Genomic DNA, 66,978 nt, shown 5'->3' with positions numbered 1-66,978 from the left:
GGGGAAGGCAGCAGGACAGGGTAGGGGAATGGTGAAGGGCACAGAGTGGGGGAGGCAGCAGGACAGGGTAGGGGAATGGTGCAGGGCACAGCAGGGGAGGCAGCAGGACAGGGTAGGGGAACGGTGCAGGGCACAGAGGGGGAGGCAGCAGGACAGGGTAGGGGAACAGAGCAGGGCACAGAGCAGGGGAGGCAGCAGGACAGGGTAGGGGAATGGAGCAGGGCACAGAGTGAGGGAGGCAGCAGGACAAGGTAGGGGAATGGAGCAGGGCACAGAGTGGGGGAGGCAGGACAGGGTAGGGGAATGGAGCAAGGCACAGAGCGGGGAGGCAGCAGGGTAGGGGAATGGTGCAGGGCACAGAGTGGGGGAGGCAGGACAGGGTAGGAGAATGGTGCAAGGCACAGAGCGGGGGAGGCAGCAGGACAGGGTAGGGGAATGGTGCAGGGCACAGAGCAGGGGAGGCAGCAGGACAGGGTAGGGGAATGGTGCAGGGCACAGAGTGGGGGAGGCAGCAGGACAGTGTAGGGGAATGGAGCAGGGCACAGAGTGGGGGAGGCAGCAGGACAGGGTAGGGGAATGGTGCAGGGCACAGAGCGGGGGAGGCAGCAGGACAGGGTAGGGGAATGGAGCAGGGCATAGAGTGGGGGAGGCAGCAGGACAGGGTAGGGGAATGGTGCAGGGCACAGAGCGGGGGAGGCACCGGGACAGGGTAGGGGAATGGCACAGAGCACTGTATTTCCTTCATATGCATCTGTTTATGCTGATTGAGAAGATTTATGCTAAGATCTGCCATATGAATCCATATATGTGTGCACATTACTCCCCTGTGAAGGGATATTATATGAAATTGTGTGATATCAATGAAATAGAAATCCCCAATTAACTCCACTAATTCTAAACATTACCTCGATCAGAGGGTTATCATAGACAATATTGAATTATATATTTAGCCTAAACTCAATTAACAGGAACCTGTTACATAGTATAATATCCCTGTATCTGTATATGTTGTCCCTTGAGACCTTATATAGGGAAAACCGTATCTGGGCTGGTAATATACCTATAGATTGATGAACATATCCTATCCTGAGACTCACCATACCTCTTTTGAAATTATGGATGGATATCTTTTTTGTGCAATCTGTTTTTAGTAAAGGTTCCAAAAAGCAAACATACAGATATATATAATCATACAAAGACTAGTAAATCCATATCAAAATGTATAGCAATTGGAAACCAATATAAAGTTATATAAAGAACAATAACTATAGTGGAAAATAAACAAAATAAAATATAGAAAAAGAAAAGTACAGAAAAACTATCAGATGGGGGGTGGTAGGGGAGGGTCATCTTATATTAAAAGAGTAAATCTATAAAAAAATAAGGAAGCCAAGACATATTATGGGATAGATACGGTTGGAGACATATCATTTTATACTCCGCTGAGGATTTATACTCCAACCATGGCAGCCAAGTAGTGGTAAAAGAAGGTGGCCTATTGGTGGGAAGAGGTATAAGATCCTCCATTGATAAATAATAATCAATGATCTGGAACCAATCTTTACATGTGGGTGGGTCACAGGAATTCCAGAAAATTGGGATGACCGCTTTTGCTGCATTACTTAGATGGCACAGTAAGGATTTCTTATAACTTAAGCTAGACCCCACTGTTTTGTGAGCTCCAGTGTCTGCTTAGGGATTCAGGAACGGATATCTATGTGTCTCAGGCTCTTGTTTTTGCTTTGGGTTTTATTTTATGAAATTACATGTCTAATGAACCTTTAAAAATGTATACAGACTATAGTCCTTATAGATTTGAATGCGAGAAATGCAAATGTGTTATTATTATTTAACAGTTTGATAATTGGTTTCTTTGGTTGGTATGAATATTGTCCCTTGATACACCTTGTGATCTTTTTACTTCCAGATATAGAATAAACAAACATAGAAGTGCCTTTTGGTAGATTACCATATTGACGGAGATTATCTCCAGACCAGAGTAGGAGAATTTTGGGATTTGTTTATAACTAATTTACCAGTCAGTCAATCTATATCCCAAAGGTACGGTTATAGTTTGCCCAGATCTACTAAGGATACCCACCTTAGTAACAGAAAAAATAAGACTGTCTGGTATTCATCCCCTAAGTAGGAGATACCTCATACAATAGAACAGGGTTTTGTAAACCCACAGAGAAGGGTTTTGTAAACCAAAAGATATGGGTAATACAGACAGTAAGCACCTGTCCAACTGTCAGACCCCCACAGATATGCACAGTTTTAAGTCCTGGGGTGACAGAAGGGATGTCCAAACTCTTTAATAAGGTTGGCATACACAGAAATGGCACACACTTGACCCAATTAAATTACAACGGATACATAAGTCATATGGCCCCTACATAAAGAGTAACAAACTTGAAGGCAAACTTTGGAATTAAATAAAAGTGTCAGAACAGATCTTGTTAGAGAAAGAGTCACAAGGAAAGGAATAAGAGATTAATTGTATGCCCTTTAAGGATTATTTTTAAGAGACACCTATAAGGACAGTAGGTCCAAATTGTTCAGTGAAAAATGATATTGCTAAAAAGAAATAGTTATGCCCAATAGAGATTGTCAGGCATGTGATGATTTAGCATTGTGGTGCTGTAAATTGCAGAGTTTGTAGACTGAAGGTATCATATACTGAACCCAGAAAAGATACCAGAAGTTGGGATGGGGTTAAGAAATATATAGATCCCTGTAGGAAAAATACATGGAAGTGTGAATGTCCTCAAGTTAAATTGTGGAGAGAGATAAATTGTTTATGATATTAAATGTAAAAAGAAGCTATGAATGGGGATTAGTAGGTTCAAGAAGTAGTTAACGTGGAAGATACATAAATTAATGTGTATGTTCAATAAAATCTAAATGTGATGTGAGATATTAAATATTTGAAGGTACGACATAATTGTTCTTGTCTTAGTGTTAGTGACATTTGCAAATCAAAATTATTATTATTTTTTTTGCTATTGGCTTTTGTCTCAGTACAATACATAAGTATGTATAAAAGTTTTCTGATTGTGGTATTATAAGGACGTAATTAATCTGTCACTGATTACTAACAGCAATGTTACAAAATGCTGGAGAAGTGAGTGTAGAGGGTGTCATTATTGGACTAATAGACAATGTACTGTCTGTAATATAATGAGAAAGGACAGGCAGGACAAGCGAGCACCACAGCCTATTTATGTTGTGCAATCATCAGGAAAGTGACAACAGTTAGTGCCATTTGGGCAAAATATTGGTGCACGTTCAAAAAAAAAAATGAGGCTAACAGCGTCCCCTGTTGCTACAATGTTATCTAATGTTACACGTAGTCAAAGATCCCAAACTTATATGTAGAATGGTTTGTGTTTTCACTGCCCTCGTCTCAGTGAATCCAGTGCAGAACACATAGACAAGTATAGGAAGATAGCCCCCAGAGTCACATACTTCCCAATGTAACCAGTCTTAGTGGCCCACAATATACTGTATCCATCTGTAGCCGCTAAAAGTTTTATTCAGTCCAAATTAATCTCGCCAGAACTTTTGCTCTCCTGTGTACTCCTGGCCACTAGCCTGGATGGCCAAATACAGTATTTACAGAAGACAAATCCATTGCAGATTATTGTAAATAATGGTGTAATAGTCTCTGATGACTGTCCACTTAATCTGTTAGGGGCAGATCTATGGTCAGCATTAAATGCCACAATAACATACAAAGATGGGGAAGTGACTTAACTTTCAAACCAGGACTTCTTGGAAAAATAACCTTTGATACAAGAAATGTACTAACATATCTCATTAATGTTAACACTGAAAACTTGTAATTAAATGAGATATTTGCTAAAGTCCCTGATATGTTATGGGCAAAGGGTAAAATGGATGTAAGGCTACTGCCCATCCAGCCCATGGAAAAGAAACTTAAAGCTACAAGTGCAAGTTAAACAATACCCTTTAAGACCAGATCAAGTGGCTGCAGTAACCAAACAGGTAGATAACCTGAAAGCAGGGTACTTAGGGAATGTCGTTCCAGTCGGAACTAGTTTTTTCCTATTAAAAGGAAGACACCAATTCCAGATGAATCTCCCTATTTTAGGATGATTCGTGATTTAAGAAAGATTAATAAAAGGTTACAGCTTGATACATGGACTGTACCTAATCCGCACACCGTGTTGAATGGCATATCACCCACCTCACAGTTTTACTGTTTTTCAATCCCAATAACAAAAGAAATCCAACTATTGCTTCTACACAGCAAGAAAAGCAATGTGCTTAGACTAGACTGCCACAAGGGGGTGCTACAAGCCCTAGTGAATACTCAAAGACAGTCATTGGTTTTAAAAGATTGGCTTCCTGCCAGTGCAATCACAATCGTTATACAATATGTGGACAATTTACTTTTATGTGTTGACTCAGAGCAGGATTGTTTGTATGAAATAATAGCATTACTGAATATTCTGCACAGTAAATGTTGTAGGGTATCTAAAGAAGCGGGATACCTTATGAAAATAAATGGTAACTTTTGTATGATGCATTAGAGGGACCTATACAACAGAGTCCGCTTTAATTAAAACACTTGAATGAATTGAAGTTTTTATGTTGTATAACAAGACATCATTAATGCACTAGCATTAGCTGTACCTGAGTATAGTGAGCCTTTATACTGTTTTGTCATGGGTCTAACTCACATGCTCAGGGGGTCCTTGCACAATCACATGAAAACTCTCGTCACTTAGACCCTGTAAAGTGCTAACATAGTGTTAGGACACTTAACCCTTATAGTACCACATGGGGTTATAAAGATCCTCAGTAGGGCTCGAACAAAGCATTTGTCTGTTGCTAGGATTACACAATATGAGGTAGTTTTGTTGTACAAGTAATGTCACTCTTAAAAGGTCTAGTGTTGAATCCTGCATCATTGCTCCCGCAGGTTTCAAGAGATAGAAGTACAAATAACAATGACAGTGATAGTGACAGCATCAAGGAGGACACTGAAAATATACAATCATGATTGTGTTGAACTAATGAAGCAGGAATCACTGTCCTTATCTAATATTTCAGATGTTCCTATTGTAGATGCCGACCTTGCTCTCTTTGTAGATGGTTCCAGATACAATGTAGATGGAGTTACACACACAGGATATGTTATCCATATCAGAGCACTGTCTACTGCGTTCTAGTTACCCTAAAGGCTTTCAGTGATAAAGATAAAAGCACATACAGGAGACACTACACCCGAAGCTGATGGCAAGAGACTGGTAGACCAGGCCGCACGTGCTGCTGCCATAAGTCACTACTCCCAGGGTGAGCCCACTTATGTGGTATATCCCACCCACAAGACTGACTTAAGTACCCTCATAAAGCAGAAAGAATTCCTGCACAGACAGGACAAGAAGACTATTTTGTGGGGCTCTCTTAAATGATGAAAGTTAATTGAATATGATAAGTTGATAAATTAAAACGTAAATTGTAATAATACTCTTAAAATAATAGTGCACAAGACACCAAAGAGAAAATAATAGTTGTAGTTCAACCAGAAAAGTATATATATATATATATATATATATATATATATATATAAATATAAAAATAGACAAATCTATACTAAATCCTGCTTGAGAGAGGGATAGTTCTTTCTACGACAGAAAAAGTGGGGCTAAAATATTCATAGAGCTATTCCTCTATCCCATATGTGAGGGAGAAAAAGAATAACATTTTGTGTATCCCTGCAAGCACAGGCAGATAGTACAATGTATTCTGAGTTATCTCTAATATAAAACCTTCTATTTGTGCAGAAAGATGATGGATAACAGTGATCATTAGCATATGACATTAGAAACCTATATCTTCTCTAATGCTATGCAGACAGCCTTATATCATGAATCCAATCACTATTCAGAAAAGGCACAGTATCCTTTATAATGCGTCAATAGTTCTTGAGCAGTGTCACATAGAAATAAAAGTCAATTATATGCATGTTGAATACTGAGAGATTAATATATTGATCATTATCCTATGATTCATCAAAGCATAGATAAGAAAAAGTTAAAGTAAGACACTGTTAAATATCTCTCCACTTCTGCTTTCACATGGGGGTAGTGCAAGCCATGTGATGAGAGAGCGAGGAGACTGGTGTCTATAGAAACAACAGCAATGATAGGGTTTGTTAAAGCTCTGCCAGGTGTTAGATGAGCCCAGTTACCATTTAGGGCATTGCAGGGCTTAAATGCGCCCAGGAGCAGTCAAACCACTACCACTACCAGGAGAGATAGAGAAGGTACCTGTCTGACCATGTGTATTCTGCACTGTGAGAAGGGAATTCTGCGCTGTGCTCTGTTCCTGTCAGCTGAAGAATGCTGCGTGTCTGTAATCCAACAGGCAAAACCTGAACGTCTGGCTCAGAAGAGTGTGTGCCTGTAGTGGATCGCGCAATGGCGGTTACGTGTCTGTGATCAGCTGTTAGGTGCCTGGGTAGACGCTGTGTGTCTGCAGCCCACAAGTAAGACGTCTGGTCCGGCTCAGGAGAGTGTAGCCTGCGGTGAATCTTACAGTGGTGGTCACGTGACCGTGAATGACGCGCATTTCACCCGGAGGCTTGTTCACAAAGGAATGCCCAGACACATTCTACCATTCCTTTGTGAACAAGCCTCCGGGTAAAACGCCTTTAAGTATTCAGAAGAGAAAATTACAGAATACTGTGAAGGTTTTTTTTGCTGACCTTCAGAGAATCAGAGCATTGGAATGTGCAGATGTTTAAAATGTGCAGATAGTGCCATGAACACACTCCCAAACATGTATTCTAGACTCCTTTTCTATACTACACTCCCCTTCTATGCTAGACTCCCTTTCTATGCTAGACTCCCTTTCTATACTAGACTCCCAAACATGTATTCTAGACTCCTTTTCTATACTACACTCCCCTTCTATGCTAGACTCCCTTTCTATACTAGACTCCCTTTCTATACTAGACTCCCTTTCTATACTAGATTCCTTTTCTATACTAGACTCCCTTTCTATACTAGACTCCCTTTCTATACTAGACTCCCTTTCTATACTAGACTCCATTCTATACTAGACTCCCTTTCTATACTAGACTCCCTTTCTTAAATAGAGAAGATATAATCATGACTGTGGGGTAATTGATGGGCTCTCAGTAATGAACTGCCAAGAATTAATGAATGTTTGCACTTTCTGATAATTGTATATGTTACACTGTGAGATTATCCTATCTGTAAGAACGCCTATAAAACCTGTGTACTTTATCTAATACAGAGAACCTGAAAACTGACTTATCTGTTTGGTTTGAGTGTTATTTCTCCACATCAGCTGATGTAACAATGGGATATCCCCACCGAGAGTTTTGACACATATAACGAGCTCTGCCCGGTGATAAGACAGTTGAAGAGTCTGTTTTAAATCTATCAGTGTTTATACACCAGTTACCCCATACACACCACGGAAGGTGAACGCTGAGTGTTTTATACACCAGTTACCCCATACACACCATGGAAGGTGAACGCTGAGTGTTTTATACACCAGTTACCCCATGGAAGGCGAGTGCCGAGTGTTTTATACACCAGTTACCCCATACACACCACGGAAGGTGAACGCTGAGTGTTTTATACACCAGTTACCCCATACACACCACGGAAGGTGAACGCTGAGTGTTTATACACCAGTTACCCCATACACACCATGGAAGGTGAGGGCTGAGTGTTTATACACCAGTTATCCCATGGAAGGCGAGTGCTGAGTGTTTTATACACCAGTTACCCCATACACACCATGGAAGGTGAGGGCTGAGTGTTTTATACACCAGTTACCCCATACACACCATGGAAGGTGAACGCTGAGTGTTTATACACCAGTTACCCCATACACACCACGGAAGGTGAACGCTGAGTGTTTATACACCAGTTACCCCATACACACCACGGAAGGTGAACGCTGAGTGTTTATACACCAGTTACCCCATACACACCATGGAAGGTGAACGCTGAGTGTTTATACACCAGTTACCCCATACACACCATGGAAGGTGAACGCTGAGTGTTTATACACCAGTTACCCCATACACACCACGGAAGGTGAACGCTGAGTGTTTTATACACCAGTTACCCCATACACACCACGGAAGGTGAACGCTGAGTGTTTATACACCAGTTACCCCATACACACCATGGAAGGTGAGGGCTGAGTGTTTTATACACCAGTTACCCCATACACACCACGGAAGGTGAACGCTGAGTGTTTATACACCAGTTACCCCATACACACCATGGAAGGTGAGGGCTGAGTGTTTTATACACCAGTTATCCCATGGAAGGTGAGCGCTGAGTATTTATACACCAGTTACCCCATGGAAGGCGAGTGCTGAGTGTTTTATACACCAGTTACCCCATACACACCATGGAAGGTGAGGGCTGAGTGTTTATACACCAGTTACCCCATACACACCACGGAAGGTGAACGCTGAGTGTTTATACACCAGTTACCCCATACACACCACGGAAGGTGAACGCTGAGTGTTTATACACCAGTTACCCCATACACACCATGGAAGGTGAACGCTGAGTGTTTATACACCAGTTACCCCATACACACCATGGAAGGTGAACGCTGAGTGTTTATACACCAGTTACCCTATACACACCACGGAAGGTGAACGCTGAGTGTTTTATACACCAGTTACCCCATACACACCACGGAAGGTGAACGCTGAGTGTTTATACACCAGTTACCCCATACACACCATGGAAGGTGAGGGCTGAGTGTTTTATACACCAGTTACCCCATACACACCATGGAAGGTGAGGGCTGAGTGTTTTATACACCAGTTATCCCATGGAAGGTGAGCGCTGAGTATTTATACACCAGTTACCCCATGGAAGGCGAGTGCTGAGTGTTTTATACACCAGTTACCCCATACACACCATGGAAGGTGAGGGCTGAGTGTTTTATACACCAGTTACCCCATACACACCATGGAAGGTGAACGCTGAGTGTTTATACACCAGTTACCCCATACACACCACGGAAGGTGAACGCTGAGTGTTTATACACCAGTTACCCCATACACACCACGGAAGGTGAACGCTGAGTGTTTATACACCAGTTACCCCATACACACCATGGAAGGTGAACGCTGAGTGTTTATACACCAGTTACCCCATACACACCATGGAAGGTGAACGCTGAGTGTTTATACACCAGTTACCCCATACACACCATGGAAGGTGAGGGCTGAGTGTTTTATACACCAGTTACCCCATACACACCACGGAAGGTGAGGGCTGAGTGTTTTATACACCAGTTACCCCATACACACCACGGAAGGTGAACGCTGAGTGTTTATACACCAGTTACCCCATACACACCATGGAAGGTGAGGGCTGAGTGTTTTATACACCAGTTATCCCATGGAAGGTGAGCGCTGAGTATTTATACACCAGTTACCCCATGGAAGGCGAGTGCTGAGTGTTTTATACACCAGTTACCCCATACACACCATGGAAGGTGAGGGCTGAGTGTTTTATACACCAGTTACCCCATACACACCATGGAAGGTGAACGCTGAGTGTTTATACACCAGTTACCCCATACACACCACGGAAGGTGAACGCTGAGTGTTTATACACCAGTTACCCCATACACACCACGGAAGGTGAACGCTGAGTGTTTATACACCAGTTACCCCATACACACCATGGAAGGTGAACGCTGAGTGTTTATACACCAGTTACCCCATACACACCATGGAAGGTGAACGCTGAGTGTTTATACACCAGTTACCCCATACACACCACGGAAGGTGAACGCTGAGTGTTTTATACACCAGTTACCCCATACACACCACGGAAGGTGAACGCTGAGTGTTTATACACCAGTTACCCCATACACACCATGGAAGGTGAGGGCTGAGTGTTTTATACACCAGTTACCCCATACACACCACGGAAGGTGAACGCTGAGTGTTTATACACCAGTTACCCCATACACACCATGGAAGGTGAGGGCTGAGTGTTTTATACACCAGTTATCCCATGGAAGGTGAGCGCTGAGTATTTATACACCAGTTACCCCATGGAAGGCGAGTGCTGAGTGTTTTATACACCAGTTACCCCATACACACCATGGAAGGTGAGGGCTGAGTGTTTATACACCAGTTACCCCATACACACCACGGAAGGTGAACGCTGAGTGTTTATACACCAGTTACCCCATACACACCACGGAAGGTGAACGCTGAGTGTTTATACACCAGTTACCCCATACACACCATGGAAGGTGAATGCTGAGTGTTTATACACCAGTTACCCCATACACACCATGGAAGGTGAACGCTGAGTGTTTATACACCAGTTACCCCATACACACCATGGAAGGTGAACGCTGAGTGTTCATACACCAGTTACCCCATACACACCACGGAAGGTGAACGCTGAGTGTTTTATACACCAGTTACCCCATACACACCACGGAAGGTGAACGCTGAGTGTTTATACACCAGTTACCCCATACACACCATGGAAGGTGAGGGCTGAGTGTTTTATACACCAGTTACCCCATACACACCATGGAAGGTGAGCGCTGAGTATTTATACACCAGTTACCCCATGGAAGGCGAGTGCTGAGTGTTTTATACACCAGTTACCCCATACACACCATGGAAGGTGAGGGCTGAGTGTTTTATACACCAGTTACCCCATACACACCATGGAAGGTGAACGCTGAGTGTTTATACACCAGTTACCCCATACACACCACGGAAGGTGAACGCTGAGTGTTTATACACCAGTTACCCCATACACACCACGGAAGGTGAACGCTGAGTGTTTATACACCAGTTACCCCATACACACCATGGAAGGTGAACGCTGAGTGTTTATACACCAGTTACCCCATACACACCATGGAAGGTGAACGCTGAGTGTTTATACACCAGTTACCCCATACACACCACGGAAGGTGAACGCTGAGTGTTTATACACCAGTTACCCCATACACACCATGGAAGGTGAACGCTGAGTGTTTATACACCAGTTACCCCATACACACCATGGAAGGTGAGGGCTGAGTGTTTTATACACCAGTTACCCCATACACACCATGGAAGGTGAGTGCCGAGTGTTTATACACCAGTTACCCCATACACACCATGGAAGGTGAGCGCTGAGTGTTTTATACACCAGTTACCCCTTATACCCCATGGAAGGTGAGTGCCGAGTGTTTTATACACCAGTTACCCCATACACACCATGGAAGGTGAGGGCTGAGTGTTTTATACACCAGTTACCCCATACACACCATGGAAGGTGAGTGCCGAGTGTTTATACACCAGTTACCCCATACACACCATGGAAGGTGAGCGCTGAGTGTTTTATACACCAGTTACCCCTTATACCCCATGGAAGGTGAGTGCCGAGTGTTTTATACACCAGTTACCCCATACACATCACGGAAGGTGAGCGCTGAGTGTTTTATACACCAGTTACCCCATACACACCATGGAAGGTGAGCGCTGAGTGTTCTTCTACTTTACTTTAACCATTTGTAAGGAAGGTTACCTCACTCACATAGCAGCTCCCTATGAGCACACTCAGCATCCACCTTAAGTGTTAAGACTGATGCATTTCACCTCCAGAGACTTTATCTGTCATTGCTGATCTGTGAAAGCTTTGTAGTGGAAGTGATCCAATTGCTACATGGCATTAATTGTTCCACACATGATGTAAGTGGACCTTTTATTATTTTTAAGGTACGATATATAAAACAATATCAACAGTAAATAAAAAATAATTGGTTGTGTAACACCGGTTGGGTACACAATGTGTGTGTTACATATATCTGTCTATAGATTAAACATCAAACAGACATAGTAAATAAAAAATAGCATTTATTAGTGATACTTGGCTTAGTTAATTAGTACATGACATTAGGATACAAATACTGGAGGTAGATGATTGGCTGAATTTCTCACGTGGAAACCCAGAGAAATAAAACTACAGATTACAATGTAGCAAGTATAAATATATTAGTACATACTGCACAATATTAAGTTTGAAAAAGATCTTTATAGCCTCATCCTCTAAGCTCAGAAAAGAGAAGAAATGAGAGAGAATAATTATTTACATACATAGAAATATACACAAATTTGGGACACCACCAGCAGCACCAGGGACACCCACACATAGGACAGTCCTCACAGTTGTTGTGTCCTGATGTTATTTCTTTTTCTAACAAATACTTCCCTGATATACTGTAACTGTTTCTATCCTCCCATTGCTGTGGGCACCTGGCCCCCCTGCAGCATATAATAGTTATTACATAGAGGGAAGGAGGTGGGCGGCAGGAACTTGTCGGTCAGGTTTCAGACCTTATGGTCTCTTATTAGATGACAGGACTGTTATCACTTTGGCTACTGTTCTTTGTGTCTTCCTACAAACTTTTATACCATTCAGGTGATCAGATTCCAAAAACTGCTATACACACTGCAGGGTAACTCTCCTTATTATCTTACAAAATAGATAAAAGCAAAAAAAGCACTATGAGGACAGTAATACAAGCTATGAACTTTCTGGATCATGAAACAGAAATGTCAAAGGCCATTGAAGTACCCAGGTCAGAAGATATACTAAATAGTTATATATTTTTTTTAAATACATTTTCACTTGTTAACACAGTTTCTTCAGTGAAAATAAGGAATGGTTTACCAAGATCTGATTTCTGTCTTTTCCAACAATCAGAACATGAGAATATCTAATCTGTGTGATGTACGTTATGTCTAACAAGATCTGATTTCCGTGTAAAACATTTCCCACACTCAGAGCATGGAAATGGCTTCTCACCTGTGTGACGTCTCTGATGTCTAACAAAATCCGATTTTTCTGTAAAACATTTCCCACACTCAGAGCATGAAAATGGTTTCTCACCTGTGTGATTTCTCTGATGTCTAACAAGATGTGATTTATAAGTAAACCATTTCCCACACTCAGAGCATGGAAATGGTTTCTCACCTGTGTGACTTCTCTGATGTCTAACAAGATCTGATTTCTCTGTAAAATATTTCCCACACTCAAAGCATGAAAATGTCCTCTCACCTGTGTGACTTCTCTGATGTCTAACAAGATGTGATTTATATGTAAAACATTTCCCACACTGAGAGCATTGAAATGGTTTCTCACCTGTGTGACTTCTCTGATGTCTAACAAAATGTGATTTATATGTAAAACATTTCCCACACTGAGAGCATTGAAATGTTTTCTCATCTGTGTGACTTCTCTGATGTGTTACAAGAAAAAACTTCCGTGTAAAACATTTACCACACTCAGAGCATGAAAACGGCTTCTCACCTGCGTGGCTTCTCTGATGTACAAGAAGATATGATTTCTGTGTAAAACATTTCCCACACTCAGAGCAAGGAAATGGTTTCTCACCTGTGTGACTTCTCTGATGTGTAATAACTTCTGATTTATGTGCATAATATTTCCCACAGTATGCGCAGGAAAACATATTTTTACCTGTGTGAAATCTCTGATGTCTGACAAGATCTATTTTATATTTAAAACATTTCCCACACTCAGAACATGGAAATGGTTTCTCACCTGTGTGGCTTTTCTGATGTCTAACAAGATGTGTTTTATATGTAAAAAAAATCCCACACTCAGAGCATGGAAATGGCTTCACAACGGCCTTAGCTGACTGATGGGTAACAAGCTTTGTGTCCTGTGTAAAACTTTTGCCATGTATAGAACAGGGAGAGATTGCAGCTATGCTAAAAGCTGTACTATGTATAACAGTATCTGAGTTATCAGGGGAACATTGCTGAAGGTCAGAGGGATCAGATGACATATCCCCACTGTGAGGTACTGGATGTATAATTGGGGTAATAGGCTTTTCTCCTGGAGAATCCTGTGTGATGTTATCTTCTATTGTATAGGCTGTTGAGAAAATGTGACATTCTTCCGAGATATTCCTGCTGTTATCTCCATCTGCTGGGAATAAAATAACAAGTTTACTTTGATCAATAAAGATTATGCTGAAAAATCTCCAAATGTACTTGACATGGGTAAATTCAAAATGTTAGAAGATATAATTCATAACTCAGTTTCTGACATTAAGGTGTGTTATACATATAGCATAACTTACATGTTGTATATTTTAATAATTTGTGATGCTTTCAATATCAAGCACGTGGGGGGTGTGCAATAAGATTGTGGATGTGCAGAGCATAGATAGACAAAATCTGACTGGTTCTGAAGTGTAATCTCTGGTTAAAGCACAGAACTGTATATAAGCAGCACTGCACACCAAAGTAGTCAGCTTGTTCACTTCCATTACAAATTCCTTATGGAGATCAGCAGAGGCCACTGGAGAGCCATGATCTTCTACAACTACAAGAGTAGTCTGCAACAGCAGGAGAATTGTGACCGGTTACAAGTTGCTTTTGGGGAGAAAGCACCATCCTGGATCACTGTTTTAGTGGTTTGCAGAATTTCGGCATGGGAGATGGTCCCGAAAGACGAGAAGCGCTGCAGCCCACCTGTGTCTGCCACCACAGACGACAACATTGTTGCCATGAAGGCCATAGTTAAGGTGGATGCCAGGGTGACCATGGCCTAGTTAGAGAAGGAGATAGAGTATTGAGCAGATGGATCCTAATGAGATGCCTATGAAAAGCTTGGGGAAACAGAGTTCTAAGGCTGGGTACACACCTGCACAATATTGTCCCATTTTGGGCAGATTGGGATGACAAATCACGCATATCGTGCAGTGTGTATGCCTGATTTCCCATGGTTGCATGCGATATCGTGTGATTGGCTATGCTGCACGTCATTCATTAAATCTTTTAAGTGTGTGTCGGTCATTTAGGTGTGTACCCACCCTAACAGAGGCAGCTGGGACATTTTGAGGCAGTACTTCCAAGGAATCTCTGCACAGCAGGCATATCACAGTAAGAGACCAGCACTGGAGATACTGGCACGCTCTACATGGTAAAGTCAGCTGTTGACCAATACAAATTGTCAGCCGGCAGCCAGAAGTATGTGGAAAGGCCACCCTGCCTAATGAAAGAGGGGTGGCTGGATACACGGCAACAGCCTTCTCTCTAAAAGGGTTAGATTAGCCAGCAGATGTACCCAGGGTCTACCCTTGACCAAATGGGTAACACATTGAGGTCAGGCTTACCATCAGGCAGCCCAGAAGAGATGCAGCACATGGCACAGTCGTAATTATAAAATTTGCTGAAGACACCACGATAGTGGGTTTAATCAGTGATGGGGATGAGGAGAGCTACAGGACAGAAGTGGATCAACTCATTAAGGGTAATAATTTGCTGCTGAATAATAAAAGAAACCAAAGAGGTAGTGATAGATTTTAGAATAAGTAGGAAAAGTGCCCCCCGAGCCTTATTTTTAAATGGCTCAGAGGGTTAGTGGGATTACGTTTTTAGGAATCAACTTTTCTGATGACCTATTGTGGTCGTCACATATTTCATCAGTAGTTGGGAATGCTCTGCAACGCCTTTTCTTCCTAAGGAAATTTAGAGCAAGTGGTTTATCAAGCCCATTACTTGTACATTTTGATCGCTGTATAATTGAGTCTTCTAACGTACTCCATTACTATTGGTATGGCAACTCCAAATGTACGGACCGTGGTTCTTTAGCTAGGGTGGTCAAAGCAGCTGAAAGAACCATTAGCCAATCCCTGCCTAGATTAGAAGAAATTTATGCTAAAATGTGTGTTCCAAAAGCGATTGTTGCCGATTTTAGCCACCCATGTCATACTCTGTTCTCTTTATTGCCCTCTGGTAAGCAATTTAGGTGTATTGGGTGTCGAACTAGCAGACTCTGGAACAGTTTTTTTCCTTCTGCGATTCTTATCTTAAATTCTTAACTTTTATTGTATTTTAGGTATTTTTATCTGTGAGTTTCTTGCTTCACAATTTCGTGGATACATTTGTAATGTGGATGTGACAATAAATTATTGATACCTGGAAAGAAGGTCAAGTGATGATTGCTGGGAAAGCTCCTCTCAGGGACTGCGCACATGGACGGAAGTCTGAGATAAGTATCTGACAAGTCTCATCATTTCTATCCAGATATTTATTGTGTTCCCTCTGTATGTAGTCTGTGTAATTACTCAGTATAATATTCTGTTTTCTCTGTATGTACGATGTGTAATTACTTCGTATAATATTGTCTGCGTTTTCTGAGTCTGATGATTCTTCGGAAGAATCCTTAACAGAAAAAGGAAGGTGTTCAGGGTGTGGATGACTTGGTTAAAGCAGTGTGTCAGGTCTTTGACTTTTTGGATCTTGAAAATCAGGAGACACCATCTGATGATTTATTTAGAACCAAGATATTAAAGGAAAGATCAGTGTTGTTTCCTTCATCTTCACAATTGTCAGGACGAGCAGGTAGGAAAACTAGTGCCTAGGCTCCAGGATAGGTCAGCATGACAGGAAGGGCATACACCGTGAAGTGTCTGTTTTGAGTGCCAGTCTTCTATCATTCAGGAACTAGAAGATTCTCTTCAGACAGGAGACAGGTATAATAAAAAGCGGTTACATCCTCAGCCTTTCAGTTTCTCCACCAAAAAGGTACTTTTCAACAAGGATACTAAACGACAAACAGAAGTGTCTGGCCTTAGATCAATCAATAACGGTTCTTTTAGATTCAGGAGTGGTTGTCTCAGTACCAAAAAGTCAAAGAGAAATTAGATTTTATTCCAATCTGTTTTTAGTTCAAAAACCAGATATGAGTTTACAAACTAATTTTAAATTAAAAGGACTTAAACTACAGCAAGACAGATTCTGGATGGAATATGTTAGAACAGTCAAACAGAATCGACAGACTACTTTTTTCCATGTATAGACTTCAAGGATGCCTACTTCCTCATACCTATTTGGGAAAGCCATCAATGTATTTTTACGATTTTTGCTTGAGGGATTACATTTCCAATTCAGGGCTCTTCCTTTTGGATTAGCCACAGCCCCTCACATTTTTACAAAAGGCATGGTAAGCCTAGGTAACATCTGTTGGATTAACCATTGTTTTCAGTGATCGCGGTGAGTGGAAAAAATTGTGGGTCCCAGGGACCCCTCACTTTAAAAAATTGGGGTCCTACACCACTTTTTCAGGGTCCCGTTACATATTATGGGAGTTGAGGGCAGGCACCAGTTGGGACTGTGCTGGGGGGTATAAAGCAGTTGGGGTAGAGCTGAGGGTAAAGGTAGGGAGAAGTTGGGGTAGAGCTGCAGCTATAGGGGAGTAAGGGCAGGCAGGGCTGGGGGTAGGGAGGGGTAAGTGCAGACAGTTGATGCGACAGTGCTGGGGGGCATGGAGGGTACTAGGGGCAGGTTGTGTGAGGGGCAATGGTAGATAGCAGCTGACGCAGTACTTGGGGAGTACGGTGGGGGTTAGTGGCAAGCAGTACTTGGAGTAAGGAGGGGGTGAGTGTAGATAGCAGCTGGGGCAGTACTGCAGGCAAGGAGGTTAGGGACAGGCAGTGTTGGGTGTAGAGAGTGGCCAGGGTAAATAGCAACTAGGGCAGTACTGGGGGGGGCAAGGAGGGGGTTAGGGGCAGAGCTGGGTCAGGATAGCAGCTGGGGCAGCACTGGGGGTAGAGAGGGGGCAAGTGTAGATAGTAGCAGGGGCAGTATGGGAGGCATATAGGGGAAAAGAGTTGTTAGCAGCTAGGGCAGTACTGGGGCAAGGAAGAGGTTAGGGGCAAGCAATACTGGGTGTAGGGAGTGGTAAGGGTAGATAACTAGGGCAGTACTGGGGGGCAAGGAGGGTGTTAAGGGCAGGCAATAGTTAGAATAGCAGCTGGGGCAGAACTGAGGGTATGGAGGGGGTAAAGATAGACTGCACATGGGGTAGTGTTTACCTCATTGCTTTTGCTGGGAGCCCCCAGCCGGGTCACTGTTACAGCTTCCTCCTGTCCCATGCAGTGTACACCTTCCCTGCCTCCTGTGTGCAGCGCGCTCAGCTTGCTGAAGGAGAGCAGGCTGCCGGAGGGTCCCGGTACCACTGACATTCTGCTGCCCGATGGACGCTGCGCATGCAAGCTGGTGGGAGACGCCGCGGGGGGAGATGCCGCGCATACAAGCTGGTGGGAGACGCCGCAGGGGGAGATGCCGCGCATACAAGCTGGTGGGATACACCGCACATACAGGCTGGGGGGAGACGCCGCGGAAGGAGATGCCGCGCATACAAGCTGGTGGGAGATGCCGCACATACAGGCTGGGGGGAGACGCCGCGGGGGGAGATGCCGCGCATATAGGCTGGGGGGAGACACCGCGCGCCCATTGGCTGGGGGAGATGCCGCGCGCCCATTGGCTGTGGGAAACGCCGCGCGCCCATTGGCTGGGGGAGACGCCATGCATCCATTGGCTGGGGGAGACGCTGCAGCGCAGCCATTGACTGGGGGAGACGTCGCAGCGCAGCCATTGGCTACAACAGCACAAACAGAGCCAGCGGGTCCTACAGGACCTGATCAGTTTTTAAATCTGGGTCCCCAGTTTGCTGTAGTGCGTAAAAACGCGCTATATCGCGTATTTTGCGAACCCTGGTTTTCTATTTAGATGATTTGCTTTTCAAAGCAAAGTCAATAGAGGCTCTTCAAGTAGATCTGATAAGGACAGTAAACGTCCTAGAGTTCCATGTCTGGGTTACCAACTACCAAAATTCCAAGATGCTTCCCAGTCAACGCAGGAAAGTTTTGAAGTGTTCAATACCCAACTAGCCAGGGTCTTTTTGCCAACAGAAAACCTATAATAACCAAGTCGTACAACATTACAGCAGTAGCATACATAAATCATCAGGGGAGCTGTAAAAAGGTCCCTGGCAATGAGAGAATCCTTTCAGATCCTATCTTCAGCGGAGATTCATGTTCCAGCGATATGTGCAGTATTATTTCAGGAATAGAGAGTTGGAAGATGGACTTTCAGAGTGGCCAGTTTATACTTCCAGGGGAATGGTCTCAGCATCCAGAAGCCTTTAACAGTCTGATAACTATATGGGGGTCAGCAAGAGATAGATCTAATGGTTTCTCAATTCAACAATAAAATGGCCAGGTGTTGTTGCAAGGTCAAGGATCAATCAGCCTTCCTAATAGATGCCATGGTGGTCCCTTGGAGTTTTCATCTAACGTACATTTTCCCACAAATAAATTTGAGAAAGTTGGCTCTGATTCCAAAAGTAAAGACTTTCTAGCAGGGTGTATAACATATACAGCCGCCATATATGCATCCAGAGCCTTGGAATATAAAGCTGGCGCTGTCAGCGCTTCAGTTACCACCCTTGGCAGTAGGTGGACATGAAGTGGGTAACTTTTAGTTATATAATCATCTAGAAGAGTTTCTCCTGATGATAGAACTAAAAGAAAACATAACTTCCAAGATACTCACTTCAGGGTTAGGGAAGAATACCTCCCGGAACAGCCACTCCATCAGATGTCTGCACTGAAACTACTCGTCACATGACTGCCCGGACCCGGAAGACTTCTCTGGATACGCCGCTGCTGCCGGGAGCCGGTAAGTCACAACCAGGGACATTTCACATTCTATCACGTCAACATTTCTCAGTTTCCACATAATGAATATCAACCTTATATACCACACCGGTCTCCAATCATGTTACCAGCTCTCTTCACGTGTAAACTAAACCCGGCTCCACTAGTACAATATTATGCATGTCCAGCCTCAGTGTAAAATCCAATTATTTTACAAGGGCAAAACAGAAAAATGCCATATAATAAAAACAGTGCTCTATAGAAGCGCTAGGCAGCCAGCGTAAGTCAGGGGGATTACTGTACAAACATCCCGACTGATTCACAAGTAAAATTTGAGTAGTAGCCTGGATTAGTTACAGCTAAAACTATGAAAGCATCTGTATGCTCTGTGTATTCTATTACCTTCACCTGGTAGTACTGTCATTTTAAGGACATTTGATTTGATTCAATAAACATCTGTTTTCATCCAAGATGCCGGCATCTGCTCTATATCCTGTGACCACCCCATAAAGTGCCTGAGCAAAGAGAATGTCTGGCTTTTTTCCTGTAATAAGTGTTTATTACTCACCTGTGCTGATATCTGTACGGATTTCCTCCTCTCTACACTGCTCATCACCCCTCACATATGTATCTTCTTCTGCCTCTATATCGTCTGCCTTCATATCAGTCACATACGTTTCTTCTTCTCCGTCTTTCTCTTCTGTCTTATTATCAGTCACATACGTCTCTTCTTCTCCCTCTGTATCTTCTGTCTTATTATCAGTCACACAAGTCTCTTCTACTGCCTCCATATCTTCTGTGCTATTCTCAGTCACATATGTATCTTCTTCTGCCTCTATATCTTCTGCCTTCATATCAGTCAGATATGTCACTTCTTCTCCCTCTGAATCTTCTGCCTTATCATTAGTCACATACGTCTCTTCTTCTCCCTCTAGATCTTCTGTGCTATTTTCAGTCACATATGTCTCTTCTTCTCCCTGTATGTCTTCTGTGCTATTATCAGTCACATACATCTCTTCTTCTCCCACTATATCTTCTGCCTTCATATCAGTCACATATGTCTCTTCTTCTCCCTCTATACCTTTTGCCTTATCAGTCACATATGTCTCTTCTTCTCCCTCTATATCGTCTGTGCTATTATCAGTCACATATGTCTCTTCTTCTCCCTCTATATCTTCTGCCTTCATATCAGTCACATATGTCACTTCTTCTCCCTCTATATCTTCTGCCTTATTATCAGTCACATACATCTCTTCTTCTCCCACTATATCTTCTGCCTTCATATCAGTGACATATGTCACTTCTTCTCCCTCTGTATCTTTTGCCTTCATATCAGTCACATACGTCTCTTCTTCTCCCTCTATATCTTCTGTGCTATTATCAGTCACATATGTATCTTCTTCTGCCTCTATATCTTCTGCCTTCATATCAGTAACATACGTCTCTTCTCCCGCTTTATCTTCTGCCATAATATCAGTCACATACGTCTGTTCTTCTACCTCTGTATCTTCTGCCTTCATATCAGTCACATACATCTCATCTTGTCCCTCTATATCTTCTGCCTTCATATCAGTCACATACGTCTCTCCTCCCTCTATATCTTCTGCCTTGTCAGTCACATATGTCTCTTCTTCCTCTGTCTCTTCTATTTTAATATTAGCCAAATCGTCAACCTAACAAAACAATAAAATAACACTTTAATATTGTCTGATGTCATTACTCGAGACTAAACTCCAGTGCATTAGACTTATAAAGGTTTATTTATGAAGTGATAGGTTGCAAAACCCAGAGCTTCTGATCCTGTTTATGCCCAATATTTAAAAAAGCTAATAAAAGCATTGTCTTATTACATATCGGGCATAAATACATCCACTTTACATATCATACAATGAACAGTCACTTTGGTATATTATTGAGACCATAAATCACATCTAACTGTGGGAATCTGTGAACCTCCTCTGTACAAACCTGGGAATAAAGAGGACGGGGACATCTCTCTGGGGCATTTTTGTTACTGGGTCCATCTGTAGGAGACACAAAATTACTGAGTTCATTATATATATGTGTTTATCAGATGATGTGTGTATTTAGGGGGCCCCTATACCTGCTCTCCCCTGTACAATAAATGACAGTCTCGTCTTACCCAGTGATGTGAAAGGCCGGCGATTCTCCATCATCACGTCCTTGTACAGACCCTTGTGTCCCTCTATATACTCCCCCTCCTGCATTAAGACATAGACAATGACATTCTGACACCTTATGGGAACCTGACACACACAATGATACAGTCATCACCCAGACACATCCCCTGGTGTTACTGTATAATGTCCCATTCCCAGCAGTCACCTCTCCAGTCATCACCCAGACACATCCCCTGGTGTTACTGTATAATGTCCCATTCCCAGCAGTCACCTCTCCAGTCATCACCCAGACACATCCCCTGTTGTTACTATATAATGTCCCAGAAGTCACCTCTCTAGTCAGCAGCTGAATGATCTTGTTGGTGAGTTCGATGATCTTCTTGTCATTGTCTATCTTGTGTATCAGTGAGAGAGGTGGAGGCACCGTGATGGGGCTCTGGGCCCTGCTCTGTTCTCCTGACACACGGGGATGACTGCCAGACGTCTCACAGTCATCAGATGTCTTCTTCATTACTATGTAATCCTGTGTATTCAAAAAGATACTTTGAGTGCAGATCCTCTTCACCACCCCAGTCATGTCCATGTATTATTACTATAGATAAGTGATGTCACTGTGACAACCCCTGTCAGTTGTGGTAACCCTTAAATGTCATAATTTTAATTGAATATAAATAAAGATTAATATGTTTTAACTAAGGAATGATTAATGTGGACTGACATAATGGTGCACCGTAGTAAAAGACTCTACTTTTCTCTTTGTTTTTTAAAAAAAGTCACTGTGACACTCCCAGATAATCCTCACCTTCCAATTCATGTCCCTGTATTATTACTGTAGCTATAAGTGATGTCACTGTGACACTCCCTGACCCTCTCACCTCCCCAGTCATGTCCCTGTATTATTACTATAGATATAAGTGATGTCACTGTGACACTCCCAGATCCCCTCACCTCCCCAGTCATGTCCCTGTATTATTACTATAGATATAAGTGATGTCACTGTGACACTCCCAGATCCCCTCACCTCCCCAGTCATGTCCCTGTATTATTACTATAGATATAAGTGATGTCACTGTGACACTCCCAGATCCCCTCACCTCCCCAGTCATGTCCCTGTATTATTACTATAGATATAAGTGATGTCACTGTGACACTCCCAGATCCCCTCACCTCCCCAGTCATGTCCCTGTATTATTACTATAGATATAAGTGATGTCACTGTGACACTCCCAGATCCCCTCACCTCCCCAATCAGCAGGTAGATGATCTCCAGGGTGAGATTTAGTATCCTCTCAGTCATGTGATTCCTGTTCATGTCCATCCTCAGTGATCAGTGATTTATAGAGGACACGTCTCACACTCACGTGACGTCTAGTAACAAGGATCTGACTCCTCACTGTACAGAAATCTAGAAATAAATATAATTATTAGAAGCTATTTCTTACCAGTTATTTATATAGTGCGCACATATTACTCAGCGCTTTACAGGGAATATTTAGTCACTGACATCTCTCTCTGCCCCAGTGGAGCTTACAATCGACATTTCCTACCACATGGACAGCCCACACACATACACACTAGGGGTATTTATGAAAGAACAATGTAAAAAAAAAGGTGTGAGGTCTAGGCCAACCACAAGAGACTCTATAAAGAGAGCACTCAAAATAGCAAGTTATCACCCATTATTATCTGACTAAAATTTAACCTTTAATTGGATTGTTAGAAACAAAGTAAAATTGAACTCACACTTACATATAACAGATATAGACAAGTTGACAAAACTACAGTATATTGTAATCACTGTAGTTATTGGTCATTTAAAGGTGAAGTATTACAAAAATTAAATAGATACATCACTAACATAAATGTTAAAAGGTCTTAATGTAAAAAACACCAGGTACAGAATAATAAATAAAAAGTTGCTCCCTATGTAGGACATGAGATGATCACCATCAATGATAGATCTACAACAAAAACCCCTAAAGTAAAGAAATAAAAGTTGGGTGTATCCAGTTATGCAGCTGGGCTCTGCTGTTCCCCCTCATACAATGTAGAGGAGAGGGAATGAGAGATCTGCTAGCGCAATCACCCCTTGAAAAGAAGTCAACAGTGATCCACTTCATCAACCCCAATCTCTGCTGTTGGTTGTCTTGCCACAAGTATTGGACAATCAATGAGAGGATTCTTAGGTTGGTATGAGAATCACTGGGAAATACAAGTATTGAAACAATCAAATCTCAAAGGTGTATAGAGAAGTCTGGGATAAAGATTCTGATCTCATTCCCTCTCCTCTACATTGTATGAGGGGGAACAGCAGAGCCTAGCTGCATAACTAGATACACCCAACTTTTATTTCTTTACTTTAGGGGTTTTTGTTGTAGATCTATCATTGACGGTGATCACCTCATGTCCTACATAGGGAACAAATTTTGTTTTATTATTCTGTACCTGGTGTTTTTTACATTAAGACCTTTTAACATTTATGTTAGTGATGTATCTATGTAATTTTTGTAATACTTCACCTTTAAATGACCAATAACTACAGTGATTACAATATACTGTAGTTTTGTCAACTTGTCTATATCTGTTATATGCAAGTGTGAGTTCAATTCTACTTTGTTTCTAACAATCCAATTAAAGGTTAAACTTTAGTCAGATAATAATGGGTGATAACTTGCTATTTTGCGTGCTCTCTCTATAGAGTCTTTTGTGGCTGGCCCAGACCTCCCACATTTTATTTTACATTGTTCTAATTACTCTGAGAAGCACCTCCACAATTCTACACATACCCTGAGGGGAATAATTGATTATAGAGTGGATACAATAGCAATTATTTTTATCCCATATAATTAATTACTTTATTATACGGTGAATTGAAACCTGTGCGGTGACATTTCCCATTTCCCTTCCCTTTAATATGTATTTATGACAGAAGCCAACTAACCTACCAGTGTAAGAAACCAATGTAAACACGGGTAGAACATACAAAATCCAGACAGACAGGACCTTGGGCAGGAATTAAATCCATGACCCCAGTGCGGAGTAGAAATGCTGTCCACTATGCTATCATGTTGTCCATAAAAACATAAGATTACACTGAGTGACCACTAAATCCCCTCAATCCCAGAGCCATAGAGTCTTGGTCATTGTTTCTCAGAAGTTCACTGACCCAGCTTCTCAGGTGCCCTCCCTCTATTAGTGACTTGGTAACCATGGTTGGCTTGAGCCTTCCTAGGTGAGAGGGTTAATAGCTCCCTCCCTAGTTATGATGATGTTATCAACAGTGTTCCAGTATTGGGGGCAGACTAATGGGTGACTTGTTATTGTGGACCCCTCGTATGCAGATTCCCTCCCTCAGAGTGGGTTTGTTCTGCAGGGGTCCCTTCAAAATGTTGCTGTGGGGACAAAGTTCTAGGTCCACCTATGGTACTGAGACATCTATTCCAGGAGCTGGAAGAGATGGAATTAGTAACCTAACACCTGTTCTGGCAAATAGATATAGCTACTACTCCAACACCTATTCCAGCAGCTGCAATAAAGGGCGTGAGTATTTAGATCCCTATTTTGACACCCAGAATGGATGGCTAAGGTACTGGGAGACCCAATGGGACAGCTGGAAGAGATGGTTCTCATAGCCCTATTCTGGCACTTGAAACAGCTGGCTAACGTACGCACAGCTCCATCTACCACCTGACACAGTTGGTTAAGGTTATCAGAGCTCTATTCCGGCACAAAGAACAGCAGAAGTACTCACTGCTCCATCTAGGCTCCCGAACAGGTAGCTTACACACTCAGAGCTCTTTACCGGCACCAGGAATGGCTGGCTAACATACTAAAGTGAAACCTGAAACAGATGGCTAACGTACACAGAGCTGCATTCTGGAACTCAGCTAAGCTGGCTAACGTACTCCGAGCTCCATCCGCCATCTGTAACATTTGGTAAAGATGGTCAGAGGTCTATTCCGGCACTTAGGACGGATGCTAATGCACTCAAAACTGTATTTTGGCACCAAGTCCCAAACGTACTTTATCTCCATACCAGCACCCAGAACAGATGGCTAATATACTCAGAGCTCCATCCCAGCACCCGGAAAAGCAGGTAAAAGTACTGTAGCTCCATACCGTCACCTGGAATAGCAGGCTAGTGTACTCAGAAACAGATGACTCGTGTACTATACCGTCACTTAGTCACCCTGGCGGGACACCGTTATACATTACACTCCTGCACATGACACAGATGTACTAGTGTACTATACCGTCACTTAGTCACACTGGCAGGACACCGTTATACATTACATTCCTGCACATGACACAGATGACTAGTGTACTATACCGTCACTTAGTCACACTGGCAGGACACCGTTATACATTACATTCCTGCACATCACACAGATGACTAGTGTACTATACCGTCACTTAGTCACACTGGCAGGACACCGTTATATATTACATTCCTGCACATGATACAGATGACTAGTGTACTATACCGTCACTTAGTCACACTGGCAGGACACCGTTATACATTACATTCCTGCACATGACACAGATGTACTAGTGTACTATACCGTCACTTAGTCACACTGGCAGGATACCGTATACATTACATTCCTGCACATCGCACAGATGACTAGTGTACTATACCGTCACTTAGTCACACTGGCAGGACACCGTTATACATTACATTCCTGCACATCACACAGATGACTAGTGTACTATACCGTCACTTAGTCACACTGGCAGGATACCGTATACATTACATTCCTGCACATCGCACAGATGACTAGTGTACTATACCGTCACGTAGTCACACCGGCAGGACACCGTTATATATTACATTCCTGCACATGACACAGATGACTAGTGTACTATACCGTCACTTAGTCACACTGGCAGGACACCGTTATACATTACATTCCTGCACATCACACAGATGACTAGTGTACTATACCGTCACTTAGTCATACTGGCAGGACACCGTTGTACATTACATTCCTGCACATCACACAGATGACTAGTGTACTATACCGTCACTTAGTCACACTGGCAGGACACCGTTATACATTACATTCCTGCACATCACACAGATATACTAGTGTACTATACCGTCACTTAGTCACACTGGCAGGACACCGTTATATATTACATTCCTGCACATGACACAGATGACTAGTGTACTAAACCGTCACTTAGTCACACTGGCAGGACACCGTTATACATTACATTCCTGCACATCACACAGATGTACTAGTGTACTATACCGTCACTTAGTCACACTGGCGGGACACCGTTATACATTACATTCCTGCACATGACACAGAGGACTAGTGTACTATACCGTCACTTAGTCACACTGGCAGGACACCGTTATACATTACATTCCTGCACATCACACAGATATACTAGTGTACTATACCGTCACTTAGTCACACTGGCAGGACACCGTTATACATTACATTCCTGCACATGGCACAGATGACTAGTGTACTATACCGTCACTTAGTCACACTGGCAGGACACCGTTATACATTACATTCCTGCACATCACACAGATGACTAGTGTACTATACCGTCACTTAGTCACACTGGCAGGACACCGTTATACATTACATTCCTGCACATCACACAGATGACTAGTGTACTATACCGTCATTTAGTCACACTGGCAGGACACCGTTATATATTACATTCCTGCACATGACACAGATGACTAGTGTACTATACCGTCACTTAGTCACACTGGCAGGACAACGTTATACATTACATTCCTGCACATGACACAGATGACTAGTGTACTATACCGTCACTTAGTCACACTGGCAGGACAACGTTATACATTACATTCCTGCACATGACACAGATGTACTAGTGTACTATACCGTCACTTAGTCACACTGGCAGGACACAATTATACATTACATTCCTGCACATGACACAGATGACTAGTGTACTATACCGTCACTTAGTCACACTGGCAGGACACCGTTATACATTACATTCCTGCACATCACACAGATGACTAGTGTACTATACCGTCACTTAGTCACACTGGCAGGATACCGTATACATTACATTCCTGCACATCGCACAGATGACTAGTGTACTATACCGTCACGTAGTCACACCGGCAGGACACCGTTATATATTACATTCCTGCACATGACACAGATGACTAGTGTACTATACCGTCACTTAGTCACACTGGCAGGACACCGTTATACATTACATTCCTGCACATCACACAGATGACTAGTGTACTATACCGTCACTTAGTCATACTGGCAGGACACCGTTGTACATTACATTCCTGCACATCACACAGATGACTAGTGTACTATACCGTCACTTAGTCACACTGGCAGGACACCGTTATACATTACATTCCTGCACATCACACAGATATACTAGTGTACTATACCGTCACTTAGTCACACTGGCAGGACACCGTTATATATTACATTCCTGCACATGACACAGATGACTAGTGTACTAAACCGTCACTTAGTCACACTGGCAGGACACCGTTATACATTACATTCCTGCACATCACACAGATGTACTAGTGTACTATACCGTCACTTAGTCACACTGGCGGGACACCGTTATACATTACATTCCTGCACATGACACAGAGGACTAGTGTACTATACCGTCACTTAGTCACACTGGCAGGACACCGTTATACATTACATTCCTGCACATCACACAGATATACTAGTGTACTATACCGTCACTTAGTCACACTGGCAGGACACCGTTATACATTACATTCCTGCACATGGCACAGATGACTAGTGTACTATACCGTCACTTAGTCACACTGGCAGGACACCGTTATACATTACATTCCTGCACATCACACAGATGACTAGTGTACTATACCGTCACTTAGTCACACTGGCAGGACACCGTTATACATTACATTCCTGCACATCACACAGATGACTAGTGTACTATACCGTCATTTAGTCACACTGGCAGGACACCGTTATATATTACATTCCTGCACATGACACAGATGACTAGTGTACTATACCGTCACTTAGTCACACTGGCAGGACAACGTTATACATTACATTCCTGCACATGACACAGATGACTAGTGTACTATACCGTCACTTAGTCACACTGGCAGGACAACGTTATACATTACATTCCTGCACATGACACAGATGTACTAGTGTACTATACCGTCACTTAGTCACACTGGCAGGACACAATTATACATTACATTCCTGCACATGACACAGATGACTAGTGTACTATACCGTCACTTAGTCACACTGGCAGGACACCGTTATACATTACATTCCTGCACATCACACAGATGACTAGTGTACTATACCGTCACTTAGTCACACTGGCAGGACACCGTTATATATTACATTCCTGCACATGACACAGATGACTAGTGTACTATACCGTCACTTAGTCACACTGGCAGGACACCGTTATACATTACATTCCTGCACATGACACAGATGACTAGTGTACTATACCGTCACTTAGTCACACTGGCAGGACACCGTTATACATTACATTCCTGCACATCACACAGATGACTAGTGTACTATACCGTCACTTAGTCACACTGGCAGGACACCGTTATATATTACATTCCTGCACATGACACAGATGACTAGTGTACTATACCGTCACTTAGTCACACTGGCAGGACACCGTTATATATTACATTCCTGCACATGACACAGATGACTAGTGTACTATACCGTCACTTAGTCACACTGGCAGGACACCGTTATACATTACATTCCTGCACATGACACAGATGTACTAGTGTACTATACCGTCACTTAGTCACACTGGCAGGACAACATTATACATTACATTCCTGCACAAGACACAGATGTACTAGTGTACTATACCGTCACTTAGTCACACTGGCAGGACACCGTTATATATTACATTACTGCACATGACACAGATGACTAGTGTACTATACCGTCACTTAGTCACACTGGCTGGACGCCGTTATACATTACATTCCTGCACATCGCACAGATGTACTAGTGTACTATACCGTCACTTAGTCACACTGGCAGGACGCCGTTATACATTACATTCCTGCACATGACACAGATGTACTAGTGTACTATACCGTCACTTAGTCACACTGGCAGGACACCGTTATACATTACATTCCTGCACATCACACAGATGACTAGTGTACTATACCGTCACTTAGTCACACTGACAGGACACCGTTATACATTACATTCCTGCTCATCGCACAGATGTACTAGTGTACTATACCGTCACTTAGTCACACTGGCAGGACACCGTTATACATTACATTCCTGCACATCACACAGATGACTAGTGTACTATACCGTCACTTAGTCACACTGGCAGGACACCGTTATATATTACATTCCTGCACATGACACAGATGACTAGTGTACTATACCGTCACTTAGTCACACTGGCAGGACCGTTATATATTACATTCCTGCACATTACACAGATGTACTAGTGTACTATACCGTCACTTAGTCACACTGGCAGGACACAGTTATACATTACATTCCTGCACATGACACAGATGACTAGTGTACTATACCGTCACTTAGTCACACTGGCAGGACGCCGTTATACATTACATTCCTGCACATGACACAGATGTACTAGTGTACTATACCGTCACTTAGTCACACTGGCAGGACACCGTTATATATTACATTCCTGCACATGACACAGATGTACTAGTGTACTATACCGTCACTTAGTCACACTGGCAGGACACCGTTATACATTACATTCCTGCACATCACACAGATATACTAGTGTACTATACCGTCACTTAGTCACACTGGCAGGACACCGTTATACATTACATTCCTGCACATGGCACAGATGACTAGTGTACTATACCGTCACTTAGTCACACTGGCAGGACACCGTTATACATTACATTCCTGCCAGTATGTATATATTTTATGTTTATATACATTTAGCACATTGATGTAGTGATTCTATCAGGATGAACCATCCGTTTGTCATACATTGTAGGTTCACAGAATTATACAATTAATTCACAAGTCCTTGAGAGTGAGATTAATTGCTTGTGAGATAACGGTCAGTTTATACAAGGCCGAGAAACGCGTTAGTTACTCTCACCACGACCTATTTCTACTTGTTGGGATACTTGTTTTTGACACCGGATTACCGTTTTTTTAACCGTGCTTTCAGCGCTACATGGCGAATCCAGCAGCTCTCTAGCATCTTCTATCACTAATATCCACTGTCACATACAGCACCGGACAGAGCGGAGTCACAGCCTGCAATACTATTCACTTTACCCGGCCGGGATCAGTTGTGGAGCAGACATCGGGTGCTCCTTCCCCTGACTATTACAGGATTGGAGTCACAGGAGGTTACCCGGCGGGATCAGTTGTGGAGCAGACAGCGGGTGCTCCTTCCCCTGACTATTACAGGATTGGAGTCACAGGAGGTTACCGGGCCTGGATCAGTTGTGGAGCAGACAGCGGGTGCTCCTTCCCCTGACTGTTACAGGATTGGAGTCACAGGAGGTTACCCGGCCGGGATCAGTTGTGGAGCAGACAGCGGGTGCTCCATCCCCTGACTATTACAGGATTGGAGTCACAGGAGGTCACCCGGCCGGGATCAGTTGTGGAGCAGACAGCGGGTGCTCCTTCCCTGACTATTACAGGATTGGAGTCACAGGAGGTTACCCGGCCGGGATCAGTTATGGAGCAGACAGCGGGTGCTCCTTCCCCTGACTATTACAGAATTGGAGTCACAGGAGGTTACCCGGCCGGGATCAGTTGTGGACCAGACAGCGGGTGCTCCTTCCCCTGACTATTACAGGATTGGAGTCACAGGAGGTTACCCGGCCGGGATCAGGTGAGGAGCAGACAGCGGGTGCTCCTTCCCCTGACTGTTACAGGATTGGAGTCACAGGAGGTCACCCGGCCGGGATCAGTTGTGGAGCAGACAGCGGGTGCTCCTTCCCCTGACTATTACAGGATTGGAGTCACAGGAGGTCACCCGGCCGGGATCAGTTGTGGAGCAGACAGCGGGTGCTCCTTCCCTGACTATTACAGGATTGGAGTCACAGGAGGTTACCCGGCCGGGATCAGTTATGGAGCAGACAGCGGGTGCTCCTTCCCCTGACTATTACAGAATTGGAGTCACAGGAGGTTACCCGGCCGGGATCAGTTGTGGACCAGACAGCGGGTGCTCCTTCCCCTGACTATTACAGGATTGGAGTCACAGGAGGTTACCCGGCCGGGATCAGGTGTGGAGCAGACAGCGGGTGCTCCTTCCCCTGACTATTACAGGATTGGAGTCACAGGAGGTTACCCGGCCGGGATCAGTTGTGGAGCAGACAGCGGGTGCTCCTTCCCCTGACTATTACAGGATTGGAGTCACAGGAGGTCACCCGGCCGGGATCAGTTGTGGAGCAGACAGCGGGTGCTCCTTCCCCTATTACAGGATTGGAGTCACAGGAGGTTACCCGGCGGGATCAGTTGTGGAGCAGACAGCGGGTGCTCCTTCCCCTGACTATTACAGGATTGGAGTCACAGGAGGTTACCCGGCCGGGATCAGTTGTGGAGCAGACAGCGGGTGCTCCTTCCCCTGACTATTACAGGATTGGAGTCACAGGAGGTTACCCTGCCGGGATCAGGTGTGGAGCAGACAGCGGGTGCTCCTTCCCCTGACTATTACAGGATTGGAGTCACAGGAGGTTACCCGGCCGGGATCAGTTGTGGAGCAGACAGCGGGTGCTCCTTCCCCTGACTATTACAGGATTGGAGTCACAGGAGGTCACCCGGCCGGGATCAGTTGTGGAGCAGACAGCGGGTGCTCCTTCCCCTGACTATTACAGGATTGGAGTCACAGGAGGTCACCCGGCCGGGATCAGTTGTGGAGCAGACAGCGGGTGCTCCTTCCCCTGACTATTACAGGTTTGGAGTCACAGGAGGTCACCCGGCCGGGATCAGTTGTGGAGCAGACAGCGGGTGCTCCTTCCCCTGACTATTACAGGATTGGAGTCACAGGAGGTCACCCGGCCGGGATCAGTTGTGGAGCAGACAGCGGGTGCTCCTTCCCCTGACTATTACAGGATTGGAGTCACAGGAGGTCACCCAGCCGGGATCAGTTGTGGAGCAGACAGCGGGTGCTCCTTCCCCTGACTATTACAGAATTGGAGTCACAGGAGGTTACCCGGCCGGGATCAGTTGTGGAGCAGACAGCGGGTGCTCCTTCCCCTGACTATTACAGGATTGGAGTCACAGGAGGTTACCCGGCCGGGATCTGGTGTGGAGCAGACAGCGGGTGCTCCTTCCCCTGACTATTACAGGATTGGAGTCACAGGAGGTTACCCGGCCGGGATCAGTTGTGGAGCAGACAGCGGGTGCTCCTTCCCCTGACTATTACAGGATTGGAGTCACAGGAGGTTACCGGCCGGGATCAGTTGTGGAGCAGACAGCGGGTGCTCCTTCCCCTGACTATTACAGGATTGGAGTCACAGGAGGTTACCGGGTAAGAACCTCTAACCACAAATAAGACTTATTACCCGCTTTATATAAAGTTTATTCAACCTTTCATCCTGCATACAAATATACGGGTCATCCATTATCCCGGGAAACATTATCCAACATACTTATTATCCGGATTTCTGTTACAATAACTGGACGTGTAACATATATATTTATCCTCCACCAGGAGTTACAGGATTTCTTCTTCCTTGATCTGCAACAATTGTTTCTTTTTTACTTTGAAATTGTTTTTATGTTTGTATTTAATATGATAAATGCTACTACTTAGTGACACAAGCAGAATTTTATTGGTCAATATTTTAGAATATTTTATTAAAGATCCAGAGTTAATAATCTCTTAGAATTTGGATTTGTGATCTTTGTTAGATGTCTTGTATGATACTAAAACAAATTATCAGCGCTCCCGATTTCCTTCTCTTTATATTAACAAGGTCTGCGCCACCTGTATTATAGTAACAATGGAGTTTGCACCACCTGTATTATAGTAACAACTGGGGCTGTTCCACCTGTATTATATTAACAACAGAGTCTGCACCACCTGTATTGTAGCAACAACTGGGTCTGCATAACCTGTTATAGTAACAGCAGGGTCTACTCCACCTGTATTATAGTAACAATGGAGTCTGCACCACCTGTATTATAGTAACAACTGAGTCTGCTAAACCTGTATTATAGTAACAATAGAGTCTGCACCACCTGTATTATAGTAACAACAGAGTCTATAGTACCAACGGAGACCGTGCCACCTGTATTATAGTAACAACTGGGTCTGCTCCACCTGTATTATAGTAACAACTGAGTCTGCACCACCTGCATTATAGTAACATCAGGGTCTGCGCCACCTGTGTTATAGTAACAATGGAGTTTGCACCACCTGTTATAGTAACAATGGAGTCTGCACCACCTGTGCTATAGTAACAGCAGGGTCTGCGCCACCTGTATTATAGTAACATCAGGGTCTGCGCCACCTGTGTTATAGTAACAATGGAGTCTGCACCACCTGTGCTATAGTAACAGCAGGGTCTGCGCCACCTGCATTAGAAAATTAGGACACTAGAGTGTATCCTACCTGCACAGTGACAATGCAACACCACAGTCTGCTCCAGCTGTACTACAGCAATGAAACAGTGTCTGGTCTCCTTGTAGTACAGCAAAGTGTCACCAATGTCTGCTCAGCCTACAGAAGAATAATAATAATAATAATAATAATAATAATAATAATAATAATAATAATAATAATAATAATAATATAATTACCTGCTGTCAGACACAACACTGGCTGCTCCCTGTCCCTGCTGCTTCCTGTGGGAATGATAGGAGGAGGGAGACCTCAGACCAGGAGAAAATGGCCGCCGCTCCTAATGTAACCTCAGGGCCAGGGAACATGATATTGCAGCTGGACTGGTATACAGGAAAATGGCCGCCGCCCTCCCGCACTGAGGACATGTATTATAGAGAAGACTGTCATTCTAGAGAGGATTACCGGGCTGATTAACACGGCTCCGCCCACCCGCCGTCTCTATGGCTGCAGTCTTCCACTCCTCCCTGATAATGAGGTGAGTGACGTTTCGAGGAGCCAATCAGATTGTTAAAATTACAAAGCAGAGATAAAGCCTAATACAGATTAACAACAAGTGACGACAGGAAGTGGGCGGAGTTACATAGAGCGCGGGGAAGGCGACGTCTCTGTGTCCAGCAGCAGCAGGTAATGTGTCCTATTATACAGAGGGAGTGGTCTGTGGTGCCCTACTATACAGGGGGAGCAGCCTTTGGTGTCCTGCTATACAGGGGGAGCAGCCTGTGGTGTCCTACAGGGGAGCTGCCTGTGGTGTCCTACTATACAGGGGGAGCTGCCTGTGGTGTCCTACTATACAGGGGGAGCGGCCTGTGGTGTCCTACTATACAGGGGGAGCGGCCTGTGGTGTCCTACTATACAGGGGGAGTGGCCTGTACCTATAGAATATACCAGTGGGGGGAGGCCTGGGCTATATACCCTGTACTGTCACACAGTCTCCTCATACAGCAGCACTGGGGGTCCCATAATAACAGCTCCCAGCACACACTGATAAGTGGTATTATTATATAGGGGAGAGGGGAGTGTACGGTGATATATGAGGGGGAATAACAGCTCCTGGCACACACTGGTATGTTGTATTATAATATAGGGAAGAGGGGTCTATACAGTGATATATGAGGGGGAATAACAGCTCCCAGCACACACTGATATGTGGTATTATTATTATTTAGGGGGAAGACCATGCAGTGATATATTAGGGAGAATAACATAGTTTCTAGCGCACACTGATATGTGGTATTATTACATAGGGAAGAGGGGACTGTACAGTGATATATGAGGGGGAATAGCACAGCTCCCAGCACACACTGATATGTGGTATTATTATATAGGTGAGAGGGGACTGTACAGTGGGTCTGATTCAGCAATGCTCTCAACTGCATTCTTAGCTGCAAATACGCATGCATTGAAACTGCGACAATGTTAGTGATTGAAAAAGCTCAGCCGCCATTAAGACGCCCACTTCTGTTTACTCACATCCGTCTTACCTTGCAATCTAGTGTAAACATTGGTAACATCGACGAACATCGGCCCATCACGCAATTAAGGCACGTCAGACCCTACGCAGAACTTCAAGCCTTGTCTCACGCAGTGAGTACTCAAGCTGTGTATGCCATCGCAGTGGCTAATTTATGCATGCCCATTCAAACGGACAAGCTCGCCCGTCACCACCCCAAACCGCTTACAGCCTGTCACTCACTCTGCGATGGATTCTGCTCTGCGTCCATAATGGCAGTGTTATCGCTGCACACGTGTGGTGAATGCGCAGTAACTATTGCTGAATCTGCGTATACAGTTGCAATTGCTATAAATGCTGAATCAGGCCCAGTGATATATGAAGGGGAATAACACATCTCCCGGCACACACTGATATGTGGTATTATATAGGGGAGAGGGGACCATACAGTAATATATGAGGATGAATATCACAGCTCCCAGCTCCCACTGATATGTGGTATTATTATATATGGAAGTGGGAACTCTACAGTGATATATGAGGTGGAATAACAGCTCCCAGCTCACACTGATATATGGTATTATTATTATATAGGGAAGAGGGGACTGTACAGTGATATATGAGAGGGAATAACACAGCTCCCGGCACACACTGATATTTGGTATTATTATATAGGGGGAGAGGGGACTGTACAGTGATATTTGAGGGGAATAACACAGTTCCCAGCACACACTGATATGTGGTTTTATTCTATAGGGGAGAGGGGACCATACAGTGATATATGAGGGGGAATAACACAGCTCCCAGCACAGACTGATATTTGGTATTATTATTATATAGGGAGAGAGGGGACTGTACAGTGATATATGAGGGAGAATAACACATCTCCTGGCACACACTGGTATGTGGTATTATAATATAGGGGAGAGGGGACTATACAGTAATATATGAGGGGAATAACACAGCTCCCAGCACTGACTTATATGTGATATTATTATTATTATTTAGGGAGAAGACCGTGCAGTGATATATTAGGGAGAATAACACAGTTTCTAGCGCACACGGATATGTGGTGTCAATATTACATAGGGAAGAGAGGCCTGTACAGTGATATATGAGGGGGAATAACACAGCTCCCAGCACACACTGATATGTGGTATTGTTATTATATAGGGGAGAGGGGACCGTACAGTGATATATGAGGAGGAATAACACAGCTCCCAGAACACACTGATATGTGGTATTTTTATATATGTGAGAGGAGACCATACAGTGGGTCTGATTCAGCACGGCTCTCAACTGCATTCTTAGCTGCAAATACGCATGCATTGAAACTGCGACAATGTTAGTAATTGCAAAAGCTCAGCCGCCATTAAGACGCCCACTTCTGTTTACTCACATCCGTCTTACCTTGCAATCTAGTGTAAACATTGGTAACATTGACGAACATCGGCCCATCACGCAATTAAGGCACGTCAGACCCTACGCAGAACTTCAAGCCTTGTGTCACGCCGTGAGTACTCAAGCTGTGTATGTCATCGCAGTGGCTAATTTATGCATGCCCATTCAAACGGACAAGCTCGCCCGTCACCACCCCAAACCGCTTACAGCCTGTCACTCACTCTGCGATGGATTCTGCTCTGCGTCCATAATGGCAGTGTTATCGCTGCACACGTGTGGTGAATGCGCAGTAACTATTGCTGAATCTGCGTATACAGTTGCTATTGCTATAAATGCTGAATCAGGCCCAGTGATATATGAAGGGGAATAACACATCTCCCGGCACACCACACTGATATGTGGTATTATTATTATATAGGGGAGAGGGGACCTTACAGTAATATATGAGGATGAATATCACAGCTCTCAGCACGCATTGATGCGTGGTATTATTATTATATAGGGGGATGCGGGCATTGATGCGTGGTATTATTATTATATAGGGGGATGGAACTGTACAGTGCTATATAAAGGGGAATAACACAGCTCCCAGCACACACTGATATGTGGTATTATTATTATTATATAACAGAGAGGGCACTGTAAGTGATATATGAGGGGGAATAACACAGCTCCCAGCACACACTGATATGTGATATTACTTGCTAATGCAACAAACTGCTGAGATACATACCATAGTGTGCTAGAACCACCAGATCAGTTAGTGACACCCCAGACAGGAAAAAGGAACTGCATGGGTTGTGACAGGAGCAGGGTGCTAGGCTGATCACTACAGTTCTGTCTGCAGCTCTGTCCTCTAACCTGGCCCCCGCATCCTGCCCATGAGCAGTACTAACCCTGAGCAGATTAGTGACTGGCGTACAGAAAGAGCGGACGTGCAAGGCGACTGCCACCAAAGTGATGGTAGGAATGGGCAGCAGTACCTTTTGTGTTGCACTGAAATGCCCATTCCAACACCTCCATATAGTATTCCCTCTCACCTGAATCTCAACCATGTTTTTGAATAGAGATTTGCTGAAATTTGCTACATTGCGCGTACGCGTCCATTTAGTGTCAGTCAGCAGTTGCCGGAGTTCTTGTCCAACCGGGTCATTAATGATCTGTCATCCTTTACATGTTTTTTGTGATGCTTCTTGATTTATTATATCGCTGCTCTGATTACATGTAGGTCCTATTTCTGGTTATGATCTATGTAGATCCTGTATGTGGTTATGCTCTATGTAGGTCCTGTATGTGGTTATACTCTATGTAGGTCCTGTATGTGGTTATGCTCTATGTAGGTCCTGCTTCTGGTTATGCTCTATGTAGGTGCTATTTCTGGTTATGCTCTATGTAGGTCCTGTTTCTGGTTATGCTCTATGTAGGTCCTGTTTGTGGTTATGCTCTATGTAGGTCCTATTTCTGGTTATGCTCTATGTAGGTTCTGTTTGTGGTTATGCTCTCTGTAGGTCCTTAGTTTTCACTCTAGGTCCGGTGACAGGCAGGGAACCAGACCTAGAGTAAGGGCATGGTCACTGAAAAGTGACGCGTCCCCTTTTCGTCACTCTTGGGGGCATGTCCGGTACTTACGGACAAGCCGGGCAGCCCCCAAGCACTGCGGTCACTGTGATGGAATCCGTTCACCGGCGGTGACCTCCGCTCTGCCGTTTTCCCCACCCACGGGACACTGCAGCCCGTGGATGGAGGACGGAACCCGAAGGCTGTTTCAGCAGGGCTCCGCGCTGGAGGGCAGGGTGCTTTCTGCCCTTCAAAAATAGGGCAGAGCAAGGCGCCCGCTGAAACAGCCTAGCGGGAACGCTAGGTCCTATTTGTGGTTATGCTCTATGTAGGTGCTATTTGTGGTTATGCTCTATGTAGGTCCTATTTGTGGTTATGCTCTGTGTAGGTCCTATTTGTGGTTATGTTCTATGTAGGTGCTATTTGTGGTTATGCTCTATGTAGGTCCTGTTTGTGTTTATGCTCTATGTAGGTGCTATTTGTGGTTATGCTCTGTGTAGGTCCTATTTGTGGTTATGCTCTATGTAGGTGCTATTTGTGGTTATGATCTATGTAGGTGCTATTTGTGTTTATGATCTATGTAGGTGCTATTTGTGGTTATGCTCTATGTAGTGCTATTTGTGTTTATGCTCTATGTAGGTGCTATTTGTGGTTATGCTCTATGTAGGTGCTATTTGTGTTTATGCTCTATGTAGGTGCTATTTGTGGTTATGCTCTATGTAGGTGCTATTTGTGGTTATGCTCTATGTAGGTCCTGTTTGTGTTTATGCTCTATGTAGGTGCTATTTGTGGTTATGCTCTATGTAGGTGCTATTTGTGGTTATGCTCTATGTAGGTGCTATTTGTGTTTATGCTCTATGTAGGTGCTATTTGTAGTTATGCTCTATGTAGGTGCTATTTGTGGTTATGCTCTATGTAGGTGCTATTTGTGGTTATGCTCTATGTAGGTGCTATTTGTAGTTATGCTCTATGTAGGTGCTATTTGTGGTTATGCTCTATGTAGGTCCTGTTTGTGTTTATGCTCTATGTAGGTGCTATTTGTGGTTATGCTCTATGTAGGTGCTATTTGTGGTTATGCTTTATTTAGGTCCTGTTTGTGTTTATGCGTTATGTAGGTAATTGATATCTGACATTTTCTATTTATCTCATATGTAGTTTCTTCCCTCTTATACAGGGGTTTTACCCAAGCCTCTGATTATTGCAGACACTTGAAGTGGACATAAGAACACTTCCACAGGTAAGATTGTCACTATCCTGTGATTTATTATTATTCCCGTCTCCCAGCCGTCTCCTTGTACAGGATGTCACACATTAATAAATAACACAATAAAGAACATTACTATATATTAGTCTGGATCTTTTCTCTCTCACAAAGTCTGGCCTCTGGGTAGACGAGGATGAAACAAGGGACCCGATTGCCAGGTTCTCTCACAGATGTGACCCTTAGTACATACCATACATTTTTTTGCCAATTTAGATGCACATGTAGGTAACAATTTCCTCTTGGTTGGCAAATACCACTAATATCATCCTCAGTAATACAATAATACAGATCAGTGGTAGATGGAGCATTAGATGTAATATCCCTGTAGTTATTAGGGAATAACAGGACACATGTATTACTAGTGGTGTTATATGGAGATGTGACTAAGGGCTGATTCTCAGTAATACAATAATACAGATCAGTGGTAGATGGAGCATTAGATGTAATATCCCTGTAGTTATTAGGGAATAACAGGACACATGTATTACTAGTGGTGTTATATGGAGATGTGACTAAGGGCTGATTCTCAGTAATACAATAATACAGATCAGTGGTAGATGGAGCATTAGATGTAATATCCCTGTAGTTATTAGGGAATAACAGGACACATTTATTACTAGTGGTGTTAGATGGAGATGTGACTATGGTCTGATTCTCAGTAATACAATAATACAGATCAGTGGTAGATGGAGCACTAGCTGTAATAACCCTGTAGTTATTAGGGAATAACAGGACACATGTATTACTAGTGCTGTTAGATGGGGATGTGACTATGGTCTGATTCTCAGTAATACAATAATACAGATCAGTGGTAGATGGAGCATCAGATGTAATAACCCTGTAGTTATTAGGGAATAACAGGACACATGTATTACTAGTGGTGTTAGATGGAGATGTGACTAAGGACTGATTCTCAGTAATACAATAATACAGATCAGTGGTAGATGGAGCATCAGCTGTAATAAACCTGTAGTTATTAGGGAATAACAGGACACGTGTATTACTAGTGGTGTTATATGGAGATGTGACTAAGGGCTGATTCTCAGTAATACAATAATACAGATCAGTGGTAGATGGAGCATCAGATGTAATAACCCTGTAGTTATTAGGGAATAACAGGACACATGTATTACTAGTGCTGTTAGATGGAGATGTGACTAAGGGCTGATTCTCAGTAATATAATAATACAGATCAGTGGTAGATGGAGCATCAGATGTAATATCCCTGTAGTTATTAGGGAATAACAGGACACATGTATTACTAGTGCTGTTAGATGGAGATGTGACTAAGGGCTGATTCTCAGTAATACAATAATACAGATCAGTGGTAGATGGAGCATCAGCTGTAATAACCCTGTAGTTATTAGGGAATAACAGGACACATGTATTACTAGTGGTGTTAGATGGAGATGTGACTAAGGTCTGATTCTCAGTAATACAATAATACAGATCAGTGGTAGATGGAGCATCAGATGTAATAACCCTGTAGTTATTAGGGAATAACAGGACACATGTATTACTAGTGGTGTTAGATGGAGATGTGACTAAGGGCTGATTCTCTATCATCATATTTCTTAGAGCTGATATAGAGTGATACAAAGAAACTAACCTTTGTTGCAAAATATAACCCCTCACTTATCACTCGACCACCTACACACACACATACACATATTGCCTCTTACAGTAACTACCTGAGTAAATAGAGGGTTTTTTTGTAATTTAAAACAACCTTTACCATGAGAGCTCTCAGATTTCAAATTACATCTTTCGGTGGTGCACGTTTAAATATGATCCCTGTTTTTTTAAGTGAGCTTATCTAGTGTATATGCTATATTAAAGACAAAGACAGGAGTGAAATGACTGGGAATACTATGGCTTTGATTCAAGTAGACGCAAAGGGTTGAGTTATCGCCACCAACTAACCTGCAACCTGCTCCACTCATGGCCCGATCTAGCCCCGCAACCATGGATATTTATATGTGTGTGGTGGGACCGTAAGTGTGGCATATAGCTGTACTTACTCGTGGATGCGACTGTCATGTCTAATTGGATCGACGACTAAATCCAGGGGAGTGTCACAGTGACATCACTTTTATCTATAGTAATAATACAGGGACATGACTGGGGAGGTGAGGGGATCTGAGAGTGTCATTGTAACATCACTTATATCTGTAGTAATAATACATGACAGTACAACCAGGGGATGTGTCTGGGAGATGACTATATCATTGTGTGTGTCAGGTTCCTATAAGGTGTCAGGATGTCACTGTCTATGTCTCCATGCAGAAGAGGGAATATATAGAGGAACATGGGTCTGTACAAGGACACGATGATGGAGAATCACCTGCACCTCACATCACTGGGTAAGAGGAGACTGTCATTTATTGTACAGGGTAGAGCAGGTTTGGGAGCCCTATATACACACATTACCTGATAAGCACATATATACAATGTACTCAGTCACTGTGTTTCCTATAGATGGACCCAGTAATAGAAATACCACAGAGAGATGTCCCCATCATCTTTATTCACAGGATTGTACAGAGGAGAGTCGCAGGACCCCACAGGAGCATCAGGTAGATACCAGTATACCAAAGTGACTGTGACTATATGATCTATAGAGAATCTGTGTGTGTATTATACACTGATTATTTTACTGTTTATTCTCAATTAAATTAGACTTGATTATTTTATGTGTCATTCAGAGTGAAGATCTTGTTGATATGAAGACAGAAGATATAGAGGGAGAAGAAGAGACATATGTGACTGATATAAAGGCAGAAGATACAGTGGGAGAAGAAGAGACGTATGTGACTGATATAAAGGCAGACGATACAGAGGGAGAAGAGACGTATGTGACTGATATGAAGGCAGAAGATACAGAGGGAGAAGAAGAGACGTATGTGACTGATATGAAGGGAGAAGAGACGTATGTGACTGATATGAAGGCAGAAGATACAGAGGGAGAAAAAGAGACGTATGTGACTGATATGAAGACAGAAGATACAGAGGGAGAAGAAGAGACGTATGTGAATGATATAAAGGTAGAAGTTATAGAGGTAGAAGAGACGTATGTGATTGATATAAAGGCAGAAGATATAGAGGGAGAAGAAGAGACGTATGTGAGGGGTGATCAGAAGTGTAAAGAGGAGGAAATCCCTACAGATATCAGCACAGGTGAGTAATAAACACTTATTGCAGAAAAGAGTCACATACTCTGTTCAGTCACTACAGCAATCTCTTATCCTACACCCTCCTCTGTCAGTACAAACTAATGAATAAAATGTATATGCACAGTGGGGGATTCAGGAGCCATTTGCTATTATTATACTCCTGCTTTCCCCCTGACATCATGTCACTGTGTGTTACCAGCCCAGAGAGCTGACCAGTCTCCTCCCCACACTCTCTGGTGTATCTCATACATCAGGAGCTATCAGCCCCTATTATACTTCTGCTTTCCCCCTCACATCATGTCACTGTGTGTTACCAGCGCAGAGATCTGACCAGTCTCCTCCCCACACTCTCTGGTGTATGTCATACATCAGGAGCCATCAGCCTCTATTATACTCCTGCTCTCCCCCTCACATCATGTCACTGTGTGTTACCAGCCCAGAGATCTGACCAGTCTCCTCCCCACACTCTCTGGTGTATCTCATACATCAGGAGCCACCAGCCCCTATTATACTCCTGCTCCCCCCTCACATCATGTCACTGTGTGTTACCAGCCCAGAGATCTGACCAGTCTCCTCCCCACACTCTCTGGTGTATCTCATACATCAGGAGCCATCATCCCCTATTATACTCCTGCTTTCCCCCTCACATCATGTCACTGTGTGTTACCAGCCCAGAGATCTGACCAGTCTCCTCCCCACACTCATCATATCTTTGTCTTCTACCAGCTACTCATGTTCTTTACTGTCCACTTCAAAAATGACCTTTGTTGATGGTCCTCCCCATGCCCTTCAATGGGATATTACCCATGATCCTTCCTGACCACTACTGCCTGACATTATCAATGATCACTGATGGTAATAACATCTTTGAATGTGATTTCTTGTACTGGTTTCATTCTGTTTTACCAGAGATATGAACCAGACCTGTATAATTATCTTTTAGGAAAGTATAACATTTTCTGCCTGGAGGTCCACAGCGAGGGTAATGGTGGATCCCGATTGTTTAAAATGTGGATTTTTCTGTTCCATTGTGTTTTTGCTGATTCATTTGAGTCCAGCTGGTTCTTTTGCATGTTCCAGTAGATCCCCTTAGAGGTTAGAGCGTATCTAACCTCCAGTGAAGATATTAATTCCTAGAGAGATACAAACTGGTTATTTTACATTTACTGAGATAGAGATATGGAGAGTGTGAGGACACAGCAGGATACAGCTAGTATGACCTGTGTGTGATATAATGTATAGACCATGCCTGCACTCTGTTACACATACTGAGATGGAGATATGGAGAGTGTGAGGACACAGCAGGAGACAGCTAGTATGTCCTGTGTGTGATATAATGTATAGACCATGCCTGCACTCTGTTACACATACTGAGATGGAGATATGGAGAGTATGAGGACACAGCAGGATACAGCTAGTATGACCTGTGTGTGATATAATGTATAGACCATGCCTGCACTCTGTTACACATACTGAGATGGAGATACGGAGAGTGTGAGGACACAGCAGGATACAGCTAGTATGACCTGTGTGTGATATAATGTATAGACCATGCCTGCACTCTGTTACACATACTGAGATGGAGATATGGAGAGTGTGAGGACACAGCAGGATACAGCTAGTATATCCTGTGTGTGATATAATGTATAGACCATGCCTGCACTCTGTTACATATACTGAGATGGAGATACGGAGAGTGTGAGGACACAGCAGGATGCAGCTAGTATGACCTGTGTGTGATATAATGTATAGACCATGCCTGCACTCTGTTACACATACTGAGATGGAGATACGGAGAGTGTGAGGACACAGCAGGATACAGCTAGTATGTCCTGTGTGTGATATAATGTATAGACCATGCCTGCACTCTGTTACACATACTGAGATGGAGATATGGAGAGTATGAGGACACAGCAGGATACAGCTAGTATGTCCTGTGTGTGATATTATGTATAGACCATGCCTGCACTCTGTTACACATACTGAGATGGAGATATGGAGAGTGTGAGGACACAGCAGGATACAGCTAGTATGTCCTGTGTGTGATATAATGTATAGACCATGCCTGCACTCTGTTACATATACTGAGATGGAGATCCGGAGAGTGTGAGGACACAGCAGGATACAGCTAGTATGTCCTGTGTGTGATATAATGTATAGACCATGCCTGCACTCTGTTACACATACTGAGATGGAGATATGGAGAGTATGAGGACACAGCAGGATACAGCTAGTATGACCTGTGTGTGATATAATGTATAGACCATGCCTGCACTCTGTTACACATACTGAGATGGAGATATGGAGAGTGTGAGGACACAGCAGGATACAGCTAGTATGTCCTGTGTGTGATATAATGTATAGACCATGCCTGCACTCTGTTACACATACTGAGATGGAGATATGGAGAGTGTGAGGACACAGCAGGATACAGCTAGTATGACCTGTGTGTGATATAATGTATAGACCATGCCTGCACTCTGTTACACATACTGAGATGGAGATATGGAGAGTGTGAGGACACAGCAGGGTGCAGCTAGTATGTCCTGTGTGTGATATAATGTATAGACCATGCCTGCACTCTGTTACACATACTGAGATAGAGATACGGAGAGTGTGAGGTCACAGCAGGATACAGCTAGTATGTCCTGTGTGTGATATAATGTATAGACCATGCCTGCACTCTGTTACACATACTGAGATGGAGATCCAGAGAGTGTGAGGACACAGCAGGATACAGCTAGTATGACCTGTGTGTGATATAATGTATAGACCATGCCTGCACTCTGTTACATATACTGAGATGGAGATATGGAGAGTGTGAGGACACAGCAGGATACAGCTAGTATGTCCTGTGTGTGATATAATGTATAGACCATGCCTGCACTCTGTTACACATACTGAGATGGAGATACGGAGAGTGTGAGGACACAGCAGGGTGCAGCTAGTATGTCCTGTGTGTGATATAATGTATAGACCATGCCTGCACTCTGTTACACATACTGAGATGGAGATATGGAGAGTGTGAGGACACAGCAGGATGCAGCTAGTATGTCCTGTGTGTGATATAATGTATAGACCATGCCTGCACTCTGTTACACATACTGAGATGGAGATACGGAGAGTGTGAGGACACAGCAGGGTGCAGCTAGTATGTCCTGTGTGTGATATAATGTATAGACCATGCCTGCACTCTGTTACACATACTGAGATGGAGATATGGAGAGTGTGAGGACACAGCAGGATACAGCTAGTATGACCTGTGTGTGATATAATGTATAGACCATGCCTGCACTCTGTTACACATACTGAGATGGAGATATGGAGAGTGTGAGGACACAGCAGGATACAGCTAGTATGACCTGTGTGTGATATAATGTATAGACCATGCCTGCACTCTGTTACACATACTGAGATGGAGATATGGAGAGTGTGAGGACACAGCAGGATACAGCTAGTATGTCCTGTGTGTGATATAATGTATAGACCATGCCTGCACTCTGTTACACATACTGAGATGGAGATATGGAGAGTGTGAGGACACAGCAGGATGCAGCTAGTATGTCCTGTGTGTGATATAATGTATAGACCATGCCTGCACTCTGTTACACATACTGAGATGGAGATATGGAGAGTGTGAGGACACAGCAGGGTACAGCTAGTATGTCCTGTGTGTGATATAATGTGTAGACCATGCCTGCACTGTTACACATACTGAGATGGAGATATGGAGAGTGTGAGGACACAGCAGGGTGCAGCTAGTATGACCTGTGTGTGATATAATGTATAGACCATGCCTGCACTCTGTTACACATACTGAGATGGTGATATGGAGAGTGTGAGGACACAGCAGGGTGCAGCTAGTATGACCTGTGTGTGATATAATGTATAGACCATGCCTGCACTCTGTTACACATACTGATATGGAGATATGGAGAGTGTGAGGACACAGCAGGATACAGCTAGTATGTCCTGTGTGTGATATAATGTATAGACCATGCCTGCACTCTGTTACACATACTGAGATGGAGATATGGAGAGTGTGAGGACACAGCAGGGTGCAGCTAGTATGTCCTGTGTGTGATATAATGTATAGACCATGCCTGCACTCTGTTACACATACTGAGATGGAGATATGGAGAGTGTGAGGATACAGCAGGATACAGCTAGTATGTCCTGTGTGTGATATAATGTATAGACCATGCCTGCACTCTGTTACACATACTGAGATGGAGATATGGAGAGTGTGAGGACACAGCAGGGTGCAGCTAGTATGTCCTGTGTGTGATATAATGTATAGACCATGCCTGCACTCTGTTACACATACTGAGATGGAGATATGGAGAGTGTGAGGACACAGCAGGATACAGCTAGTATGTCCTCTGTGTGATATAATGTATAGACCATGCCTGCACTCTGTTACACATACTGAGATGGAGATATGGAGAGTGTGAGGACACAGCAGGGTGCAGCTCGTATGACCTGTGTGTGATATAATGTATAGACCATGCCTGCACTCTGTTACACATACTGAGATGGAGATATGGAGAGTGTGAGGACACAGCAGGATACAGCTAGTATGTCCTGTGTGTGATATAATGTATAGACCATGCCTGCACTCTGTTACACATACTGAGATGGAGATATAGAGAGTGTGAGGACACAGCTAGTATGTCCTGTGTGTGATATAATGTATAGACCATGCCTGCACTCTGTTACACATACTGAGATAGAGATACAGAGATTGTGAGGTCACAGCAGGGTACAGCTAGTATGTCCTGTGTGTGATATTAAGTATAGACCATGCCTGCACTCTGTTACACATACTGAGATGGAGATATGGAGAGTGTGAGGACACAGCAGGATGCAGCTAGTATGACCTGTGTGTGATATAATGTATAGACCATGCCTGCACTCTGTTACACATACTGAGATGGAGATATGGAGAGTGTGAGGACACAGCAGGATGCAGCTAGTATGACCTGTGTGTGATATAATGTATAGACCATGCCTGTACTCTGTTACACATACTGAGATGGAGATATGGAGAGTGTGAGGACACAGCAGGGTACAGCTAGTATGACCTGTGTGTGATATAATGTATAGACCATGCCTGCACTCTGTTACACATACTGAGATGGAGATACGGAGAGTGTGAGGACACAGCAGGATACAGCTAGTATTTCCTGTGTGTGATATAATGTATAGGCCATGCCTGCACTCTGTTACACATACTGAGATGGAGATCAGGAGAGTGTGAGGACACAGCAGGATACAGCTAGTATGTCCTGTGTGTGATATAATGTATAGACCATGCCTGCACTCTGTTATACATACTGAGATGGAGATATGGAGAGTGTGAGGACACAGCAGGATACAGCTAGTATTTCCTGTGTGTGATATAATGTATAGGCCATGCCTGCACTCTGTTACACATACTGAGATGGAGATACGGAGAGTGTGAGGACACAGCAGGGTACAGCTAGTATGACCTGTGTGTGATATAATGTATAGACCATGCCTGCACTCTGTTACACATACTGAGATGGAGATATGGAGAGTGTGAGGACACAGCAGGATACAGCTAGTATGACCTGTGTGTGATATAATGTATAGACCATGCCTGCACTCTGTTACACATACTGAGATGGAGATACGGAGAGTGTGAGGACACAGCAGGGTGCAGCTAGTATGTCCTGTGTGTGATATAATGTATAGACCATGCCTGCACTCTGTTACACATACTGAGATGGAGATATGGAGAGTGTGAGGACACAGCAGGATACAGCTAGTATGACCTGTGTGTGATATAATGTATAGACCATGCCTGCACTCTGTTACACATACTGAGATGGAGATATGGAGAGTGTGAGGACACAGCAGGATACAGCTAGTATGACCTGTGTGTGATATAATGTATAGACCATGCCTGCACTCTTTTACACATACTGAGATGGAGATATGGAGAGTGTGAGGACACAGCAGGGTGCAGCTAGTATGACCTGTGTGTGATATAATGTATAGACCATGCCTGCACTCTGTTACACATACTGATATGGAGATATGGAGAGTGTGAGGACACAGCAGGATACAGCTAGTATGTCCTGTGTGTGATATAATGTATAGACCATGCCTGCACTCTGTTACACATACTGAGATGGAGATATGGAGAGTGTGAGGACACAGCAGGATGCAGCTAGTATGTCCTGTGTGTGATATAATGTATAGACCATGCCTGCACTCTGTTACACATACTGAGATGGAGATATGGAGAGTGTGAGGACACAGCAGGATGCAGCTAGTATGTCCTGTGTGTGATATAATGTATAGAGCATGCATGTGTTATAGTTACACAGTATGGGGATTTTGGGGGTACAGCCGGGCACGTCTTATTATAGTTACACAGTATGGAGATGTTGGGTGTACAGCCGGGCACATCTTATTATAGTTACACAGAATGGAGATGTTGGGGTACAGCCGGGCACGTCTTATTATAGTTACACAGTATGAGATGTTGGGGTACAACCGGGCACATCTTATTATAGTTACACAGTATGGAGATGTTTGGGTACAGCCGGGCACGTCTTATTATAGTTACACAGTATGGAGATATTGGGGTACAGCCGGGCACGTCTTATTATAGTTACACAGTATGGAGATGTTGAGGTACAGCCGGGCACGTCTTATTATAGTTACACAGTATGGAGATGTTTGGGTACAGCCGGGCACGTCTTATTATAGTTACACAGTATGGAGATGTTGGGGTACAGCCGGGCACGTCTTATTATAGTTACACAGTATGGAGATGTTGGGGTACAGCTGGGCACGGCTTATTATAGGTACACAGTATGGAGATGTTGGGGTACAGCCGGGCACGTCTTATAGTTACACAGTATGAGATGTTGGGGTACAGCCGGACACGTCTTATAGTTACACAGTATGGAGATGTTGGGGTACAGCTGGGCACGTCTTATTATAGTTACACAGGATAGAGATGTTGGGGTACAGCCGGGCACGTCTTATAGTTACACAGTATGGAGATGTTGGGGTACAGCTGGGCACGTCTTATAGTTACACAGGATGGAGATGTTGGGGTACAGCCGGGCACGTCTTATAGTTACACAGTATGGAGATGTTGGGGTACAGCCGGGCACGTCTTATAGTTACACAGTATGAGATGTAGGGGTACAGTCAGGCACGTCTTATTATAGTTACACAGTATGGAGATTTTGGGGTACAGCCGGGCACATCTTATTATAGTTACACAGTATGAGATGTTGGGGTACAGCCGGGCACGTCTTATTACAGTTACACAGTATGGAGATGTTAGGGTACAGCCGGGCACATCTTATTATAGTTACACACTATGGAGATGTTGGGGTATAGCCGGGCACGTCTTATTATAGTTACACAGTATGGAGATGTTGGTGTACAGCCGGGCACGTCTTATAGTTACACAGTATGGAGATGTTGGGGTACAGCTGGGCACGTCTTATTTATAGTTACACAGTATGGAGATGTTGGGGTACAGCCGGGCACGTCTTATTATAGTTACACAGTATGGAGATGTTGGGGTACAGCCGGGCACGTCTTATTATAGTTACACAGTATGGAGATGTTGGGGTATAGCCGGGCACGTCTTATTATAGTTACACAGTATGGAGATGTTGGTGTACAGCCGGGCACGTCTTATTATAGTTACACAGTATGGAGATGTTGGGGTACAGCCGGGCACGTCTTATAGTTACACAGTATGGAGATGTTGGGGTACAGCCGGGCACGTCTTATTATAGTTACACAGTATGGAGATGTTGGGGTATAGCCGGGCACGTCTTATAGTTACACAGTAGGAGATGTTGGGGTACAGCCGGGCACGTCTTATAGTTACACAGTATGGAGATGTTGGGGTACAGCCGGGCACGTCTTATTATAGTTACACAGTATGGAGATGTAGGAGTACAGCCGGGCACGTATTATAGTTACACAGTATGGAGATGTTGGGGTACAGTCAAGCACGTCTTATTATAGTTACACAGTATGGAGATGTTGGGGTACAGTCAAGCACGTCTTATTATAGTTACACAGTATGGAGATGTTGGTGTACAGCCGGACATGTCTTATTATAGTTACACAGTATGGAGATGTTGGGGTACAGCCGGGCACGTCTTATAGTTACACAGTATGGAGATGTTGGGGTACAGTCAGGCACGTCTTATTATAGTTACACAGTATGGAGATGTTGGGGTACAGTCAGGCACGTCTTATTATAGTTACACAGTATGGAGATGTTGGGGTACAGCCGGGCACGTCTTATTATAGTTACACAGTATGAGATGTTGGGTACAGCCGGGCACGTCTTATTATAGTTACACAGTATGGAGATGTTGGGGTACAGCCGGGCAAGTCTTATAGTTACACAGTATGGAGATGTTGGGGTACAGCTGGGCACGTCTTATTATAGTTACACAGTATCGACATGTTGGGGTATAGCCTGGCACGTCTTATAGTTACACAGTATGGAGATGTTGGGGTACAGCCGGGCACGTCTTATAGTTACACAGTATGAGATGTAGGGGTACAGCCGGGCACGTCTTATAGTTACACAGTATGGAGATGTTGGGGTACAGCCGGGCACGTCTTATAGTTACACAGTATGGAGATGTTGGGGTACAGCCGGGCACGTCTTATAGTTACACAGTATGGAGATGTTGGGGTACAGCCGGGCACGTCTTATAGTTACACAGTATGGAGATGTTGGGGTACAGCCGGGCACGTCTTATAGTTACACAGTATGGAGATGTTGGGGTACAGCCGGGCACGTCTTATAGTTACACAGTATGGAGATGTTGGGGTACAGCCGGGCACGTCTTATAGTTACACAGTATGGTATAGCTCTGCAGTGATGGTAATTCCCATATAATTATTCTGTTCCCAGCAGATGGACACAGCAGCAGGAATAATTTGCGGAGACGTCTCATATTATCTACAGATTGTGACCTAGACAATAACTTCTCACAGGACTCTCCAGGAGAAAAACCCATTATCCCCAGTATACATCCAGCATCTCACAGTGCTTATCTATCCTCTGATCCCTCTAACCATGAGGAATGTTCTCCTGATAATCCCAGTAGTGTTACACACAGCTCAGATCACACAGGTGATAATCCATTCTCATGTTCTGATTGTGGGAAAAGTTTTACCAAGCAGATCAGTCTTTCTATACATCAGAAGAAAGTTCACGCAGCTGAGAGGCCTTTTCTATGTTCTGAGTGTGGGAAATGTTTTACTCTGAAAAGTTATCTTAGTAGACATACAAAGATTCACACAGGTGAGAGACCATATTCATGTTCTGAGTGTGGGAAATGTTTTCTAGAGCAGGGAGCACTTGATGTACATCAGAGAAGTCACACAGGTGAGAGGCCATTTCCATGTTCTGAGTGTGGGAAATGTTTTACACAGAAATCATCTCTTGTTATACATCAGAGACGTCACACAGGTGAGAGACCATATGCATGTTCTGAGTGTGGAAAATGTTTTAAACAGCAGGGAGCACTTGCTGTACATGAGAGAAGTCATACAGGTGAGAGGCCATTTCCATGTTCTGAGTGTGGGAAATGTTTTACACAGAAATCAGAACTTGTTACACATCAGCGAAGTCACACAGGTGAGAACCCATTTTCATGTTCTGAATGTGGAAAATGTTTTACACACAAATCAGTTCTTGTTAAACATCAGAGAAGTCACACAGGTGAGACACCATTTTCATGTTCTGAATGTGGGATATGTTTTACACACAAATCAGTTCGTTTCACATCAGAGACGTCACACAGGTGAGAAACCATTTTCATGTCCTGAGTGTGGGAAATGCTTTAAAGAGAAATCAGATCTTGTTATACATCAGAGACGTCACACAGGTGAGAGGCCATTTCCATGTCCTGAGTGCGGGAAATGTTTTACAGACAAATCACATTTTGTTACACATCAGAAAAGTCACACAGGTGAGAAACCATTTCCATGTCCTGAGTGTGGGAAATGTTTTACAAAGAAATCAGATCTTGTTATACATCAGAGATGTCACACAGGTGAGAGGCCATTTCCATGTCCTGAGTGTGGGAAATGTTTCACAAAGAAATTCACTCTTGTTACACATCAGAGAAGTCACACAGGTGAGAAACCATATTCATGTCCTGAGTGTGGGAAATGTTTTACACAGAAATCACATTTTGTAGTACATCGTAGAAGTCACACAGGTGAGAAACCATTTTCATGTCCTGAGTGTGGGAAATGTTTTACACAGAAATCATATCTAGTTACACATCAGCGACGTCACACAGGAGAAAAACAATGTGTATGAGCGTCTAGAAATATATAGAAATTGCAGCGGTATTTACAGTACTGTAATATTGAGAATTATCAGAACAAGCATAAATACAATGTTAGCCTAGATTGCTGTCCCTGCTTGATGAAGAATAAATTACATTTGCATTATCACACTATGGGTCTGATTCAGCAGCGGAAGCAAATGCAGCTGCAGTCTCTTACAGATCGCAGGTGATAATATATGCTAATGCCGAGGCACAGCCGCCATAACCACGCCCACTGCTGCATTCTCATTATTATCCAATGTCACCCTCCTGTGTAATCATCGGTACCATCGCCGCACATCAAGCAGGCACACAACATTTACATCAGGTCTGACCAGCCACAAACACTGCAGCTCTCCTGACACACAGAGAGGTCTCATGCTGCAGCTGCCATCTCTATGGCTAATTTATACACGCCCATGACATGGCGACCACACGGACAAACACGCCCATGACATGATGATCACACAGACACACGCCCATGACATGGCGATCACACGGACAGACACACCTGTAGAATTCTGTCCACCCCCATTACCTCCCCCAAACGGTCACCCTGCCACTCACTATGTGATGTATTCCTCTTTGCTTCTGTAATCGCAGTGTGATCGCTGTGTGACTTATACGCAGGTGTGATGGCAAACATTCGCTCTATCTGTGTAACTATCGTCATTGTGTCCTCTGGTGAATCAGCCCCTATATACTAATATATTACACTTGATTATATATCCACACGGATGTCACCAACATAGGGCTCCAACAGGTTCCTCATGTAATGGCTTTCACTTTCCTTATTCTATCAGATCAGAGGTTCCCAAACTCCACTATTACAGGCCAGACTTAAAGGAATTTCATGCTTGAGCACAGGTTACTCAATTAGTGCCTCAGTCAGTTTGATTTAACCATATGGATTCAAGCATGGATATCCTTAAACCATGGCCTGTAATGGCGGAATTTGGAAAACTCTCTGTATTAGATTATTATAGTACTATTGGCCTATTTGTGCAATAACAAGACCACATGATGTAATATGGGAACATAACTAATCTGTCATCATGACTATTTACAGATTGTCCTCAGTATGTCCTGCACTGTCACCTCCCACAGTGGTGACACCACCAGTAATGTGTTTCCAGCTCCCGATATCCCCAGCAGAATACAGATGTGATCAGGGTACGTAGTAATGGAGGAATAATACAGGGACATCACAGGATAAGTAGGATCAGTACAGATTGTCCTCAGTATGTCCTGCACTGTCACCTCCCACAGTGGTGACACCACCAGTAATGTGCATCAGGCTCCCGATATCCCCAGCAGAATACAGATGTGAGCAGGGTACGTAGTAATGGAGGAATAATACAGGGACATCACAGGATAAGTAGGATCAGTACAGATTGTCCTCAGTATGCCCTGCACTGTCACCTCCCACAGTGGTGACACCACCAGTAATGTGCATCCAGCTCCCGATATCCCCAGCAGAATACAGATGTGAGCACGGTACGTAGTAATGGGGGAATAATACAGGGACATCACAGGATAAATAGGATCAGTACAAATTGTCCTCAGTTTGTCCTGCACTGTGACCTCCCACAGTGGTGACACCACCAGTAATGTGCATCAGGCTCCCGATATCCCCAGCAGAATACAGATGTGAGCAGGGTACGTAGTAATGGAGGAATAATACAGGGACATCACAGGATAAGTAGGATCAGTACAGATTGTCCTCAGTATGTCCTGCACTGTCACCTCCCACAGTGGTGACACCACCAGTAATGTGCATCCAGCTCCCGATATCCCCAGCAGAATACAGATGTGAGCAGGGTACGTAGTAATGGGGGAATAATACAGGGACATCACAGGATAAGTAGGATCAGTACAGATTGTCCTCAGTATGTCCTGCACTGTCACCTCCCACAGTGGTGACACCACCAGTAATGTGCATCCAGCTCCTGATATCCCCAGCAGAATACAGATGTGAGCAGGGTACGTAGTAATGGAGGAATAATACAGGGACATCACAGGATAAGTAGGATCAGCACAGATTGTCCTCAGTATGTCCTGCACTGTCTCACCTCCCACAGTGGTGACACCACCAGTAATGTGCATCCAGCTCCCGATATCCCCAGCAGAATACAGATGTGAGCAGGGTACGTAGTAATGGAGGAATAATACAGGGACATCACAGGATAAGTAGGATCAGTACACATTGTCCTCAGTATGTCCTGCACTGTGACCTCCCACAGTGGTGACACCACCAGTAATGTGCATCCAGCTCCCGATATCCCCAGCAGAATACAGATGTGAGCAGGGTATGTAGTAATGGAGGAATAATACAGGGACATCACAGGATAAGTAGGATCAGTACAGATTGTCCTCAGTATGTCCTGCACTGTCACCTCCCACAGTGGGTGACACCACCAGTAATGTGCATCCAGCTCCCAATATCCACAGCAGAATACAGATGTGAGCAGGGTACGTAGTAATGGGGGAATAATACAGGGACATCACAGGATAAGTAGGATCAGTACAGATTGTCCTCAGTATGTCCTGCACTGTCACCTCCCACAGTGGTGACACCACCAGTAATGTGCATCCAGCTCCCGATATCCCCAGCAGAATACAGATGTGAGCAGGGTACGTAGTAATGGGGGAATAATACAGGGACATCACAGGATAAGTAGGATCAGCACAGATTGTCCTCAGTATGTCCTGCACTGTCTCACCTCCCACAGTGGTGACACCACCAGTAATGTGCATCCAGCTCCCGATATCCCCAGCAGAATACATATGTGAGCAGGGTACGTAGTAATGGAGGAATAATACAGGGACATCACAGGATAAGTAGGATCAGTACAGATTGTCCTCAGTATGTCCTGCACTGTCACCTCCCACAGTGGTGACACCACCAGTAATGTGCATCCAGCTCCCGATATCCCCAGCAGAATACAGATGTGAGCAGGGTACGTAGTAATGGAGAAATAATACAGGGACATCACAGGATAAGTAGGATCAGCACAGATTGTCCTCAGTATGTCCTGCACTGTCTCACCTCCCACAGTGGTGACACCACCAGTAATGTGCATCCAGCTCCTGATATCCCCAGCAGAATACAGATGTGAGCAGGGTACGTAGTAATGGAGGAATAATGCAGGGCCATCACAGGATAAGTAGGATCAGTACAGATTGTCCTCAGTATGTCCTGCACTGTCTCACCTCCCACAGTGGTGACACCACCAGTAATGTGCATCAGGCTCCCGATATCCCCAGCAGAATACAGATGTGAGCAGGGTACGTAGTAATGGAGAAATAATACAGGGACATCACAGGATAAGTAGGATCAGCACAGATTGTCCTCAGTATGTCCTGCACTGTCTCACCTCCCACAGTGGTGACACCACCAGTAATGTGCATCCAGCTCCTGATATCCCCAGCAGAATACAGATGTGAGCAGGGTACGTAGTAATGGAGGAATAATGCAGGGCCATCACAGGATAAGTAGGATCAGTACAGATTGTCCTCAGTATGTCCTGCACTGTCTCACCTCCCACAGTGGTGACACCACCAGTAATGTGCATCCAGCTCCTGATATCCCCAGCAGAATACAGATGTGAGCACGGTACGTAGTAATGGGGGAATAATACAGGGACATCACAGGATAAATAGGATCAGTACAAATTGTCCTCAGTTTGTCCTGCACTGTGACCTCCCACAGTGGTGACACCACCAGTAATGTGCATCAGGCTCCCGATATCCCCAGCAGAATACAGATGTGAGCAGGGTACGTAGTAATGGAGGAATAATACAGGGACATCACAGGATAAGTAGGATCAGTACAGATTGTCCTCAGTATGTCCTGCACTGTCACCTCCCACAGTGGGTGACACCACCAGTAATGTGCATCCAGCTCCCGATATCCCCAGCAGAATACAGATGTGAGCAGGGTACGTAGTAATGGAGAAATAATACAGGGACATCACAGGATAAGTAGGATCAGCACAGATTGTCCTCAGTATGTCCTGCACTGTCTCACCTCCCACAGTGGTGACACCACCAGTAATGTGCATCCAGCTCCTGATATCCCCAGCAGAATACAGATGTGAGCACGGTACGTAGTAATGGAGGAATAATGCAGGGCCATCACAGGATAAGTAGGATCAGTACAGATTGTCCTCAGTATGTCCTGCACTGTCTCACCTCCCACAGTGGTGACACCACCAGTAATGTGCATCCAGCTCCCGATATCCCCAGCAGAATACAGATGTGAGCAGGGTACGTAGTAATGGAGGAATAATACAGGGACATCACAGGATAAGTAGGATCAGTACAGATTGTCCTCAGTATGTCCTGCACTGTCACCTCCCACAGTGGTGATACCACCAGTAATGTGCATCCAGCTCCCGATATCCCCAGCAGAATACAGATGTGAGCAGGGTACGTAGTAATGGGGGAATAATACAGGGACATCACAGGATAAGTAGGATCAGTACAGATTGTCCTCAGTATGTCCTGCACTGTCACCTCTCACAGTGGTGACACCACCAGTAATGTGCATCCAGCTCCCGATATCCCCAGCAGAATACAGATGTGAGCAGGGTACGTAGTAATGGGGGAATAATACAGGGACATCACAGGATAAGTAGGAGCAGTACAGATTGTCCTCAGTATGTCCTGCACTGTCACCTCTCACAGTGGTGACACCACCAGTAATGTGCATCCAGCTCCCGATATCCCCAGCAGAATACAGATGTGAGCAGGGTACGTAGTAATGGGGGAATAATACAGGGACATCACAGGATAAGTAGGAGCAGTACAGATTGTCCTCAGTATGTCCTGTACTGTCACCTCCCACAGTGGTGATACCACCAGTAATGTGCATCCAGCTCCCGATATCCCCAGCAGAATACAGATGTGAGCAGGGTGCGTAGTAATGGAGGAATAATACAGGGACATCACAGGATAAGTAGGATCAGTACAGATTGTCCTCAGTATGTCCTGCACTGTCTCCCCTCCCACAGTGGTGACACCACCAGTAATGTGCATCCAGCTCCCGATATCCACAGCAGAATACAGATGTGAGCAGGGTACGTAGTAATGGGGGAATAATACAGGGACATCACAGGATAAGTAGGATCAGTACAGATTGTCCTCAGTATGTCCTGCACTGTCTCACATCCCACAGTGGTGACACCACCAGTAATGTGCATCCAGCTCCCGATATCCCCAGCAGAATACAGATGTGAGCAGGGTACGTAGTAATGGGGGAATAATACAGGGACATCACAGGATAAGTAGGAGCAGTACAGATTGTCCTCAGTATGTCCTGTACTGTCACCTCCCACAGTGGTGATACCACCAGTAATGTGCATCCAGCTCCCGATATCCCCAGCAGAATACAGATGTGAGCAGGGTACGTAGTAATGGGGGAATAATACAGGGACATCACAGGATAAGTAGGATCAGTACAGATTGTCCTCAGTATGTCCTGCACTGTCTCCCCTCCCACAGTGGTGACACCACCAGTAATGTGCATCCAGCTCCCGATATCCCCAGCAGAATACAGATGTGAGCAGGGTACGTAGTAATGGGGGAATAATACAGGGACATCACAGGATAAGTAGGATCAGTACAGATTGTCCTCAGTATGTCCTGCACTGTCTCACATCCCACAGCGGTGACACCACCAGTAATGTGCAGGGTCAGGAGATGGAGATTATTTGGTAGTGAGGAAATCACAGAAAGGACCATACAAGCTTTGTTATACACCTACAAATATATGAGATAAAGAGTTTGGTAACAAGTAAGAAAAACGAACTCTGCACAGACCTGTCTGACGTCCATGTGGGGTAACACAGCTGCGTGTGGCGCTTGTTAGTATTTACCACACTTTTTAACCTGAAAGTTTTTGTACATTGTTAGTAAAGCTGGAATAGACTCCAGTTGTCCTCTCGGTGGTGCACATGTTCTGTGATGGCCTAGGTGTAAGATCTAGTGATTTGCTGTAAGACGGGATTTAGTGGAAACTCTGATGTTACCAGAGATGTCACAAGGAGGTATAGAGGTTTCTGCATGAGGGTGAGTTGTGTCTCACGGGCTGGTCACACTAGGCCACAGCTGGCAGGAGAAAATAACAGAGATAGGGACTGGGCAGTCAGCTATAGACCAGGGTATGAGCCGAGGTCAGGGCCACCGAAGAACAAACGTCAGGCATAAGCCGGGTCAGTATTGGTCAGTCAGACATTTACTATGACTCATTCAGAACTGGATATAAACTGACATAAAGCTGTATTACTCTGTCACTTTAGGTACCGGTGATTATAGGTATATATATTGGGGTGATTATAGGTATATATTGGGGCTGCACCAGCTCTTCCTATTCCCAGGTTCTTGTTATGTAGTTTTTATTTTGTGTTTTAGCTTTATCCTAACTTTGCTTTTTGTATCTTTATACTGTGACTGTCTTAGTATCCATTTCTCATACCCAAACAAGAAAGGTTTTGTCTTACACGTGTGCCCCTCTCTCCTGTCTCCTGTCACTGTGACACCGCTCTGGTGTTGGGGATTTGCTCTCTGATGGGCACCTGCATGGATACACTGTCCTGTCCTGTTGTTACCTCCAATCATGGTATATATCAGCATGTTGTTAGTACATATATATTAGATAATATGTCATCTCTATTGTATGTGTGTCATGGAGGGAATGACAGCACTGTGCGAGTATCATATCCTGCAGCTTATAATACATGAGTAATACAGAAATGACACATTGTACACAAGCCATGAATAATAACAGGAATTGCTCTGTATGAGTAACTGGACGTTACAGGACTATTATGTGCAGGATGTTACTCTCATCATTAATGTAAGGACCATATTATACCAAAGAGAGAAAGCCAGGACAGCTATTCCTCATGGATGGCTCCTAATACGTACAGACCCCACCTGATGGAAAATGCCAGGATACTGCACATCTCTGAGCATTGGATGTATGATCTGTTATCTATATACAGGTGCACAGCACAGCGTCACTACACCAGTATGCCGGTAGCCTCACATCATTACTCTGTACTACCTAGCTGTATCCATGTCAGTCTTGTCTGATCATAGCTGTAATGGAGTTATATGAGCTGAATTACTCTGTGCTGCTGTTACCATTCTCTTTTTAGTTACAGATTTCCAGCTCCACCCACCTTATCTGTTGCTTGTGTGTCTGCCCCCAGGTTTGCAGGATACAGCAGCTGCTCATTTTATAATTTGCTTTTCTTGCATTCACACAATATTATAGTAATCTGTAGTATTAAATATTCAATAAATAACATTCCAAGTGTTACTACAGGAGGAAACTATATTCTTGTAATCTTGCAATAAAATGACTCTGATGTAGAAAATTCTGCCTCACTGCTGTGTTTAGTTATAACTTGTGTATAAAGGAAAAGGCGGGGTGTGGGGGGAATGAGGTAGAGGGTGATATATAATAATATAATGGTCAGTAATCAATAAATATAATTCATGGGAAAAAAAACTACAAATGTAAGTAAAGTCCATGATTTGGTGTAATGGGTACAAGGACCTGTGTATAATGTGGTGTAATGGGTACGAGGACCTGTGTATAATGTGGTGTCATGGGTACGAGGACCTGTGTATAATGTGGTGTCATGGGTACGAGGACCCGTGTATAATGTGGTGTCATGGGGACGAGGACCCGTGTATAATGTGGTGTCATGGGGACGAGGACCCGTGTATAATGTGGTGTCATGGGGACGAGGACCCGTGTATAATGTGGTGTCATGGGGACGAGGACCCGTGTATAATGTGGTGTCATGGGGACGAGGACCCGTGTATAATGTGGTGTCATGGGGACGAGGACCCGTGTATAATGTGGTGTCATGGGGACGAGGACCCGTGTATAATGTGGTGTCATGGGTACGTGGACCCGTGTATAATGTGGTGTCATGGGTACGCGGACCCGTGTATAATGAGGTGTAATGGGTGCGAGGACCCGTGTATAATGTGGTGTCATGGGTGCGAGGACCCGTGTATAATGTGGTGTCATGGGTACGAGGACCCGTGTGTAATGTGGTGTCATGGGTACGAGGACCCGTGTGTAATGTGGTGTCATGGGGACGAGGACCCGGGTGTAATGTGGTGTAACGGGTACGAGGACCCGTGTGTAGTGGGTACGAGGACCCGTGTGTAATGTGGTGTAACGGGTACGAGGACCCGTGTGTAATGTGGTGTAACGGGTACGAGGACCCGTGTGTAATGTGGTGTAACGGGTACGAGGACCCGTGTGTAATGTGGTGTAACGGGTACGAGGACCCGTGTGTAATGTGGTGTAACGGGTACGAGGACCCGTGTGTAATGTGGTGTAACGGGTACGAGGACCCGTGTGTAATGTGGTGTAACGGGTACGAGGACCCGTGTGTAATGTGGTGTAACGGGTACGAGGACCCGTGTGTAATGTGGTGTAACGGGTTCGAGGACCCGTGTGTAATGTGGTGTAACGGGTACGAGGACCCGTGTGTAATGTATCCTTCACAGTGGGGTAGGGGATAATGAGCTGCAGCTGATAAGACCTGCTGTCATGGCCGCCACAGGGAGGCCAATCCTGGGCCATTTTTTCAATCATGGGATCCCCGGCATTGAGTTGGTCAAGTAAAATATTTTTTTCTTTTGAGCTTTTGCTGGGCCATGAATGTACTTTTATTTTTGTAGTGTTAGGGCTCAGCCAGAGGCCCCCAACACCACAGGTACTATAAAATAAACATTATTCATGGCCCAGCACAGGCCCACAGGAAAAAATAAATCTTTCATGGCCCCTGGCCGGGCCCCAACAGTCAGCAGCAGAAGTATATTGACATATATGGCCAACCCTGTCCCCAGCCTCCGACAGGAATAAATTACTTTCAGCAAAGGTCCCCAGCCCGCCCTTTTCACCATATCACAGCACAGCAGGCGTATGATGAATTTGCAAATATAATGTACATCATCCTCAGAGAGGAGACTCACCTAGGCCAGTAACGCATGTATAACTCTCCAGTCTCCTCCAAATCAGCAGCCAGGCAGCAAGGGGTGCTCCAGCAGGCACTGTGTGGGGGTACAGGCTTCCTGGTGATGCAGCAGCAGGGCTCCTTTCCTGGGGGGGTGATGCAGCAGCAGGGCTCCTTTCCTGGGGGGGTGATGCAGCAGCAGGGCTCCTTTCCTGGGGTGGTGATGCAGCAGCAGGGCTCCTTTCCTGGGGTGGGGGTGCAGCAGGGCTCCTTTCCTGGGGTGGGTGTGCAGCAGGGCTCCTTTCCTGGGGTGGGGGTGCAGCAGGGCTCCTTTCCTGGGGTGGGGGTGCAGCAGGGCTCCTTTCCTGGGGCAGTGCAGCAGGACTCCTTTCCTGGGGTGGGGGTGCAGCAGGGCTCCTTTCCTGGGGTGGGGGTGCAGCAGGGCTCCTTTCCTGGGGTGGGGGTGCAGCAGGGCTCCTTCCCTCCTCCTGAATAGTTTGGCCCTGGCACTTTTATTTTTGTGTCAGAGGCTTTTATTTTCACAGGGGCCGGGCTGGCTGCCTGACACCACACTAACCCCCACAGCAATGCCGCTCCATCCTCCTCCACTTAAGATTGCTGCGGGCATGGCTGAAGGAAGACAGGCTGCATTGTGCTGCACTGCGCAATGCTGCGTGACCTCTGACGTCACACCAAGGTGCCGCGCACAGCCGGGCAGCATCTGAGCTGAGTGCGCAGGGCTCAGCACTGCCCGCCAATAAACAAAGACAAAGACCTTTTTTTTATATTTTGACTCAGTGCCGCCCTCCAGGGGTCGGTGCTCCGGACGACGGCCCAGTTAGCCAAACCCTAGAACCGTCCCTGGTGGGTTGGTTGGTATGAACAAATATTGTAATGTGCACAATGACACAAGTGGGGCTATCTCTAACATGCAGGATGCAGCAAAACAAAACAAGTCAATGTGACAATGTCCAGTATGCACTCATACTCCCTGAGGAAGGCCCGCACTGGGCAGAAACGCGTTGGAGTTGCATCCACATCTTCTATACCAAACACTACACTATACCACAGCTAGCATGAACACCCACACCCACAGCGGGCCGTGCTACCGACCGGTCTGAGCCGATATCAACGCAGAGCACCACCCAGCAGGAATCAACCCGCAAAACCCCAGGATTGGGGAATCATGCCTCATCACACCGTGCCAGGAACGTACCTGGATGTTACAGACAAGAAGGATGGATACACCACGGTCAGGCTACATTTCAACTGCCGGAGGAAGCATCTCCTGAAGGTCCCCATTGTGCAAGATCAACATCACACGGTTACCACACAAGGCCACCCGTGCCCACGTCTCTCTGCTACACATACACAAGTATCCAGGCACTGACCACGCATAACCAGGACGACCAGACAGGTAAGCGGGACGCTGCCCCTAACTCTAAAAAGACCGCAACACTAGGTGGAAATTACACTCTGCTTAACCACGTATTGGACTCTCTGAATACCGGAATAGACCATCCTGGGTGCTGATAATGCCCACTACCACCTTCCACTTTACCACACTACTATTGTTACTGGACATGCCACATTGACTTTTGATTTGCTGCATCCTGCATGTCCGAGATAGCCCCACTTGTGTCATTGTGCACATTATAATATTTGTTCATACCAACCAACCCACATCTATGATTGCTACATCTCTCTGTACATAACCAATATTCTGTGTACTGCTGCTGTCTATTGAGACCAGTAAACTATTACTGTATCTTACAACATTTTGGGTCCATTCTTCTTTTACACATCACCCAATCATTTATAACAATACCACTTAGCAATATGTCTGAGCGCTACACAAACCAATTTTCTAGTATCCCCACTCATGGCAGCAGCACTTACCTTAGTTATACAAACACATACTCTGTGCACAAGGGTATCTATCCTGATCTATATCTTGCCTATTTATTGGACCTACTTCTGTTTTGCTTTATTACACCTCATCTGCTACTAGTGGTGCTCATAATCTATATAGTACATTCTTAATTATCAATATTATCAATACGGGACATGGAGAAATTCGTAATGGTTCCTACCCCAGGAAAAACCCTCAGAAACAAATCGGGTAAACGTGGAGATATTGCTATCCTTGCAGAGCCTTCATCGCTAGTCGTGATGTCCTCTCAGCCTTCTCAGACGTCCTCTATGAGTACCACCAACTTACCACTCTCCACCCTGCCCCAAGCAGATGCTCCCCCTGCATTTCCATTAGTCTATGAAGACATGGTCAGAGCGATTAAGGATACAATGGCCCCAATCATGCAACAGCAGTCTGCTACGTCTGCGGCAGCTCTGAAAGAGGTAAAATCCCAACTTGATTCCACCGGTATCTAACGAACAGAAGATTAGTGAGCATGAACAAGATATCTTCGAATTGAAACAACAGGCAGTGTCCCTGCAAAAATCCAGCTACCAGCTGATTGACAAAGTAGATGACTTGGAAAATCATTCCCGCTAGAATAATTTGCGTAAGGTAGACCTTCCAGAAAGTCTGAGGGGCCCTGACCTCATCAAATTCCTACCCTCTGATCTACCACAGATTTTGGGAGTTGCTGATGTTATACCTGACTTTACTGTTGAAAGGGCGCACAGTTTAGGATCTTTCACCGATTCCTCACGCCCACGCACAATGATACTTTGTTGCTTGAACTCTGGGGGTCATTCAGACCCGCTCGCGAGCGGCAGGATGCTCGCAAGCAGGTCGATGTTCCCCACTGCGCATGCGCACGACGGAGGGTGCTCCGTCGTGCGCATGCGTGAGGCCCGACGAGCGACGGGCTTTCCATCGTCCGGGTCTCGCACCAAAGGGGGCGTGCTGTCAATGTTGATTGACAGCATGCCCCCTTTGGCGGGCATGCCGGAGGCGTGCCTGCCAGACGGAGGCGTTCCCATGGGAACGCCTACCGTCTGAAGCCGGCCCCACTGACATCACTAGTGATGTCAGTGGGAGTGATTTTGGCTCTGATAGAGCCAAAATCACTCCAGGGCTTGTGGCAGGGAGACCCTACCGCAGGGTCTACGTCGCAAGTCCGATGGTCAAGACCATCGCGACCATCTTTTTGGCCGCTCGCATATGCTGTGGGTGGTCACCCACAGCTATGAGAGCGGCCAGGAGGCCGCTCCATTTTCATGGAGGAGGGCCCTGATTCAGAGCGAGCACTCTGGTCAGAGCGTTCAGCTCTGAATCAGGCCCTCTGCTCATAAAATGACTTTATGGTCTGCTGCTCGTAAGATGGACAGGATCATGTGGAATAACCATCGCCTGCTCATTTTTCTAGACTAATCGGCCGAAGTCACTTGGGCCTGCAAGGAGATGAACCCTATCTGCTCAAAGCTTGTCCAGACACAGAGGAAATTCGCTCTTCTTTATCTCGCTAAGCTCAGAATCTTGCAAGGTAAAGATTTTAAAGACTTTACTGTGCCCGCCGATGCCCGAGCATACATGGAAGAGGAGGAGGAAGAGCGCATGGCTAATCCTGACTGATAGATTTCTTTGATATACCTGCTAAATATCATTTTCTGCTTATTGTCAGATTCTTGTACTGGACTCTCAGATACTGCTTTGCTCTAATACAATTAATACTTTGATTCTGTTGTGTGTTTTCCGATGATGGTGTTTCTATATTATTGCACTTTTATGTTGCTGCCCTGGGATATCATTGTTGGAACTTTGCAGCATATTTAAAATTGGTTTAATTCTAACCGATTTTTCTCTTTAGACTTTTGTGCTTTTCATGTTAGAAATATTCCGGCATATTATTATTTGAACATCTGATATTGATATGCCTATGTATAGATTTCTTTCTGATACTCTATATCAGTGGTGTCAAACTCGGGCCCTCCAGCTGCTGTGGGACTATATATCCCAGCATGCCCTGCCACAATTTTAGCAAGTCCTAATAGCAAAACTCTGACAGTGCATGCTGGGATGTGTAGTTCCATTGCAGCTGAAGGGCCCGAGTTTGACACCACTGCTCTATATATTTTTATCAACATTATTACGGGGGGCGCGGCTCTTCCTTGTTCTCGTATGTCTCTAACTGTATTCATACCGTGAATTATTTCTGTTTTATTTACATTTTTTCCTTTTTTTTTTCTCTGGTTCCTTCTTTTCCTTTTTTTTTCTTCTGATTTCCTCTTTTTTTCCAAGATTGGGGAGATGTTCCAACTAATAAAATCGATGTTTTTTTGTTCTATAGCAATGCGATGGTGTGCTTTTTTGGGTGGGATGTCTGCGCTATTTTCTCTAAACTCCCTAAATATTGAATAATATTAGAGTGTGTTCTTGGAATGTCCAAGGCATAAAGGGCCTGATTCAGAGGCGCTCGCTGTTTGCAAGCGCTCGCTCTGAATCAGGGCGGGATTTTTATTTATTTTTTTCTCCTGCCCGCTCGCTAAGCTGTGGGTGCCCACCCACAGCTTGTGAGAGCGGG

The 66,978-nt window shown here is 44.5% G+C and overlaps 2 protein-coding genes across 7 annotated transcripts; one reads left to right on the top strand and one right to left on the bottom strand.

The window, feature by feature from the left end:
- Window positions 1-12,690: 12,690 nt before the first annotated feature.
- LOC148517304 (uncharacterized) lies at window positions 12,691-34,635 on the bottom strand. Its single transcript, XM_088478864.1, has 7 exons — window positions 34,469-34,635; window positions 22,915-23,079; window positions 22,006-22,197; window positions 21,677-21,755; window positions 21,502-21,557; window positions 20,102-21,206; window positions 12,691-14,012 (listed from the first exon to the last, which is right to left on the bottom strand). Exons 2-7 carry the CDS (start codon window positions 22,990-22,992, stop codon window positions 12,778-12,780), a joined length of 2,745 nt encoding a protein of 914 aa, XP_088334990.1. The 5' UTR covers window positions 22,993-23,079; window positions 34,469-34,635; the 3' UTR covers window positions 12,691-12,777.
- Window positions 34,636-34,810: 175 nt separating this feature from the next.
- LOC148517303 (uncharacterized) lies at window positions 34,811-53,056 on the top strand. Of its 6 annotated transcripts, none has more exons than XM_088478885.1 (8): window positions 34,829-34,916; window positions 35,786-35,876; window positions 37,165-37,255; window positions 39,875-39,937; window positions 42,251-42,327; window positions 42,443-42,540; window positions 42,670-43,141; window positions 52,073-53,056. In XM_088478885.1, the coding sequence occupies exons 5-8, from the start codon at window positions 42,273-42,275 to the stop codon at window positions 52,969-52,971; spliced, it is 1,524 nt and encodes a 507-aa protein (XP_088335011.1). In that variant the 5' UTR covers window positions 34,829-34,916; window positions 35,786-35,876; window positions 37,165-37,255; window positions 39,875-39,937; window positions 42,251-42,272; the 3' UTR covers window positions 52,972-53,056. The 6 variants fall into 6 exon arrangements, with proteins under 6 accessions (XP_088335009.1, XP_088335012.1, XP_088335008.1 ...); XM_088478884.1 differs by having other exon boundaries at window positions 34,830-34,916; window positions 42,206-42,327; XM_088478883.1 differs by lacking the exons at window positions 35,786-35,876; window positions 37,165-37,255 and having other exon boundaries at window positions 34,811-34,916.
- Window positions 53,057-66,978: the final 13,922 nt, after the last annotated feature.

The sequence above is a fragment of the Taudactylus pleione genome, unplaced genomic scaffold (assembly GCF_031769625.1).
Source record: "Taudactylus pleione unplaced genomic scaffold, aTauple2 ptg000224l, whole genome shotgun sequence".
Lineage (NCBI taxonomy): Eukaryota > Metazoa > Chordata > Amphibia > Anura > Myobatrachidae > Taudactylus > Taudactylus pleione.
Note: the sequence above shows the minus strand (reverse complement) of the source record. Positions and strands in the feature narration are given on the sequence as shown.

Bases quoted from the DNA above. Each gene is read 5' to 3' on its own strand.
- LOC148517304 (XM_088478864.1), bottom strand. From the start codon at position 22,992: ATGGACATGAACAGGAATCACATGACTGAGAGGATACTAAATCTCACC. The intron at 21,756-22,005 runs GTGACTTCTGGG...GTCTTAATGCAG, and splicing joins TTCAGCTGCTGACTAGAGAG to GAGGGGGAGTATATAGAGGG. The intron at 14,013-20,101 runs GTGAGTAATAAA...TTTTATTCCCAG, and splicing joins CCGTACAGATATCAGCACAG to CAGATGGAGATAACAGCAGG.
- LOC148517303 (XM_088478883.1), top strand. From the start codon at position 42,273: ATGGGTCTGTACAAGGACACGATGATGGAGAATCACCTGCACCTCACA. The intron at 42,541-42,669 runs GTAGATACCAGT...TGTGTCATTCAG, and splicing joins GGACCCCACAGGAGCATCAG to AGTGAAGATCTTGTTGATAT. The intron at 43,142-52,072 runs GTGAGTAATAAA...TTCTGTTCCCAG, and splicing joins CCCTACAGATATCAGCACAG to CAGATGGACACAGCAGCAGG.